The sequence below is a fragment of the Cavia porcellus genome, unplaced genomic scaffold (genome assembly GCF_034190915.1).
Source record: "Cavia porcellus strain 051 isolate PalLab524CR breed Dunkin Hartley unplaced genomic scaffold, mCavPor4.1 scaffold_6, whole genome shotgun sequence".
NCBI classification, from domain to species: domain Eukaryota; kingdom Metazoa; phylum Chordata; class Mammalia; order Rodentia; family Caviidae; genus Cavia; species Cavia porcellus.
In genome coordinates, this window is record NW_026947489.1 from 75,473,118 (window position 1) to 75,545,206 (window position 72,089).

A 72,089-nucleotide genomic window follows, 5' to 3' on the forward strand; every position below is an offset into this window, starting at 1 on the left:
TTCATTAATCTGTGGTATTCACCAGGGCTCTCTACTTCCAGAAGCCTGGCTTAGAAAACCATATTGGCATACAGCTTTACAGGAGTCCTTCTAGCATTCTATAGCTCTTCCACCACCAGTTCCAGAATCTCCTAAGATCCCCAAGACACCGTCCCAGTGGCCTCCACTAACAAAGCCCTGAGAGAGAAAGCCCTCTTGAGAACTCATTAAAAAGCTATATTTGAAGAAAATTTCTCCTCTTTCCTGCTTCTCTCTTGGGGCCCCCTCTTCTTCCCCATGTCCAAGGTAAGTCTGAAAATTGCCTTTTCTCTGCTCAAAGACCTTGAAATGACATCCAATGGGGAAAAAACCCTCTCTTGGGAAGCTATACCTGACCCCAGCAGCACCTCTAAACACTCTGAGATTATAGACTAATTCTCCAGGCCTTATGACCCCCCCCCCATTATGACCTCATTCTCCACCCCTAAAGCCAGGGCTTGAGAAAGTCTAAATACAAAATGTTTTAGACACTGTTAGCATATGTATGAAGATCTTGAGATGTTTCCCAAATTGCTATACAGCTTTCTTGTCTCTGCAACACAAAGCAATCCCTGCAGCAGTTTTGCAACCAGTAATATCCTTTTTCTTCCTAAGAGGGCTAATTTCTGAGCCCCCCCCCCCAGAGGATGACACTGTAATTCAGAGAGCCCTGTGGCAAAGGAGGGACTAGCTTGCTTTTCCCTACTTATACTCCTGAAATACAGCTTTGAATTACTCTCTGATAGGTAACTGGGACCTCAAAACTCCTCCCTTCCTTTCCTGAAGAAATCTAGCGGGCTTCCATGCCTGTTGAAAGTGAGTATTCCCACAAACTTTTCTGCTCTTACAAATCAGTGAAGGGACCAGTGTGGCCAGTGGTTCAAACTTGGCATTATCCATGGTACAACAATGCCCAAAAAGGGAAAAGCATGTTAGGGGAAGAACTAGAACAACAGCCAGAGGCCTGGTCTCCTGTTCTGGTCTCATTTTCCCAGGTGAAGTCTGCTGTCTCTTAGTTTTATGGGTGAACATGTGGGATGGGATGTGAGTAATGTACCTCCCCAAGTCCCCTGCATCAAGCAACCTAGAAGCTTCTCTCCCACTGAAGACCTTAGTGAGCATATAATTGGGGGGCATGTAGGGATGGCCGGAGTTCCAGAATGGAACCATTCAGTGAGGAAGCATTGAGGGTGGTCATGCAGGAAGGCTTCTCTGTAGAGCTCAGGGACCTCAGTAGATCTCAAGGATCTCAGCAGATTTCAGCAGATCACATAGGATTTTCCAGGAAATTGGGGTAGGCACCAGATGTCATCTTGGAGTCCACTAGCGTGAAGACAGCTGCGTGTCTAGCCGTGTGGGGGTGGGCAGCAGCCACTTCACTGCTCTTCTGTCTTGTCTGTAAGATGCATACTTCCTAATAACAAAGGCCTTGGTAGGGAGAAGTTTATGGGAAAGGAACACTTCAGCAGTATTCAGTTGTTCTACAGCTTTCTTCTACCTTAAACACAAAGCAATCCCTGCAATGGTTTTGCACATGATACTTATCCTATATTTGCCTCCCTTTAACGCTACTAATCCATAACAATCCACCCCACATTCCAGTGTGACTAGAAGTTTTCCATGGCAACCGTAGCTAAACCTGAAACTGTCTTTCTTTGGATATTGTGGACATTTGAATCATCCACTTGTGTTTAAGAAATACTTGGTACCTACATAAAGTATTATGACAAATATTGCTATTTTTTTAAAAAAAATGAATTAAACTTGTGTTCTGTCCTTAAATCACTTACAGAGAAGTAAAGTAGATGTGTTATGAAGAAGTGACCCAGTAGAAGTAAACAGAAATAAATCCCAAGAAACTGTGTAGTTGGAGTTTAGGAGAAATAGGCACAAGGAGATAATCTTTTCAGATAGGGAAATTTTAAGGAGAGATTAATTTAGCAAATCAGCATTTATGAGAAGCCTTGAACCACTTGAGGATGTGGAATTGGGAGAAAGCCTTTGCAGGCAGCAAAAGCTGAAAAATCACAGGGTTGTTATCTAATGCATGTGTGAAAATAAACCTAAAAGGGGAAGTAGGGAGTGGCTAAGCATTCATTAATATAAAATATAGAAAGATCTGTTGTCACACGTTGGGTTTTCAGTCTGAAAAACTGAAAACTTATATCAGTTACTTATTTCATCAATGAGCATCATATCTAAGAATTACATTCACCATCCCAAATTATTTGATTTTAGAATTTTAAGGGACTCTTGGAGATGACTATATCTAAGTTCTCATCCTTGTGGTATCCTCCACACACTGTGGAGACCTCACTGGGAAGGCTGGTCATAAAATAGCCCCTTGCTGGGATAAGAATCAATTAGATACATGTCACCTACATAAAACTGTGGGTCAGTCTACTGCCACTGCCCTAATTGCAAGCCTGTGTAGAAGGCTCTCTGTGAAAGATCTACATAACCTGGAAGGGATGGTGAGTTTTCATATCCTGTACAGAGAAAAGCAAAGAAGAGGGTAGCAAAAAGCTATCATCACGCCAGCCAGGTTGCAAATACCCTGGACATTAGAACCACCCAAGAAACAGCAACACCTAGGTACCAACAACTAAGACAATTAAATCACAACTTTTGGTGAAAAGCCTAGGCCTTGTTTTGTTTGTTTGTTTGTGGCTTGGGGATTGAATCCAGTCCTGGATAAGCCACATCTCAAATCCATTCTTGGGGGTTTTTGTTTTTGCTTGTGAGATAGAGTCCTACTAAGTCTGTTAGGAGACTGAGAATGTAGTCTAACAGTGGGTCAGTAATTGAACTGGAAATATTGATCACAAAACTTTTGTAAGCTATCTTAAATGTCTGTATCATTTTTAAAATTACTGTCTATTTACCCTTCAGGCTTAACAATTAAATGAGATAGGACTATGTCTTAAATTCACAGAGATGACAAAAAGAGCAGCTGATGAGAAGTACAGTACCTGTTCATGGAATTCTGAGATGTCAGAGATTAGGAGAAACTTTTAAAATTGCTCATCTCTGGGTCCCCTTCAGATTAATAATCAGCCCTAAGGTGTAGCCAGGATGTCAGGACTTTTTCAAACTCCTGTATACCTCTCATAAGTGAACAAGCCTGAGTCGCAATGAAATATTCTCACTTCATGGCTGCTTGTGAGTTCCTCTGTCCTTATTTCTCTATGGCCAGTGCTGGTGGCAGCTGTGGCCCTGCACACAATGCAGTCTTCTTGCTCTGACAGCTTCCCCAAAGACTGCGCAGTCAGCTGTCTGACAGGTTTCCCACATCTTCCTGTCTCCTCTGCATCTCAGATCCCAACTCAGATGCCACCAGCCAGCACATTCATTTCCCATTTTTATAAAAAAAGGACTTTCAGAAACATGTCTAGTGACCATCTCCACAGACACAGTCCTATCTGTCATGAACAAGAGAATTCCTGAATTCTGGGATCTGAACTACTCAACCCTGGACCCTAATTCCTCTCAGGCACTATCCCATTTTCCTTCTGTCAGAGATACCAGGCTCCAGGTGCTCTTCACCTTCTGACTCCAGTCTACTCTGTTCAGGAGAATAACACTGCTGAAGTGTTAGTCCTGCTCAGGCCGCAGACAATAGAGGCAATGATATTTTTAGTGCAGAGCTTCACAGAAAATCTGAAAGACAGTTAAATCTGGCTTTCTAAGTGCATGTCTACTTCATTGGAAGATTTGTCCTTGAACTGACATCTCGTTGGTCACTCTACCATGCCTGACTGAGTCCAGGATGAAAGGAAGACCAGTTCACCGGGCAGTGCAGAGTCTCAGGTGCATCTAAGCAGCAGCCACCATAAGGGCCACACAGCTTAGATCTTAGCCAACCATACAAACAGAGGAAATAACTTTAAATAGAGATGCTAGTCAAAGTCAGTGTAAAGACTTGAGTAACCAAAACAATAAGGCCCATTTATTAAACTAGAGATTTTGAATGCACTTCAGAGCATGGTTCTCACCCTGTACTTGTCTAGTCTTTCAAACTGCCACAGCCACAGATACCTTCCCTATGATTCTTAGCACATTTGATTATCACTGTTTCTAGAAATTTTAACCCTAAGTTATGTTTTTAAATAATTTCTAGTTTCTCTAAGTATAACTTTTGCATTTCGAAATCTGTGTCTTGGTTTGGATTGATCCTACAGAGTGAATTCATCTAAATCTTTCTGTATTTAAAGAAGTCTGTTTTTAATGTATTTTTCCAAGTATTCTAGCTTTTCCATCTGGGACATGATGGGAGCTAAGAAGTGGTGATAGCACTGGGCACCTCAACTAAGAACAAGTTCAAAGCATTGAGGTGATAGAGCAGTCTGTGAGTAAGATGTGAGCTGGGGCAAGACAAAACATTCCCCTCGACAGTGGAAATATTGCCACGGGGCTTTGAACACGGTTTTTATTGAATTTGAACAATTTGAACAATTTGAACAAGGTTTTTATTGAATGATTGACCTGGTATTTTCCCTGCTAGGATAGTTTCTTACCGTGATTCATGGATGCAGAATCTGGGATCAACAGAACAGCTATCACTGAGTTCATCCTACTGGGCCTAGTGGAAACAGAGGAGCTACAGACCATGCTGTTTGTGCTCTTCTTCTTTGCCTACCTGCTCACAGTAGGGGGCAACCTCAGTATCCTAGCAGCCGTCTTGCTGGAGCCCAAACTCCACACCCCCATGTACTTCTTCCTGGGGAACCTCTCGGTGCTGGATGTCGGGTGCGTCAGTGTCACTGTCCCCCCAATGTTGCATCATCTGGTGTCCCACAAGCATACAATTTCCTATAATGCTTGCCTCATGCAACTCTTCTTCTTCCACCTGTTGGCTGGCACAGACTGCTTCCTGCTGACGGCCATGGCTTATGACCGATTCCTAGCCATCTGCCGGCCCCTCACCTACAGCACCCGCATGAGCCACACTGTGCAGAGGACACTGGTGGCTGTGTCCTGGGCATGTGCCTTCACCAATGCACTGACTCACACTACTGCCTTAACTACCCTCAACTTCTGTGGTCCCAAAGAGGTCAATCACTTCTACTGTGACCTCCCACAGCTGTTCCAACTCTCCTGCTCCAGCACTCAACTCAATGAACTTCTTCTCTTTGCTGTGGGCTTCCTCATGGCAGGTGGACCTGTGGTTCTCATCATCGGTTCCTATATTCATGTCGTGACTGCAGTTCTACAGATCCGATCAACGGAGGGCAGGAAGAAGGCCTTCTCCACGTGTGGCTCCCACCTCACTGTGGTTTGCCTTTTCTATGGGACAGGTATCTTCAACTACATGCGCCTGGGTTCAGAGGAGGCCTCAGATAAGGATAAAGGGGTAGGGATTTTCAACACTGTTATCAACCCCATGCTAAACCCACTCATATACAGCCTCAGAAACCCAGATGTTCAGGGTGCTCTGTGGCGAGTGTTTGCAGGAAGATGGTCACTGAGCTGAGACATGATAGATCCCTCCTTTCCTTCCTTTTCTGTACAGCGAAATTTCCCAGGAAGGCAGTAATTAAATGAATGTCTCCAATGTTTTGGTTTTGTCAATTTTGTTCTTTACTGTTTTGTTCAATTGTATTATAACTAATGATATAGGCAATTCTGGTAGAGATAGCGGGAGGCATTATGGTAACCATTGTTGATCACCTTGTATTATGTTTTTATATTATCTATTATGTCCACCCTTTTGACTTGACCGATTCTGTTCTGTTATGTCTCATTTGGTTTTACTCTCTTCCAAAAAAGCAATAAGAACCGTGGGAGCAATGAAACCCAAAATGTGTAATAGTCATTGTACAAAAGAGAGGAAAAGAAAGTGCTCTAAACTATATAACTGCATGTATATTTAAGTGTATAAGATAGAAAATGATATCACAGAGTTTTATTGGATCATTGAACAGAACTGTTTGCAGTATCATTGTTGGAATGTCCACTCTACAAGCTTTAATTTTGTGACTTGAACAATTATTTCTAAGATGGCAATATGTAATCCATTAACTAGTGATTTCCTACTGTTCATTTTTTTCTTCTGTAAATCTGTATAACTTGTACCCTTTCCCTGTTTTTTTTTTCTTTTCTCCTTAAATAAAAATAAATAAATAAATAAATAAAATTTTAAAAAATGACCCATAGTCATTTCCTGTCTCCCGGTACCTGTGAATTAGTGCTTCATGTTTGTCCCACAAAGAAAGGCTGCCTACTTCTTCTTTTATACATCCAATAGATGTTTATTTAATCACTACCATAGCACAGTCTTTTAGAGAATTGGTGAACAAAATAGACAAGTTTTCTGTACTCATGGAACTCATATGATATAAACGTCCATATAGCAAATAAGCATCACATCAGTGATAAGTACTATTAAAGAAAGATAGAGGACATGAAGTCGGGTCTTGCCAAGCAAGGACCCTAGTAGCTACCTTACCTTTGGCTACATCAACTTTCTGAAGAGAGCTGATGATTGGTCACCCTGCATGTCTGGAAAGCAATGCCCCATGGGGAAGAGCCACTAAGTTCATTATAGCCTAAGAACCAAGAATATCCCTCTCAGTGACAAAGTGTCTTTCTGGTGAGGATGTGAGATTCCCTCCAGAGTGTGGGAAACATTTGTAAAACATGGGCTCAATTGCATTTAGGTTTGCCTTTCACCTGAAGAAAAACGGCCCTTTTTCCTACTATCTCATGAAAATCTCATGGGTATTTAGATGACAGGAAAGGTCTAGATAAGAAAAGGGCCTAATAATTAGTGGGTACATTGATGTTTACATCTTAAGGTCAAAAGAGCAATGTTCTGTCCTTATTCCTACCCCTTTTTCTCTTATCTAGTAATTCACCTTCCTCAAATATATGATAAAGCCTTTGGAAGGGTATGTGTTTGTATTCCAACTGGGTCCTAAGAAGTTCCACCATACACGCTCAGCACAACCTCCAAGTCTGTCTCTCCCAAATTTTCTTGCATTTGTATATACTGGGTGTGATGGCTTGATAGTCTGTGTTCTCTCTCTCTCTCTCTCTCCCCCCCCTTTCCTCCCTCTCCCTCTCCGTCTTCTTCTCCTCTCCCTCTCCTCTCTCTTCCTACCTCTCTCTCCCTTTTTCCTTTTCCTTCTCTTCCCCACTGTCTCTCTGTTTTTCTCTGTCTCTCTCATTCCCTCTAACCCTTTCTCTTTCTGTCTCTCACTTTCTCTTCTTTTGTGAACTGAGTTATTTAACTGAACACATACAGAGGTGGACACATACATTGAAACTTGCCTTTAAGTATATTTTTGTTTCTATACTTATAATTCCTTTCCATTCCCTATGTTTACCAAGTATACACTACCTCTTTTCTCCCCCATCTGTCCTCTTTTTCATTATCCTATCTTTAATTTTTGGTGATACCTCTTTCTAACTTTATTTCATTAATACATCAGTTCAACCCAAAGCATTTCCTCATCTTGATGTTTATTTAGCCTTTGGCACATTCATTTCCAGTTTGCACCCTCTCCAGCCTCTCTGGGAAGCTACTTAAATATAAAAATATAAAGAGAAATGCGAGAGGACAGAAAAGAAATGAGAGAAGATGGTAAGAATGTAGGATAGAGGCGAGAAATGCAGTTCTGTGGTACAGCACTTGACTAGCATGCACATGGCCTTGGGCTCAATCCCCCAGTGCCAACAGGAAAAGAAATAGAAGGATAGAAGTGAAAGAAAGAAAACAATAAGAGAATGGGGAGATGAAAGAGGATAGAACAACTCAGGATATCAAAATAGGTGCTTCAGGAAGGCCAGTGAGATACAAAGTGGGCATAGAGAAAATGAAGAATGAGCTGAGATGGGAGAAGAAAATAAAATTCATTCTAAAATACCCGTCACACACATCCTCTTAATTTCCAAAAGTTTTACACTAGTTTATAGCTTCATTGTGTTATTATAATGTCTGTTTATCCACTTTCCTGCCATTAAGAGTCATTATAAATAAATGTCTTACATTTTTATAATCTGAAGATTGAAAAATTGAAATTTTCTGGCTATATTGAGGTATAATTCACAAGTGAAAATTGGATTTACTTATCATACACAATGTGATGCTTTGGTGAGCATATACATTATGAAATGATTTCCACAGTTAGATGTGTGGCCATCTAAAGACCAGCTTCTACATCTTTGATGTTGGTGAATCTCACCCACCTCCCAGAAAAAACAGTTTACATTTTCCTGAGGGTCTAATAATATGAAGCAGTCTGGGCACTCCTTTTCCCTTCTTGTGACTGGGAAAGGGATATAGATGGACAGAGAGTAAGACTGACAGCAGAAAGCGAGGCGGCCGGGATGGAAATGCTGAGAGTTCACCTCCACAACCACCAGCCAACAAAATCCCCAGCCTCCTTGTCTTGGGGGATAACCTACCAATTGTATGAAAGCCCAGAAATGAAGACAAACTATGTTTCTTCCATCTGCCTCTAGATGCTTTGGGGCTAAAGGAAGTGCTTTCCATAAAGGGCACACTTCTTGTGAGTAGAAGCTAGAGATACGGGTCATAGTCATCCACTGCTCTGTGATCCTGGAAATTTCCTGACCATGGCTGGTCTTGTTCCCGCCTATTGCAGAAGGGACAGGGACATGATCGTCTCTCCACAGTTCTTCACATTCAATGACCTCTGATTATGATTATCTTACTGGACCTTTCCCCAGGTCTGAACACATTAGAAAACATGAATGGAGAATGTCATCACCACCATTTCCACCATTGTCTACACCAGGAGCCTTTAACATTTTCCCAATGAACCTACAGCCCCCAGAAGTCTGAGGGCCTTGGCATTCCTTCCTGCTGAGAAGTCGTCCCTTCCCTGTGTTCTGCTTGCCTTCCAAGGCCAAAGGATTTCTTCAACAAATGCAGAAATTCTATTTCCTCTGGAATTTCCTTTGAAATTGTTCCATTTGGGGATGTTCCCAAATACAAATACATTTATTTAAAAACATGTTGTATCTAATAGGGGAAGCATCTAGGCAACATCATTTTGTCAAATAAAAAACTGGAATCCAAGTGCTCCTTCCCTGCAGCAAAATTCAAGATTAATAGCTCTGAAGAATTTTATGTTTATTCCTCCGAGATTTTTTTTGCATATATTATATGAACATTTCATGTCAGTGATCTTGTTTTTCCTACACATTCCACATCATTTCACATGACAAAGATTAAAATCACGCTGCATCTATTTTAATCGTGGTACAGAATTTAATTAATATAAACAAGCATTTAAACTACTAATTTAACTTGGATTGTTTCTTTTTGTCTTGCAATAACAAATAATGATATAATGAAATTGGAAAGAGAGTTGTTTTTCCCAAGTTACATAATTAGTTCCCCATGATTAACTCTGTTAAATAACCTTGCTGGAACAAAGAAAATACAAAAACAAACTTCAAGATAAATGTGCACAAAACACGTGCACACACAGATACATACATACTTCACTTATTTTCCAAAAGCTTTGCACCAATTTATAGATTCCTTGTGTTGTTATAATGTCTGTTTATCCACATCTTTGCCACTAAGAGTCATTATAAATAAATATTTTATATTTTTATAATCTGAAGTTTGAGAAGTTGAAATTTTCTGGCTTTATCGAGGTATAACTTACAAATGAAAATTGGATTTATTTTTCGTATACAATGTGATGCTTTGATGAGCATATACATTATGAAGTGAGTTCCACAGCCACACTAATAACATTCCCCTCACCTCACATACTTATCTGCATGTAAATGTATGTTAGGAACATGTCAGTTCTACTCTTAGCAATGTTGAAGTATGTAACACATTATTATTAACTACAGATAGCTTGTTGTGAAATGGAACTTAATCCCTCTGTTTAATTGAAACTTTGTGCCCAGGTTCCAAAATATTATTCTCAGCCTTTTATCAGTAGCTAATGTGAGTTTTTTTTAACCTCTGTCTTCTTTCAAGGTTTTCTGTTGGTTTTTAATTTCTTGCACTTGTATGTATTGATTATTTGGCACTAATACTATTTGGTTTTCTTTGAGTTTCCTAGATCTAGTTTGGTATCTATCTTAAACTTTGACAATTCTCAGCCTTTAATAGTTTTTCTGTCCCTTTTTCTTCTTCTGATACTACCATTATGCCATACTACAACTTTTGTAATTATCACCCCCCATTATTAAATGGACCAATGAACCCATCAAGTTTGGCCCATATTTGCTTCTATAACAAAATTCTTTAGCCTTGGGGCTGAGAAATTCAAAATCAATGTATCAGGGAATTTGGTTTATGGCAGAGCCATAGATGCTGTCCTCTCTCTGGATCCTCAGCACAAGAGCCAGGAAAGCCTTCTGGGGTCCCTTGTAAAAGAGCATTAATCTCATTAATGAAGGCTGTCTTTTCTCAAATGTTCTGTTGTACACAGTTCTGGTGCAGGAGGCAGAAGTTACTCCATTACACAGAACTGGTGCTTTAGGTTTAGGACATTAGGTTAATTACTACAGGGAACTCCGGTTCAAAATTACTACTTTACACTCTTGCACTTAAGCAAAGAAATGACCTTACTCTTGGCAGACTTCAGTGCATCAAAGAGCTGCAGACTATGACTCCGTGGGCCGAAAGTCAGGAGAGAAAGAAATTTCAAAGAGAAACTGCCACTGCCAACAACCAGACAGTGGACTGCTTCGCCTCAAGGGCATTTGCTGACCCTGAAAAAGCAGAAGACACCGCTGAGACAGTAAGAAATGAGCAGAGCTTTTGGCAGGCTTACAGGGCTAAAGACACAAAGCTTGGAGTTAGAACCCTGCCTGATAAAAAGCATAGCAAACATCTAGGCTTTTGTTTTGTTTTGTGTTATTTTAATTTTAAAAACAATAAGAGAAATAAAAATAATGATACAAAATTTTAAAACAAAATAATAGGAAACTAATACTTGTTAACATATTGCATATTGTTATCTTCAAAGTAGTTATTCAGATTATAAGATTTAGGTATAAAAAATGATCAAACAATGAAAGCACAAACTGTTCTTTTTAGGAACTAACATAGATTAGTCATGTAGTTATCTGTTTTATTTGGGACTTCCAACATGCTGCATCCTAGAAGGAAGTCATAACAGAAAACAGGCCAGCCTCACGTGACATGCAAACCAGCTTTCATCACCTCCATCACAGACCAGACAAAGGTGATCCACCTCTACCCTTACTTACCTACTAGAAGCAAAAATTATTTTTTAATTTTTTATTTTGAAGAGAATAAAATCAAAAAATGAAACAAAGTCATTCAAAACAAAACAATGAAAGCAATACAGGACTTCAAGATAACTGGAAATCAACTATGGGTACCATAATGTCTCTTGCTATCTTCACAGTAGCTGCCATAGACATACTATAAGATAGAGTAAAATCAAACAAAACAGAACAGAATAAAACCAATCAAAACAAAACAATGCAAGTGATACAGGATGTTAAACAAGATAATAGGAAATCAACCATGGCTACCATAATATATCTTGTTATTTTCAAAATAGCTGCCCACACTATCAGACATTATAAAATCAAACAAAAAACATATTAATAGCAAACCAAACAAAACAATGAAAACAATACAGGATGTCAAAATAAGATAATAGGATATCAACAATGGCTACCAACTTCCCTTTTTAGATGTTTCCTCACTTTCACTTTCACAATGTCTATTATACATTTTGGATCCACTAACTCCTTCAGGGTTTTAGACCAAGGAGAGAACACAATGTTCACTATGTGACTCTGAACCATTTCACCCAGGAACATGATCTCAAGTTGCATCCATCTACCAACAAGAGATTATCCTTCTTTATAGTTGAATGGCTTTCCATTGTACAAAACTACCATACCTTTTTTATCCATTCTATGGGCAAGTTGATGGGCAAGTTGCCCCTGTTTTTTTCTGAGTCCCCATCACATGGAGCATTATCTTCTCTTCACTGACTTTCGGTCCATCAATTTCTTTTCAAGCCAGATATGTTTCTTTTACATAGCATATTGACAGATCCTGTCTCCTGTTCCATTCTGCCTGTGTTTTTTATTGGTGAGTTAAGGGTGTCTACATTAATGGTTACTACCGACATGCACTGGCTCATCTCTGACATGCTATCCTCCCACTGTTGGGTCCCCTACTTTCCCTTCCATTCAGTTATCTGCCCTGCTCAGTGATCTCCTTCTGGTGCTGTTCCTGGAACTGTGATCATCTCTCCATCTCTCTCTAAAATATCGTTTAGTACTCTTTGTATGGTTGGCTTGATGGTCATGAAGTCTTTCAGTTGTTCCTTGTCATAGAAGTATCTTATTTCTCCATTAATTTTGAAAGACAGTTTCGCAAGGTACATCAGTCTGGGCTGGAAGTTGTTTTCTTTTGGGATTTGAAACACTTCACTCAAAGATATTCTTGACTTGATAGTTTGTGTTGAGAAGCCTGCCATGATTCTTATGGAGTTTGCTTCATAGGTGATCTGTTTCTTTTCTCTAACAGCCTTTAATATTCTGCTCTGGTGGTGAATTTCTGAGGTCTTGATTATTATATGTCTAGGTGTACTTTTATTTTCGTTCTGGCTGGTTGGTGTTCTGTGTGCCCCGTCTGAATGTCATGTCCCTTTCCCATGCTTGGGAAGTTTCTCACTGTTTCTTCTGTAAGTAATCTTTTTATGTCATTTGTGTTGACCCCTGCTATTTTCACTAACACTTACCACTCTTAAATTATTTTCTTTGCATTTTCTTACAGCCATTAAATTGTTATTTCCTGGTTCCTTGTTTTTTGATGTTGTTTTGTTTTGTTTTTGTTTTGTCGTACGAGCGATTGAACTCATGACCTCATGCTTCCCAGGCAGGTGCTTGTGCCACTGAGCTAAATCCCCAGCCCCTCCTTGTTACTTTTAAGAGATCTTTCCTTTCACAATTGCTAGCTGAAATCCTGTCTTCCAAGACTGAAAGGCCATCTGCAGTTTCATTATGGAACAGACAGTTTTTCCAGCTTTCAATGGAATTTTTAATTCCCTGGATATCTCTTTGAATCTGTTTCATGCATCATAATTCTTTCCTATATTGTTTGTTTAAGGTTTCCATCATTCTCTTATGCTCTTTATATTTGTCTTTTAAATTTTTTTATTTTAAAGAGAATAGAACAAAACAAAACAAAATAAAGCAAAACAAAGCAGATCAGAAGAAAACAATGCAAGCAACACAGGTTTTCAAAACAAGACAACAAGAAATCAACAGTGGTTATCACAATGCCTCCTGTTAGCCCCGATATAGTTGTCCATATCTTCACACACAATGATTTCAAACAAAACTAAATAGTATAAAACTTATCCAAAAAAAAAGAATGAAACATTATCGGCCTTTAAAACCAGACAATAGGAAAATCAACAATGGCTACCATAATGTCTCTTGTTCTCTTCAAAATAGCTGTCCATACCTTCACACATACTGAAATCAAATAATAGAAAACAGACTAACACCAATCAAAATAAAGACTAAAAACATTGTTGGACTTCAAAACAAGATGCCAGAAAATGAGCAGTGACTACCAGAATGTCTCATTTTCTTACAAATAGCTGTTCATACCATTACACATAATAAAACCAATTCTTACAAATTCTTTAGAAGTTCTAGGCATGCATAAACCTATACATGTACATCTGTCCTCTCTATTTTACAGGGAAAAAAAACAAAATACAAGAAAAACAAAAAACATTCTATGTCTTCTTTAGATATGCTCAGCAATTCTTTCATTATGTTTGTCATTCCTTCCTTTACTTAAGATATTGTTTCTGATCTGATTATTTTATAGCCTCGTGAAGTTGTTTCTTTACTTCAGTTTCTATCCCTTCAGACATTTCAAATGTGCAACTTCCAATTTATTCCATGACTGTATCTCCCAGACTTGTTCTATGTGGGCTGGAGGTCTGAGATTGCTTTTTGCTCCTTCATCTTGACATTTTCCTGGGTTCCTCTGAACAAGCCAGTTGTGGGATCCCAGGTGCTTTGATATTGTCTGCCCATCTATGGTGTAGGGGAATGGACCAGGCACCTGAGTTTCTCCTAAACTAGGTTCCCTCAGAGGCAGTGGCATGTGAGGCAGGCTTCTCCAGCCACATATGGCTACCCCAAGTCACCCCCAATGGCAGCAGGCTTGCAGGTGCATGGCTGGCTTGTTTTCATATCCTGCATTAGCTACTAGTGTAGACAGCAGCCAGCGGGCTCATGGTACTGAAACCTAAACACTAAATACTTTTGTCTCTGGAAGACCAGAAGCTCTCAGCATCTGCCCTGATCTGATTCATCTTCAGGAGCCTCATGCCAGATAATGATGTGCCTGGTGTTTTCAATTCCTTATTTCAGGAAATCCCCACCACCAGGAGGGGGTGTCACCTAAAGTCACCTTGAGGAGAGTGGTGGAGTCAGGATATTGCACTCATCCCATAGGCTTTGCAGAGCAGAAGACCTAACTGGGTGGCCAGACAGGGTTCTTCCCCTACCTCAAGGCAATTTCTAGGTTTCCTTCATGTAAGAGCAACAAGTGTTGACAGGTCCCACCCCTCCAGGAATGCAAGAGAGGAACGGAAGGAATGATACTGCCTCAGCAAAGAGGCTCTGGCTGAAGCCTAAGCAAGTAAGTCCTTCAGTGTCCATTCAGACCTATTGTGTGACCCTGGGAACTCAAACTGTGCACCCTCACAGAAATGATGCATGAGCTCCAAAATTATTATTTCTAAAGGAAGAATCTATTCAATAAAAATTTAATCTGAACCACATAAGTAATTTAAAATATTCTAGAACCACATAAGTAAATATAAAATGGAACAGATGAGATTAATTTTAATGATGTGCTTTAATTCAGTAACTGCCATTGTAAAGTACAGTCAATATTAAGAAGTTGTGAGTTACATTTAGTTTTTGTTTTTTATGCCATCTTTGAAATCTAGTGTATATTTTAAACTTACAGCACATCTCAGTGGGGAAGCTAAAGTTTTATTAAAAACCTTGGGTCTGAACTGGGTGCATGGTGATGTATGTCTGTAATCCCTGCACTCTGAGGCAGGATCAGAAGTTCAGACTCAGCCTGGACAAATTAGCAACTTGTTGAGACTCTGCCTCAAAATAAAATAAATAAATAAAAAGTTTCAGAGCCCACAAAACAAATTAGCAAAAATTTGCCTCCTTTCCTAAGATTGCAATGCTGGCGTTGGCCAGTGGTGTCGCTATCTCACGGTACTACCAGGGAAGGAAAAGCGCCCGTGGTCACCTGAGTAATTATGGGAAGCCTTCCATTGCTTTCTAGCAGAGAGCTGAGGGTTTTGGTGTTCCTGGATGCTGGGTTTTGTACTGTTCACCACTCTCCCAAGAACACAGGTAACAATCTTTAGTGGAAAGGAACAGCCAGCTCTGTAGGAGACAAAAAGACTTTCGCCTCAAATCTTTATCTCACTCTGTTCAAGAATACAAGGTCTTTTATGGTAAGGTAAAGAAGAAAGGGACACAGTGGGCCGGCGGACAAGGGCATTTCTATCCCGTTTCAGCCCCATCCATTCTTGGCTCCTCCTTTCCTACATGGAAACATAATAACTTCAATCTCCTACGCAGTGCTGCCTCTTAGCTGTGAAACCTCAAGCAGTATAGAGCTCTTTAAGGCTCCATTCCTTCAAGGACCAGGGATTTAGCTCAGCAGCACAAGCACCTTCCTGGCAAGTGCAAGGTCATGAGTTTGAACCCTGGTACCAGGAAAAAAAAAAAAAAAGACTTTTCATTCCGTCAAGCGTGAAATGGGTTGTGGCAATCACAAGTGTTTTAACACCAAGGTTTGAGCACTTAATAAATATTGGCTCATATACACATTTACACAAATCTGTAATCAGGCTACAATACAACAACAGCAATCTCATCCATATTAACAACAAATTAAAGTGTTTAAGCGCTAACAAGAATGAGCCAGTGCCTTCAAATTCTCCATGAAAAGTTATGATGAAAATTTGATAAATGAATAGATTCACCAAGATCCTAGATAAAAAGATGACATGTTGCAAAGGTGTATATTCATTGTAAATTAAATCTAAAACTTACATTGTTTTAATCAAGACCATCTTTGGAAAAGAAAAACTTTCAAATTTCATCTGAAAACAAACATGAAAATAAGATAGAAACATATTTTAAGAGAGTAACAACCTTGGGACACTTGCTCTGCCAAACACACAGAACTCTAGGTAAACTATAGAAACAAAGCTGTGGTTTTGTGGGTTTCAACAGATTAAATGAGCAGGCAATGGGTTACTCATTCAGCAAATGGCATTGAAACAAACTGCACACTTGGTTAGAAAAAAATATTAGACCAATATTTCATATCTTATCAATACATTAAAATTATTAAATGTTAAAATTAATCATTATTTTTCCTTTTCAAAACTATTGTAGTCAGAGCTGCAAAGGAAAAAATTTCATACAGAACACATGATTAATAGGGTTACTTTATAATATTCACCTAACAAGTCCAGTGCAGAGGAATGCTAGAGATCTGTCGAAATGCCAGAGACTTAGAGAATCCAGCTGAGGACCTGGATCCCATGGCAATTTATGAATCCAGCTGAAGACTTAAAGCCCATGGCAATGTCTTGCACAAGGCCAACTGGAGGCCTAGAGCCCACGACAGTGTCTCATGAAAGTCTGTATCAGGAAGTTGCACTTTTGGGAAGGCCCAAAAGTCAGTGATGGAAGCTAGAAAGTCTAGGCTATCAAGTGAAGAATTTATGGCACCAGGCTGAGGGATCTGCCCTGGAACGAGGACATGATGCTCCAAGTAAGGACCAGAGCTTTCCTGAAGAGATCTAAGGTCATCCTCAGCCACGGCAAGGACCCGAGCTCCTCTGATGATAACAGTTGAGTTCACACCAAGAAAACTAGGGTGACAAGACTCTCTAACAACAGCATGGTGTCTTCCCTCCAGTTCTCCTTTTATATGGTTGGCAGCAATCCACTCCCAAAACCACACTGAGGTCAACTGGGTGCTCCAAGTTCACTATTAGTTAATCCACCACAAAAACCCAATGTAAGTGACATGAAAATTCCAAAAATTTAAGGAAAATCTATGGACCATATTTTAATTTCACCATGTAGCAACAGATCAGGACTTTTTTACATTTTGATGTTATTTTTATTGAAAGATAAGACATAAAGAGAACCCACAGAATGGGAAAGAATATTAGCCAGCAGCCCCTCAAACAAAGGTCTTATATCCACAACATACAACGAGCTGAAAAACATCAAGCCCCACAAATTCTAAGACCCTCTTCAAAAATGGGCATCTGAGATGAACACACATTTCGCAGATGAATGGCAAATAAATACATGAAGAAATGTTCACCATCACGGGTCATGAGAAAATGCAAATTAAAACAGCATTGAGGGGGCTGGGGATTTAGTATAAGGCATAAGCACCTGCCTTGCAAGCAGGCGGTCGTGAGTTCAATCCCTGGTACCGATAAAAATGAAAAAGACAAAAAAAAAATAGCATTGAGATTTCATCTCACTCTGGAAAAAACGGCTGCCATCAAGAAATCAACTGATAACAAATATTGGCAAGGCTGTGGAGAAAAGGAACACTGCTCCACTGCTGGTGGGAGTGCAGACTGGTGCAGCCACTGTGGAAATCAGTATGCAGGAGAGTGGTGAGAAAGGTCATGCAGGCAAGGCAGGGCCCAGGTCATGTGGTCTTCTTAAAATTTTAACATTTTTTCCTAAGTGCAATTAAGAGTTTAAATGATTCTAGCCAAAAGAGGAGATATACAGCAATTGTCCTTCTAATCATATTTTGCCAGTAGTGTTTCAGTAAACAAGTATAATTATTGCAGTTTTAATTAGATGATTTTTTTAGTTCACAGTTAATAGCTTAGTACTGAACTACTCTCACCTACTTTAATAGAATAAATGGCTAAAATTGATTTACTAATATTTTATGTAGGCTTTTGTAATTATATTTGTAAGTAACATTGGCCCACAACCTCTAGGACATGTGTGTGCCTGTCCCATGGGCTATTTAGAAGTGTGCAATTTAATTTACAAGTGTTTCATAAATTTTCCCTTATCTTTCTCTCATCGGTTTCCACTTTGATTTCAGTGTGGTCAGAGAACACACTGTGTATGATTTGAATCACTTTAAATTTGTCCAGATCTATTTCACAGCCTAGGGAATGGTCTATTTTGGCATATATTCTATAGACACTTGAAAATAATGATTGAAATGCTACTATTAAAGACAACTTACACATAAATGGCAAATAAATGCTAGTTATATAGATTTATTCTATATTCTTCTTAATATCCCGTCCCATTGTTTTATCTACAGTTAAGGAAGTGAATCTGAATTCTCCAAGTGTAATTGTGGCATTATCTATGTACCTCTTCAGTTGTGTCACCTTTTCTTCTATAGTTTATTATACCTGAGTTGTATGATGAATGCCCGTGTAAGATGCTATATATTCTTGGTGGATTGACACCTTTATCAATATATACTATCTCCATCTCTGTTAGTTTCCTTTGCTCTAAAATCTACTTTATATAAATTAATGAATCCCCTTCTTTTTCTTTACACTAATACTTCCCTCTTTTTTCCATTCTTCTATCTTCCATCTGCCACACATATATTATATTTGTATGTTTAAAGAGCACTTCTTGTGGGCACCATGTAGTTGCATGTTTATTTTGAACCCTCGCTGTCAATCTCTGTCTTTTCATTGATGTATTTGGAATGTCTCTTTTTAATGTAGTGGTTGAAATGTTCAGAGTTAAGCCTGTGATTTTAATTATTGTATGTATCTGTTTTCCATTTTCTATTTCTTCTTTCTGTATTCCTGTGACTTGCTCAAATGATTGATCTGTTTTCTCACACACACATATATAATATCACAATCAGCCTGATATAAGCAGAGGAGAAAGCTAGGGATTTCCCACACACTAGTACTCACAACAGTTCACTTTCAGGTATTTATTTAATCTTGGAATTGTAAGTTATCTGTAAATATTTTTATTGAAAAGAACATGCATGACCTCAGGATTGTTGAGAGCTTTGCTTCAATACCTACAAAATTTGATGGTTCATAACCTTGAGTCATAGTATATCATGTCCAATTTTTATGGGAAAAACATATTTACTTTTTCATTTTAGTTGTAGAATTTTTGCTCTCCAACATTGACATTGTTTGCTATTTTTGTCTTTATCTTTTTTTCCATGACTGCTAATCAAGATTTGATAAATAGAAAACCTGAACAAGTTTTAGAATTACAAGTTTGCAGAAGATGTCTCTCCCTGGAAAAAGTTATTAATAAGTATTGTGTGTCTTACTGACAAAGACACATTCTGAGACATATGCTAGACAATTCCATCACTGTGGCAACATCACAGCGTGTGCTTACACTAACCCAGAAGATACAGGTCAGTCACTCAACACTGCCTATTTATGCAATCAAAAGATTGGATAAGCAGAAGCTGTGTGAGGTTTTGCTGCCCTAACATAGCATGATATTTACAGTAAGCTTTTACTATATGCAAGAGGACACTCCAAAATAATGATTCAAGTATTCTGTGGTAAATATATAACAGTAACTTCATTTTTTATTTCACTAGCAACTATTATGAACTCTACAAAATTACGTGACAGCACAGCAGGTTTGTGTACACAAGCATAACCACAAACACCCAAGCAATGCACTGTGCTGCTGGGACACAAGGTCACTAGGCAGTAGGAACTTTGCACCACTGTTTTAATTTTATGGGTCCATGATCATATATGTGGCCTATCATTGACTAGAGCACCATACTGCAATACATGACTATAAAATAATAAGCAATTCATAACAGATTAAGTCACAAAGCAAAATCTCAATTGTCCTCAATAATATCGAACTCACAGTGGGGACCAAGGATGGGAAGCAGCCTATAAGATGCACATATGATCCACAAGTGAGACTGTTAGGGCAGAATCTGCTGAAAGACCCTCAGCAAAGGGAATGGGGAGAATGTTCAGTTTCTCTGCAGAAGTCAGTAGCCCTTCAAGAAGATTTTGCCACGGAAAAGCCTGGCCAGCGCCCCCTTCATGTCCTTGTTCCGGAGGCTGTAGATAAAGGGGTTCAGCAGGGGAGTCACCACAGTGTACATGACAGCAGCTGCCATGTCTTCTGCCACTGCATTGGAAGAGGAGGATGAGGGACACAGGTAAGCCCTGATCACTGTCCCAAAGCACAGGGCAACTACAACAAGGTGGGAACCACAGGTAGAGATGACCTTGCGCCTTCCCTGGACGGAGGGGACTCTGAGGATAGCTAATGCAATGCGGATGTAAGAAACCAGGATGAGCAACAATGGGACTAAAATGACTGCGCCCCCCAAGAACAGAAGCACAAGCTCGTTGACCCGGGTCGCAGAGCAAGAGACCTTCATCAGAGGTCCCAGGTCACAGAAGAAGTCAGGAATGATCTTCTTGGGACAGAAGGAGAGCCGGAACATGAGGAAGGTGTGGGTCATGGCAACAAGATTGGTAACGGTCCAGCAGGCAGCCACCATAAAGCTGCAGCGCCGGAGGCTCATGAGCATCGTGTAGTGGAGGGGGAGGCAAATGGCCACATAGCGGTCATAGGCCATTGTGGCCAGGAGAAAGATGTCCATGTCCCCAAAGGTCAGGAAGAAGTAGAGCTGAGTCAGGCAGCCTGCATAGGAGATGGACCTGCTCCGCGTCTGCATGTTTGCCAATGCCTTCGGCACAGTGCTGGAGGTGAACAGGATGTCGGCGCAGGACAGGCTGGCAAGGAAGAAGTACATGGGGGTGTGCAGGTGCACATCTGCAGCAATGGCCAGGACAATGAGCAGGTTCCCAGCCACCGTGGTCCCATACATCCCCAGGAAGAGCAGAAAGAGGCTGCGCTGCTGCTCTGGCCGCTCTGAGAGGCCCCAGAGGAGGAACTCAAAACCTGCAGTTTCATTTTCTCTTGCCATGAGCCAGAGGTCAGAGAAAATGAGCTTGAGGGATCCCCGGTAAAGTTATATAAAAAGATTTACTTCAGGTGACAGCTGAGGATGCCGTTCTCCGAACTTTAGAGAAGAAAGGGTGACAGTGTATGAGGTATGATCATACACAACAAACGTTTAAATTCTATAAACGTACCACAGTAAAGGGCTATCACACTTACCTGTTTCAAAACATGCCTTCACACACACATTTCCAACACACAAATCCCATCATTCCTCCTGCTTCTAAAACGGTTCTGGAAGTCCTTTTTCATGCCTTAACAACCAAGGTGTGATCACAAATATGGTGAGCAATGATGCCAGGTGCCATCTGATGGAAAAACATTATATTGTGCCCACTTCGTTCACCTGATCAGGCACAAGATGACCTCAGAATCTTCTCCAGAGTCAAGATGACCACGAGAGTGAACTGGCCACGATTTTGAACTGACTCAGGATATCACGGCTGTCATGACTGTGCACCTGAAGACACTCATGAAAGAGGATTCCAATGATAGGTTCCCTATCAGAACATAGATAGGACAATGGGATAAGTGTATTCAAGGTAGGGGATGCTTTGAGGTGGACTGACGACAATGTGTCTGTTACTGTGAAACATTTTATAAATTTAAATGTTATAATTTTTAACCACTCTGCATTTATATTGAAATATATAATAAAGCCTAATATATAAACTGTGGCAAAAAGCCTGGGCTCTGATTTATGGTCATTGAAACAGACTTGTCACTTGATTTCTCTACCCAGTGGCAAAATTTTTAGAGGCCAAAATCCAAAATGCAACTCAAACCCATTAATTTATCACAAAGTACAAATACTACAATTAAACTTGAATGCTAGACTTCTAGGGAAATCTGGGGTGACTTGGCTCCTCTTTGAACAGTAAGGGCTCTCACATGCCCACTAAGCACTCTCGCCATAGGTTCACCCTCACTGCCCTACACTCCTATCGGTCACAATTTTGTCATACTCAAGGGATCATAAAGTTTTATGCATTCACTCGTTCATTCAACAGATGTTAAGCACCAGCTCTGGGCGAGGTACAGGGCCAGGTAAATTACACAGGTTAATCCTTAAACTCAGAGAATTTTTCAATTTAATAGGATGGACATAGTTGCTTATATCTGACAAATTTTGATTCTTTGACCTCAGACTGTTTTGATCTATCATACCCAAAACTCAATATTTTGAAGACAAAAATTTTTACTGTCCATTCTTCCAGAAAACAGTGTTCAAGAAAGAACTATTTGGTAAAGACTCATTATGTACAAATTATTCTTCAAGGTATCAATGAAATAGCAAAAAATCACGATCTCATCTCTGGAATCTCAAAATGAGGGCAGGGGTATTGAGATTGTGATAAAAGCAGAGAAAGGCAGAACAGGAAGTTCGTAGGGAAGAAATGCAGTTGAGAGCTTTACAGATGGATGTGCATGACATAGTGAAGCAAACCCTTACAAAGGCCAGGAGGTAGAAAGCCATGGTCCAGCTTGGGGATGGGAAGCAGGAACTGTGAGCACATGGGGAAGACAAAGTGGGAGGGAGAACACATTCAGTATCAGTTATGGAGAAATTCGGAATGGAAAGCAAAGATTTGGAACTTTATTCCACATATTATAAGGAGCATTTAAAACAATTCACACAGGTCATGATTTCATTGTTGAGCAAGCCCAGTGCATGAGATCCTGATGACCTCTCCAAGATGTAAAGCCAAGATCAGACGTGGGGTGTTAGTCATATGGAAACAAAAACTTACCTTTGTTACTAAAATACACTTGGCTGGAGAATGTGTCATAGCTCAGTTCACTAAATGAGACCTCTGGTACTCTTCTGGAGTCAAAAGCATTTTGCCTTCCTGTAATCAAGCAATAGGTAAAATAAAGCAATTCAGAATGGTTAAAAACAAAATTATAGGAGGTTAATGTGAAACAAAGGATGTGATCTTCATGTCAAACAAGGCAGAATTTAGGACAAAAAGTGTTAAAAATTATGCAGACAGACTTATGAAAATAAAACCTACATTCACAATGTTAGTATTTAAATTAAAATATACTATAAGGTATCTGAGTACCAAATAAGACACCAGAAATTTCCTTGAAATAGGAACTATAGAAGATAACAAGGTAGAAACATGTTGATAAAGAGATGTAAATAAACTGTTAGTCCACGTCATGTCATATTAAGTGATTAAAAAGTAAGGAAAGAGAATATTAAAAAAACAAAATATGTGTGTGGATATATGTCTATGTGCATGCTGGTGTTCCAACAACAGTAATAAATGTACTTTAAGGTTTCTATGGAGAATATTTTTTAAAAGACAGTATCCAACTCCAAAGAAGAAGAGAAAGAGAAAACTCCAAAGAATCCTCCATACAAGAGATATACGTAAAACAGACTTTCTCGCTTAGCAAACATAAGTTTCAAATACAATTTTGATACAATCACAGTAACAAAATAGCAAAAACAAAATTTATTTTAAAATACTTAAGAATAAGTACAAGTAAAGCTTAAGACCTAAGGAGATTAAACTATAAAATTTTGTGAAGAAAATCAGCAAGATACAAAAATTAAGGGAAATCCAAACTATGTTCTAGTCTGGAAAAATTTATTAGCATAAAAATTCTAACTGTATCTAAGTCAAAGTATGAATATAACATGGTACAACTCTGGTTAAATTACTGACTAGTTGCAACTTTTAAGGCTCAGTGCAAACAGGAAGTCATCCAAGCCCTAGCTCTTCTCAAAGCACATTGCGGACTGTTAGCTTCACATAACTCTCTACTGTTAACATTATTTTGTTTTTGTTTTCCTCACCACTTGCCTTTCCTCCTCCTTGCAAGTAAGTTCCTTTTCAAGCTTATCTGCCATTGTATCTTCATTGCCTGCAACAGTAGTAGTCACTAGCGACTAGAAACACAATCTCTGCTTGGAATATGTTGTAACAGAAACATACACAGTTTAGCCCATGGGAACAAAGGTGCTAATGCAGGCATATGTAATTCAGCCACCTGAAGGGATTTTGCTTCCTGCTGTCAGCAATAGACACAAGCAGAACTGATCAACAAAGAGAGGAGGTTCCAGGTCATAGGGACTGCACAGAAATGCCAGGACGCTAGGATGCCAGTGATTTCTGAAGGCTGTGTCCCCTCAACTAGACTAAGCATTCAACACACTGAGCCTCAAAGCTTGGTTTTGCCACACCTAAGGGCAAAGGCTCAGAGCAAGACCCTTGATACCTAAGCTAAGGGACAATTCCTGTAAAGTAAAACAGCAGAGCTTCTTCCTGCCAAAGAACTTCGCAGGGGCTGAAGCTGAGGAGGGGAAAGGTCCGCTTTCAATGGAAAGAAACTTGCACCCCGGGGTCCTTGTAGGGTCCTTGACCCAGAGCTCTCAGGAGGCAATGGAGGTGTATCTTGCTGTTATTCTGTACTAAGTGAGGAGCTTAGGGCTCAAAGAGGCTGCACGAGTTACCCCAAGTTCACATACCAATAAGTAGCAGCACCTAGATATTGTCTTTACTGTTGGACTCCAAATACTGTGCACAGATATAATGCACTTCAGAAAAGAGAATGCTTGTGTACATGCCGTTTGGACCCAAATTGTTCTTCCTGGACAGCTGTTGTTCAGTTGCTAGGATCTCTCTCACGTGTGCTCTCTCACTCTCTCACTCTGTCTCTCTCTCTCCTCCTCTCTCTCATGTTCCAACAGTTCCTATCCTTTGTCTCCTGAATTTCTTCCCTCAGTGCTAATCTGACTCTGGTGGTCTCCTTATGACCTGTTCCTTGTTTTTACCATCATCAGTTTGACACCCTGCATCTGCTGTTAGAATCACATGTGATATTTTTTATTTCTTGAACACACAGATTTCTCCCAGTCATATTTCTAGACTTCAGGTTCTCATTCTCCCTTTAGTCTGGACCCTCCACCTCATCCCTTCATTTATTCCTAGTCATCTTTTAAGCCACAATATAAATATCCCAGAGTGGGATCCATCCCAGAGTGGCCTCCCAGAGTGGCCTTGTAGGCTTTCTAAATCTTAGGAAGCATTCTGACATGAAACTATATTGCCCTTTTTGAAACTATAATTCACCACTAAAACACCACAATAATGTCTGAGTTCTGCCTCTTTCCTAAGTCTGCCTCTGTGTGATTGGTTCAGCTCTATGTTTCCCAATACCCAAGATACTACCCTGCACAAAAGAGACTTTCAACCTACCTGTGTGCCTAGTTAAATGCTTGTGGAAGTGAGAGGAACAAAGATTGTTTCCTTGAATCTGTAAGAAGGGAATCCAAAGTTCGAAACCCTGTCCTATCTGCAATTGGTACAGTGGATCAATTATAAACTTCCCGTGATGCAGGGCACAAGAATGATAACCCTTCTCCACTTCCACCACACCTAATGGACCCATACCTCAGTAGGGGATCCCTTAGTCACAGCACAGATCCCACTCTGGATGACCAACCATTGTAATGATCCGATCTGGGGTGAGAGTGTGAAATGCACAGCCATCCTGGAAGATGCACTTGGATTTCCTCCATGTGAGGAAAAACAGTCACTTCAGTCACCTGCAGCCCACGGAGCCATCTGTCTCTGTATCACTCTGTCCTCCTTAACTAAGCCTTGCCAGGCTGTACAAGCCTTCAGGGATAGTCCTTTTTCTGCTTTTATCAACCGAACCCTTCACTATAAACATTGGGTGACTCTCTAGATTGCTTTTGAAGGCTCTTATCTATGGTTTGGAAAGAAAAGTCTTTATCTTTCCTACCAAAAATGGTGCAGTTGTCAAGATTTCATTGTACTTTCATTATGAATTAACTTTTTTCCCTCTACCTGTCTCAGGCTCATTGGAGATGAAGAGAAAGCCTTATTTACATGTCTCTCGCAGCACTGGGATGTGCTTCGTTTCCCAGAGTGAGCAGGGCCCTCTCAAGGTTGTACCCCCCCCCACCCCCCGTTAGGAGGCTTTGTATCCCTGAACCGCCATCACCATAACCTGGTACTGGTGTTTGGGTCCTCTGTATCCCTGGAACCTCACATAAAAAAGCTGCCTGAGTATTGTGAGACTGTTCCTCCCTGGAAAAAGAGTCTGATGACAGTCACATGGTCTTGTCTCCTTTGGTACACCAAGGCCTTCTCACAACCCCAACCGAAGCAGGACTGCAGATGAAGTATTGTGTACACTCATTGAGAACTCAATACAGCCTCAGGGGCCAGCCCTGAATCATAAGACAACTCACCCTTCCATTTATCTCTTAGACAGTATTGGTGTGAGCTCTCAGTGTCCTGTGGGAGGCTAGAAGTAATTGTTCCATGCCCCGGAGATGCCCTCAGAAGCAGTTTCTTGGAAGGAGGAAGCCCGTGGTCCAGCAGTACTGGACTTTCTCTAAGAAAAATTATTAACTGTCTGTTTCCTACACTGAACTAGCTCCCTCAAATAAATCTCCTTTGGTTCATGACATTTGAAATGACACAAAGTAAAGTGCAAAAACGTTCTCTTAAAATTATTTCATTGTGTGGATTTCTTGTATAAAAAGAGTAATCCCTTGAGACAGTGCAAAATGTATGAAGTCACTGCCATTGTCATTCCGGTGTGGATTTTCTGTCTTTATGAGAAAGTCAATGTAATCAAGGTTGAGTGCTGTGGACAGAACCAAATGCGAGAAAAAAAGGTCGATGGAAACATCCCAAAAGATAGGGAAAAAATACTTAAAGGTTCCCCATTTCCCAAACTTGGAAAAATAGAGCAGCAAAATGATTATAGTAATGGGCTGTAATAAAGGAATAAAATTGAAATAATATATCACTGATATACGGTGGTACCTTGGTACTCATCATTTTCAAGACCCTTGATACCTACCAAAAATGACCCATGCCAAACAAATTGTTCTGACTCCAAAGGGGAGTCAGTCAAGGGACAACGGACACTGACAAGTTCTAGCTCATGTATCAAACATTAAACAGGAGCACTGGAACAACATTTCCTATTACTGTGACAAAACACCTGAGAAACACTGTGTAAAGGAAAGATTTATTTTGACTCATGGTTTCACGGGTTTTAGACAGCTGGACTGCATTGGGACCCTCAGTAAGGCTAAAACATTCTTGAGCTTCTTGATGGTCACTGTGCTCCCAAGATTAGACCCAAAATGAAGAGAACGTTGTGGAAAGATGGATAACAGAATGGCTACTTGATCAACATTTTGTATCGACAGAGGACAGTAAAGGCAAATTTTGAGAAGGAAGCAGATGAACATGGAGCTGGGGTGGTGAGAGCTGCCAGTGTGAGGTCAACAGATGTCAAGAAAATGTACCCCGGCCTCCATGGACAGTAATTGCTTGCCTCAACATAGAGGAGGATTTATAAGGAAGATCAGAATCTTTCCAGTATCCATATTTATCTCATAGTAAAAACAATCTGCTCATGCATACACAGCTGTGTGTGCAATCAAAAATGAGACCTTTCAAGATGCTTTATACGTGGAAGTTATTTGAGACTATAACTTTATAACTATCTTTTATCAAGAGCATAGTACTAGAAAAACTTGCTGAAATGCAGATCAAATATGTTGTTTGTCATGATACACCAAAATGGAAAGCTAGTTGGAGACACTATTTGGAAGCCATGTTACTTTAATAGCTGGAAGTCCTTCAGAAGTGGTCTCAGACTTCATTCATTCCCCCAGTGTAATTGTGAGTTAAAGGCTTACAGTGCTGCATTGCACATTTCTCTCCCTGTGTACAAAAGACAAACTTTTTTGTTTCCCCCAAAGGAGCAAAGTTGGGAAGGAAAATAGAATCAAAGTCCTGATCCTTCAAGGATCTGTTACTTAATAAAATTGCTGAGAACCACCAGTTTCTCCTAAGATCCACGCCATGTTGGAATTTAGGACCCTGAGAAACCAAACAAGCAGCTCCCCTCCCTGGTAAGCGGAGGCAGTGTGGCAGACTGTGGCCCTTCCAGGGGGGAGAACCACCAGTGTCTCCTGAGATCCACCAGTGTCTCCTGAGATCCATGCCATGATGGAACTTAGGATGCTGGGAAACTAAGCAAGCAGCTCCCCTCCCTGGTAAGTGGCTGCAGTGGGGCAGACTACGGCCCCTCCAGGGGGAGAACCACTAGTGTCTTCTGAGATCCACACATGTTGGAACTTACGAAGCTAGGAAACCAAGCAACCAGCCTGCCTCCCTGCTAAGCAATAGTGAACCTACTGGTGCACAGCCTAGAGTCAAACATCCCCCTTCCCCTACCCCCCTTCTCCTGTCCCAGTTAGCAAATGGGAACCAGAAATCTGAGCATCTCCTGGGAGGTTGACCATAGTAAATAAGGGGGATTTCCTTCTACCATCTCTTTGAAGGCAAATATTTTTATTACTGTTTTGCTCTATTCTGATTAATGGTACTGCTCTATTCAATATTATGTTTTGATAAGTTCTACAATGTTCTGTATTTCATTTTATTTTGATGTGTGATTGAAAGAACAACTATTGTAAAGATAACAAAATATACTGTGATACCTATTACTGTTATCTCAGTAACCTGCTGTGAAGTTCTGTACCAATTTCACTGTACAATCTTAGTTGGATTTATTCTGTCTTGATCTGTTGTATTTTACTTTCAAAATAAAATTTTAAAAAATTCTACTCCTAAAAAAAAAGGAATAAACTTGCTAAGGACGCAGCAGCCACAGCGAATGCGCCTTATCCATTGCAAGGCATACTTCATGGAACAGCTATCATGGAAAGGTGCTTCTTCACCTTTAACAAAACTCTTTAATTCTGCCCATTGTGATCATCATAGATCTTACAGTTGCCTTTCTAACTATGTCTAGTATAGTTTAAACGTGTCTTAATTGCTATCAATTATTTTTAAATGATTTTACTTAAATCAGTCCATAACACCATGAAGAGCCCTAAGATATAGAATTTCCCTCTGAAAGTGATGTGGGAAATGTAAATTTTATGACAGCTTTGTCTTGGTTGAATTCTAATATTTTATGTCAACTTCATGTTGCAATTAAGGAAAGCATTTTCTTCTCTCAAAAAATGTTTTATGGAGAGATAAAACAGAGATCACTTGTTTTAACTATTCTTTACTCAGCATTAAAGTTAAAACATGGCTATCTTCTGTTTTAATTTTTGGGGATGTTACCGGTCTCTGCATCTCAAGTCTGGAAACTGCTGGACAGTCAAACACCTTACAGCTGATGTAATTGTAAGGTCTGAGATGGAGGCATAAAAGGCACAAGAAAACACACCAGTTTGGTCAAACACTGTTGGTAGTGCTTGTGTGCAGGACCTTCCTCCTTTTTCAACCTTTGCCTTGTTTTTATGTGGTTCTATGCCAGCTCACCACCTTCCAGACAGAGGAGGCTTCCAGAGAAGCCTTTTAAGCATCTAAAGTCTAGCCCGTTTCCTCCAAGTAACCCAAAATCAATGGCACCAGGTATCATTTCTCTATTCAATCCACTTTCTCTACTTTGATACCACAAAATGTTGGACCTGTTGACTCACCCATGAGCTACTTTTGAGCCTTCTTTTTCACTTCAAATATTATCTTTTGGGAAATTATTCAGCTCTTGATGTTGTTTCAAACCAATGACCACACATTCTGTTATACCTGTTGTAATGCTGGTGAATGTCTCCACTTGTTTGTCTCAGTTAGGAACACCTAAAGAGCAGTTGTTATGTTTTATCTTCCCCTCATAATATCTAGCAAGGCCCTATTATACTGGGCACCCAAATTTATGTGGCACTAATCATGAAGACATTAACATATTCTTTGTCCAGGGAGTGTTTTAATAAATAAAAATAATAGATATTTATTTTGTTCTTTTGCTTGTAAATGACAGAAACAAGCATAGGGCCTGAATATGTAAGTCTAAGGAAGGCATCTCTCCCGGGGGATCTAGTCAGTCCTATTTGTGCATGAGTAGGGAAGAAAGTAACATCAAGTAGAAACAAGAGCACGGAAAGAATCCCAAAGGAGGACAGGGGTCCTGGAATGAGTCTCCGTGGCCCTGCAACCTGCTTCATCCCAGATGACACCCTGTCATCCAGTAGGTGTGTGGCCGGTCTGCACAGTGCAGCTTCCATCTCACCCTGTGGAGAGAAAAGACACTTAGTAGGGGCTGCTTGGTAGATTCTTCACACCTCCCTGGGTTCTGGAGAATCTCCCTCCAGAAAAATGCCCAGCACCTTCCTTACTGTCTTCTACTGGGTCCTTCAAATGTTCCTCATGTTTGTTATTTGCGCTCTTCCCCCATTTGGTAAGCATTCACATTTTCAAACCTCTCTCTCTATCTGTCTCTCTCTGTCTCTCTATCTCTGTCTCTCTCAGTCTCTGTCTCTGTCTCTGTTTCTCTCTGTCTCTCTGTCTCTGTCTCTGTCTCTCTGTCTCTGTTTGTCTCTCTATCTCTGGGTCTCTCTCTCTCTCTCTCTCTCTCTCTCTCTCTCTCTCTCTCTGCAGGAAGGCAGTACTGTTTTATAGGGGCTGAGAGTTATTTTTTTAAAATCCCAGATGCAATCACTGATATCCTTCCAAAAGGCTAAGACCTTATAGCTATACAGTTATCCTGTATGGTGTTTTGAATCTTCAGAGCTCCCAAGTCCCTCTGTGTTTACAGTCATCTATCTGTAGAGGCACCCAAGGGTGTTATTTATATCCCTGGTTTGTAAATATATACAGAAATGGTGATTGCACACCTGCGTGACCATTGCTGAGGAACTGAAAGTTTTGAGGGCTCTGCTCCGCTGATGAGCATCATGCCTTTAATAGACATATTGCCGCCTATGGGGAAAGGGTCCCTGCTAGGGCCCCATTGATATTTAAGTGTTCCCATGCTGCAGCTGACTGGGCTAAGAGGAAACACATGATCCAATCTGAATCGATTAGCTCCCCTGCCCCAAGGCCTTGTACTAGGACTGATCCTAGCCATACCCTATGGTTACTTTGCTCAAAAACTTGGGCACCTATGGTTTGTGGGCTGTGGACAGAGGCCCCACCAAAAGGAGCAGAAACCTGCCCTGGAAAGCTTCTGAGTCTCCCACAATGGTTCATCCTAAGACTCAGCTCCGTGGGGTCAGTGAGATTCTCCCCTCTCTCAGAATGAGTTTCCCTTGACAAACTCAAATTCCTTTCTGTTACTGCAACTAAAAGAGTTTGATTTACTATGATATCTGAGAATGATCTGCACCTAGGTTTGCAAGCTCTGAATGCAAAGCTCACCCACATTTGTCTAGACTGCTACAAGTGAGTGCCCGGGACTCCTTGCCCACTCCCATTTCTCTAGCATGTCTTGCTTCCTGGAGATCTGCCGACTGATTTGGTCCCAAAGCATTGCCCTCACCAGTTCCTCATCCCCCCTGATGCAGACACAATGATCTTTGCACAGCTGATGGATGAGAGAAGATTGGGGTTCAGTAAATCTAAAAGAGAGGAAAAGAACACCCATGAGAACACAGAGGATGTCACCAAAACTCTGCCTCCAGTCCTTCTTGCAGAGGACCTGTCACTGCGGCCTGGCTCAGCATGTTCTGGGTCAGAAAAGCCTCCCACCCACACGCAGTGAGAAAACCTACAGTGGCTGCTGGCTATAAAGGGTGAGGAGCAGCAAGTGGGGAAGAAGGACTAAGACTGGGGCCTGTCCATGCTTTTCTTCCTAGCCAAGGAAGAGGGCTGTTCGCCCAAAGTTTGCAGGGTTGCTAGGAAAAGGAAATGCCAAAGAAAGTAGCCCAGAGGCCAAGATAAAGTCCTGCGTTGGAGGAATCTTTTCAGGCCAAAAGTCCCTCTGGACTTAGCCAGAGTGGACGGGAAGAGATAAAGAACAGAGTCATGGGCCCTGTCTTGGATCAGCTCTGAAGTGAGGGGATAAGACTTTGGTCCAATTATTAGCCTAAGTACTACTGAGCTGTTAAGAGCTTTCAAGGTCCCAAATGGCATTCAGTACCACATCTCAATTTATTCATTTATAAAGTAAAGGTGGCAAACAGTTTATGTTACATCACAGAAACTGTGATGAAATGAGCTCTTATTATCAAGATATATAATGTGTTGTCCATCAACTGGCCGCTGTGGCTAGTTTACTACTCCTGGCTGCTCAGAGCCCTTTTTGACCCTTAGTCTCAAGGTATCTGCAGAACTTCCTGTCTGTTGGGCATGGGGCCACTGGACTAGCCCCTACTCAGTAAAGGAGCCCCCTGATTCTCTGGTGTCCCTCTGCACACGGCCTGGGTTGTGGGTAGGAAGAGGGGTCTATGAGTAGACCTTGTCTCCTCTCTCACTTCTTCCACCCTGGGGCCCTGACCAGACCTTGGCAGTCCACGTGGCAATAGTTTTCCGAGTGACTCTGGTAATCATTGCACCAGTAGTGACTGTTGATCTGGAAGATTCCGTAGTCAAAGCTGCCATCTGCATTTTCATTTACCTTTGATATGTTGAAGTTGCTTTCCACAAAAGCCAGGCACAACCCTTAGAACAGGAAGAGGAGGGTCAGGATTCAGAAAGGACCAAGCTAAGTGAGAAGGGAAATAGCAGAGAAAGGGAAAAAAAGCAGTAAGGAGAAAAGAATATGGCCTGATGGGCTAGACTGGGCTGGAGAACTAGAAGCACCCATGGGCATCTCCTCTCATCCTTTGGTCCATCTATCAATACAGGATCCTTCCTTCTATGTTTTCTGTACTTACTGAGAACCTACTGTGTATCAGGAATTATGCAAAGCCCAGCAAGGAACATTCATCTGGTCAAACACAGATGCTGCCTTCAATAGGCCTAAAGTACAAGAATTACAATATGTACCTTAATAAACCACAGTGAAAGATACAAAAAGAAAATGTCATAAGGTAACTGTGCCCAAACTCCATGCAAGAGAGAAATCATCTCTGCCTCTCAGGAAGGGGAAACCTTTGTACTACTATCCCACTGCCCGGAATGTTCTTCCCCCAGACATTTGGATGGCTGGGTATCTCCTGTCATGCAGTGCTGTTTAACATGGCTTCTCCTAGAATACAATTCCCTCTGCTTTATTATTTTTCAAGCATTTATCAGCACCAGCAGTACTGCATGTGTGCATGTGTGTGTGGGGGGGGGGAGGGTATTTATTGTTGCTCTTTTACCCCAGGATGTGGACACTATGAAAGAAGGGATGTTATCTATAGAACTAAACAGTTCTTGGTACATAGCAAGTGTTCAATTAATAACCGTCCAGTGAATAGGAGTGTCAGGAAGGATGTGTAGGGTGTGTGCTTTTTGAATTTGGCTTGGAAAGATGACAGGAAAACAGGAAGGTGGCTGCTAGGCATGAAGAGCAGAGGAGAAACAGGGAAGGTGGCAGAGAAGTGGCACTCACAGTCACTCAGGGAGTACCCCTCAAACCCATCCAGCTGCTCCTCGTGCAGAACCTTGGCCAAGTCGCAGCGTCTAACAATGAAGGCTTGGTTTACGACAAGCAGGCAGCTGGCCAAGGAAATGAGCAGCGCCCTGGCCATCCTCAGAAGCAATAAGGGCCCTAGAGGGCCTACTGCTCTCACCTCACAGACTTCTGCTGGTCTTCTGGGAGAACCTGGCGGTTTGGAAAGGGGAGACAAATACTTTTCTGCACTGAACTCATTGCTTGCCACCGATTTTTAATCTCCTTCCTCTTTATTTGCTGTTTTAGAAAGTTTTATCACAGAAAAGCTTATACATTTATCAAAGGAAAATAAACCTTTTCACATGTACCCATTTTTCAGTTTTAATAGTTAAAAACCAAGGCCAATCCTCAGACTCTCTTGTAACGGACATCAGCTGAGAGGGGCATTGGGTTATGGTAGAGCATGAGGTTGGCAAAAGAGACTGATAGAAAATTTGCTTCGCCAACATTTCTAAGTGCAATTTACACATGTGCTCCCAGAATGAGGGCTAGGGCACTGACCCCCATCTCAACACCTCCAGACACAAAACATGCAACTTCCCCCGAGGACCTACCCTGCCTCCTGAAATTCCTGATGGGCTGATTATTGGGGGTCCTACTGTTTTGCTTTTACTTAAAAGTGTGTATGAGAAAGCAGGGAGAGTGGTTTGGGCTAGGGATACCTCTATGGACCCTCTAGTCAAGGATGCATACTCGGGCTCTAATCCTGAAGAAACAAAGCTAAACTGGAGGGGAAATCTGCCAGCTAACTGTCCTTTGTGCTTCAAAGTGGCAGATACAGTGAAAACAAAAACTAGGCTTATTTTTGTCGTGGAGGTGTCTGTCTTTCCCCTTAAGCCAGGGGTGTTTCTGAGGGCCGAGGCCTAGATTCTTCCATCCTGCCCCTGGGATGCCTGGCTGTAGCATGACAAGATGGCCTCTTTGGTGGCCTTACTTGCAGTCTGGGCTCTTCTGTCTTCTCACTCCACATCAGCCTGAGCTTGGGGACATTCTTTTGTGCTCTCACTGCCATCCACCCTAGAGTTGCCAGATTTAGCAAATAAAATTACTAATTTAGAATTTCAGGCAACAACTAGTGACTATGTAGTGTGCGTGTTTCTCGTTACCCCTCTATCTCTTGGCCTCAGCACGTTCCCTCAGAGTTGATGTCTCAGAGCCTCAGGAGGCCAGAAGCGCCAACTCTGCCTATTTAAGACCTTCTGGGGATCCTCTTGGGAAAGACAGTGGTGCTACTGCCTGAATTCTATCCCCAGGGTCCTCTGAAGCTTACCTTTCTGTCATCCCTCTTTGGCCCCAAATCCCAGGCAGCCCAGGACTTTTTATGAAGATCTGTAGAACAAAGCAGTTTCAAGCAGGAACCTTCCCCTCCCCACCACTCACTCCAGTTGTGCCCAACTAAGAAAGACGGCTGCAGTGCTGGGCTACCTTAGTCTTCTGGAACCCCGGCTTTGTGACATCACTTAAAACACTGGTTTGAAACACGAAGACTGACCAAGCTTCAGGGGCAAACGGATTTGGGAGATGAGATGACAAGTATAAGGGAGATCACTTGAAAGGACAGGGCTCAGGCTGCCAACATCCCTCTTTCTGGGAATAGACCACCTCTGGAGAGCTTCGGCTCTCACCAAAATTTGGCTGCTGGTCACGGGATCCTGCCCTGAGGCAACAGGGGTGTTTGTGCCCCAGAGCTGGAGTTTGAGTTGGATCTCTGTGGGGAGCACGGCCTCTCACAGGAAGCCCTTAGGTGTAGGCCAGAGCCGGCAGTTTAAACCTGTGTGGATACAGCTCATGGGGGAGGTGAGGCCTCCATGAAGAGAAAGCAGAGTCTGTGCCTGAGTCCAGCCCCAAAATCTAACTTTCCAAGACCCAAATGTAACCTTCTCTCCCTGCCATTTGAAACTCAATAAATGTCACTCCTTGCATGGACAAGTTTGGACTTGGTTTCTATCACTTGCCACCAAATGGAATCTACCCATTGTAGTTATTACCAGATTAACTTTCTTAGAAATGGTGACCTCAAAGCACAAATCCTGACCTAACTGCAGGCATGTTGTTCAATACAGCTGAGGCCATTCTGTTCTCTGCCACTGAACTCAGCCAAACCATATGATTTGTCATCAAACTTACTTCTGTAAATGTGTTAAAAAAAAAAAAAAAAAACTTTGCTACACACAGCTGAGCTCACCATTAAGATACTCATTGTTCTGTGGCCTCTTCTCCACTTATCTTAGTTTTTTGTAACTCTCACTTGCCGCCTTATAAAAAATATATACTTTCTGTAATCACTGCCTCGGACTTTTGAGACTATTCCTTTGAGGTTCTCCGGCATTAAATAAAATTTTGCTGCCACTCCTGAGCTCCTGGCTACTGTTGACTCACTTTCCCACAACAGGTCCCGGTGCATTGAGCTGGGAAACAAGAAGGCAGCAGTAGCCCTGCACAGCACTCGCTGTGGGTTCATGGAGGCAGGTCTCCCCCTGCTGGGCACCCCAGCAACATTCCAACAGGAGGTTCACCCCTCTTAAGTTGAGAGGTCCCCTCCATTGCCTCTGGGACACCAACTGGGTAGGACACCCTACCTCCATAGTTGGCTCTAAAGGTGATTGAAACAAAACTGTCAGGACTTCTGAATCAAGGTAAGGAAGGTAAGAAGAGCTTTCCATTAGTCAGAAGATCACTCACGGGTCAGTTCCTGTTTTATAGGTGAAGGGTGGAATGTTTTAACCTTTAAAGGAATGTGTGACACTCTGATGATGTCTTGTGTAAAATTTAGTACTTCTAAGATATTGGAAACCAATTAGTCCATTGCCTAATCACTTCAAAGGTTTCCCAGCCATCCTCCTTCACTCCCAAAAGAGAAGGTTCTAGCCACAAAGGATCCCTGTCCATTCCCTGAAGAAATAATTAAGCTTCCAAAATCCCATTTAGCTTCCCATCCCCACTTTCCCCAAGATACAGTCAGGTGTACTCAATGGCTATACTTGGTCAGTGTGGGACTAGGAGAGAATTTGTCCTAGTGTGGTCCTGGGTAATTCCTTTGTCTTTAGTTAATTATTCCAAGAGCTGAACTCCTCTGGCATGCAGGTTCCCTTAAGCCCAGAGTCAGGTCGATGAAGGATATGTAGGGCAGACACTGATTATAGCAGCTGTGTCTTCACATTCCTGTACTGAATAAAGGGAGGAGGATCTCAAGTGAGAGCCTTAGAGTACCTCTCGGGCACTCCAGGTAAGTTTAGAGGGGTGATGAAGACCTCACTATTAATTTTGTCCCAATCTGAAGGCCTAGTTTTCCCAGGCTGTACAATGTTCTGTGAGATAGTTTTTAGATGTAAAAATTTTTCTGCTCTAAACCTATCATCTCTCAGGCCTTCAAATGAACACTGACTTTCAGAAGCACTGCCAATGTGATTCTTATGTGTATTCTATGTTGACAACTCTCAGTTTTGTGAGGCAGGGAGGCAGGAAGTTCATCATATCATCATTGGCAACATCTGCCAGTGATGTCTCTGGTGGTGATTCTTAATCATACTCTCAACACCAGAAATGGGGCTTCCTTGATTTCAAGAGAAGCAAAATTTTGAGAAACCAGATATTACTTTCAGCAGACATTTTTCCCACTGTAATGCTAGCAGACTGTGTTCAAGTGTAAACAAAATTAGTGCAGCTGCGTTAAGCATTATCAGGATAAAGATCCATGAGTCGGCCTCAACTTGCATGTTTGGCAGAGAATCCTTCATCTCTTAATGTTGCTCTTCTGCTCTGTCAGATTTGAGATACGCTAGAGTATACTAATGTCAAATTTACTAGAAATCAGAACCATAAACCACATACACATATACATGCATGCACAGGTATGTATATAGAAAGGTGAGACAGAGACTCAGAAAGATTCATTTTAAGAAATTAGCTCTTTTGACTGTGGGAACTGGCTAGTCTGAAATGTGCAAGCAACGTCAGTAGGTTGGATCCCCCAGGAAGTGTTGAAGTCGTAATCCTTTCTTTTTTAGGAGACTGCAGTTTGTTTTCTTAAGGCTTTCAAGTGACTGCATAAGGCCCATCACATAGAGAATAGTATCTGTTTTACTCAAAGTTTACTGTTTTAAATGCTAATCACATTATAAAACACTGGTTTTTTTTTTTTTTTTGACTAAACAAAGCAAGTACCAGGGCCTAGTCATGTTGACAAATCAAATTAACCATCACACAGGATAGTGATATTGGAGGAAGAACTCAAATGAGGGCTTAAGGGTGAAAATAATTCTTTTAGTTTCTCCTCCTAGTTCCAAGATTGCCTTCATTTCTGTTTTTCCCATACCAATATAAGACTTTGTCACATGGAACAAAGCACAAATGTGTTTAGACCTACTCATCTGAACTAGCAAAATGAGTAGTATATCTGAGGTACCATAATATTTTCCATGTTTGAAAAATTATATCTATGAAATCTGTAAAACTGTCAAACTTAAGAGTTAAATAGTTAATGCTAATGAGTTTTTCTGGGAGGAAGTGATATTAGTAGTTACTCTGATTTGATGGAGTTTTGCTGTCTTTAAAAGTACAGGATCACATGTCTTAGCCTGAAGGACAGCGACAAATATCCATAAAATATCGGCTAAAGATAACCATCAAGTCAGGTGCTAGCCTTGATGTAGTTTTGAAGGCAGATGTGGATTTTCCTATATCGATTCCAGTTTGGTGGGAAGTCAGCTACAAACCATGATAAAGGCCCCCGAGTGCAACTGAGTAAGTATAAGATGCCTGCAGTGGCAAGTCAGACCTGGTGTGGGGAGACCTGGGAAGGTGTCGCTGATCCAGTCAGATGCCTGAAGGACAAGTGGACAAGGGCAAGTGAGGCAGAAAAGAGAGAAGGATACAGTGTTATCATGAAAGGCTTTATGTCCAGCATTGCTGGAGAAGGCGATGTGAGATTCACTAAGTGACCAGATGAGGCTGTTAGCCTGGAAAGGATAATGAAATACTATTTATGCCCTTAAAAGTAATTTTGCTTTTGTCTTAAGAGCATGAGAATCTGCCAAAATATTTAACCAGGAGAGAGCAATGACCAGATTTTTACCTTAAATTGTTTATAATAGGAAAGAAAACTGTTGGATGTGGAAGGTGTTGAAAGGCACAAGTAGGGAGATTTAAAGTTTGATTCAATAGTTCAAGTGAGATAAATGGTCAGCCAGTGTTTGGGAAGAAGAGTGAATAAATTAGGAAAAACTAAAGTTCAGAATGTTAGGGACTTGTTAGATTGGACTTGCTAGTGGATGGTGAAAGAAATAAATGAAGGAAATAAAACTTTCAGATTTTGATTTAAGCCTGGATTCCTTTCACCAAATATAATTGCAGAAGGAGGGGTTGGAACAGAAAGAGGCTGAGGTCATGAGTTTCACTTGAGACCCATGGTGCTTACAAAGTCCACTCTACATTTGAAGGAAGGTAATCACTGAACCTTCCAGTGCAGAGTTCTGTAAGTTGAAAGACGCCTACATTCGAGTTTTAAGTGAGACCAGAAGCACCCAAGTAAGAGAGGTTTACTTGAGAAATATAACATTATAACAAGATGGTGTTTAGACAGATACTTGAAGAACATCAATATGCTTTTCATCTATGAAACTGATAGAGAAAGAAGTCATTACAATCATTGAGGGTGACCAGCCCAGCAGGTAAGAGAAAGACCAATATAGTTTTTTTCTCAGAAGTAAGCAGTAAGAGTGTTTAGGAAGAGATGGAATATTGGAATATGTTGAAGAGAAGAGAAGAAAATAAATCATATCTGACGCTGAAGATTCAAATTATACTATTTGTGGTACAGAGATTATAATTATTCTAGTGAGGATGAATAACGAATTTGGTTGGGCACTTCACAGGTCATTATGGCAGAAAAATGTTCATTTTTATTTGGACCTAAGAACTCTATTATGTTCTTTTAAGGACACTGGAGATGGGTAATAATGGGAAGAAACCAAACCATCCTCTCAGTGTTCCTACTGTTGGGCTAGCCCTTTCATCAGAGCACCAGCATACATTGTATGCCTTCTTCCTTACCGTGTATCTTACCACCATCCTAGGGAACTTCCTCATCATCATTCTTACTCAGCTGGACTCCCATCTCCACATGGCCATGTATTCTTTCCTCAGCCATTTGTCCTTCTCTGACCTCTGCTTTTCATCTGTGACAGTTTCCAAACTGTTGCAAATCGTGAAGAGCCCAGTTCCATCTATTCCATCTGCCGACTCAAATGCACTTCTTCCTATTTTTTGGAGATCTGGAGAGCTTCCTGCTTGTGGCCATGGCCTATGACCACTATGTGGCCATCTGTTTTCCCCTGCACTACACCAGGATCATGAGCCCAAAGCTGTGTGTGTGCCTACTGATGCTGTCCTGGGTGCCGACCATGTTCCATGCCCTGTTGCACGCCCTGCTCATGACAAGATTGTCCTCCTGAAAGGACAATGTGATCCCCTACTTCTTCTGTGATATATCGGCACTGCTAAAGCTGGCTGCTCTGGTACTGGTATTAATGAGTTAATATTTCTCATGGGAGGGGTGGTTATTGTCATCCCATTCCTTCTCAGCATCCCATCCTCTGCCCAGATTTTTTCCTCCATTCTTAAAGTCCCTTCTGCTTACGGTATTCACAAGCCTTTCTCCACCTGTAGTTCCCACTTCTCTGTGGTGTCACTGCTCTGTGGGACAATCATTGGCCTTTACTTATGTCTGTCAGCCAATAATTCCCTTGTGAAGGAGACCGTCACAGCTTTGATGTACACAGTGGTGACTCCCATGATGAATCCCTTCATCTACAGCCTGAGGAACAGAGACATGAAGGGAGCCCTGGGAAGAGTTTTTCAAAAGAAGAAAATTTCCTTCTGTCTTTGATGATAACATTTTGGGTCTTTGAATAATCTAATCCAGTAAATATATTGATATTAGGATATTATTTCAGATTTCCCCCATTACCATGGGAGTTCCTAATTTTTGAATATGTAAAGAGTAGAAATTTGACTAAGTAGTTTGCCTGGGGAAGTGGGTCTTGGTGACCTGGCTATGTCTTCCTCTCTGTCTCAGTCAGGTGATCCTAGAAAATTATAACATCGGAGGTGTGGTTTATATGATCTTTATTTCATACATTTTTAATTAAGTTATCCCAGGCTCCTAACATTTTATCAAGCAGACTGCTTTCTTCATTGTATCATTTGGGAATAGAGCTCTGTAATCTAATGCTTAATAAATTCAAACATCTCAACTACTCAGCCCTCTTCTAAATCTCCTACATATGCCCTCCTGCAGAAATTTCATACTATTATTATAAATACATTCCTCTGATTTATTTTCATATCTATATATTTTCTGAATTGGTCATTGCTAAATGGGTTTTTCTAATCCTTTTGCTGTAACATTGTATTTTGTGCTTACCTAAGAATTACTTAGGGGTCAGGGATTTAGCTCAGTGGCATAAGTGCCTGCTTGGCAAGTGCAAGGTTGTGAGTTTGATCCCTGGTACCAATAAAAAATTACTTAATATCAGGAGTTTTAATTAATTTTTCTGAGTAAAGAAGCTAGCGACTATTGAAAAATTAAGCTTTAAGGATATAGTTCTTCTGTCTGGTATTTTGGACTTCACAAAGGAACATTATTTCTATATTTTTCCTACCCTCAAGACAGTTCCATGAAAATAGGGAAGATATTTCTAGTGTTTTACAGGCTGAAAACAGAATTCAACAATTTCCCACAGCACACAGCATGTCCATTGTTGAGCATGTATAAGATGGCAGATCATGTGATCCCATAGTTTCTTCTCATCTTCTCCTACTTCAGAAAGAAGGGGAGCAGTTGTTCTGTTTTAAATGCTTAGCATCACCATGCCAGGGACTAGGTTTTCAGCCTTGGTCCACTCATTTCTTAGTTGTTCCCTCTAAGTGCTGACATCCAAACTCACCTCTCTGATTCCCTTACATATTCTGTGACCCCCCCCAACATCTCCATATTTAGCCCAGAACATTCTCTAGGGTTCCCATCTGTTCTCCTTACTACCCAGTGGAAAGCTCCAGTTGAGGTTGTGTATGCAGTTCAGTCACAATGCTTGTAAACCTGAAATATGGAATCTATCCAAATCTTCTCTTGCCCTTTATCCCACATCTTAATGTTTCACATCACTTCCCCACACAGTTTCCTGTGCAACGACTTCTGCCTATGTGTATACATAATTCTGTACTTTGCCTTTTCATTTAATATCATGTTTCCTGAAATACTTTATTATTCTCCATGAGGTTATTAAGATAACACCAAATTTTGTCATAAATAAACAAATCTCAGTGGCATTGAACAATGGAAATATCAGTGTCAAGAAAAGCGTAACATTTAAATTAAATGACTTTCCTCTAGAAGAACCTAATTTGAAAGACTGAAATACAGGTCCTATTTCTGGTAGCAGTTACAAACAGTGACAAGAACTGAGTGAGAAACTTAAAATTTTTCACGAGAATATAAAAGAATACTACAAGAAATATACATATACAATGACTCTGGATAAGTGCATTTTTCTTTTAAAATATTTTAAGAATTGATATAAAAGTTTTGCATTGTTATGAGATACAATGTAATGATTGAACACATGTGTATCTTATGTAATTTTTAAATCAGAATAAATTTACCTGTCTCAAACATTTATCAACTTGCTTGTAGTGAAAACATTCAAAATTATTTCTCTAGATTTTTGGAAATATATAGTACATTGTGGTTATCTCTAAATGTTTCATTTCAACAACTTTTTGAAAATTAATTTTTACCATAAAATAAATCCAATAAAAATGGTACAATTTTATGAAGTTTGAAGCTGTATTTTCACTACTTCAGTTTTCCACAATTCAGTATGATCTCAATCAAATGCCCAGTGGCATTATTTTTGTGGAAACTGACAATCTTTTCTTTTAATCTACCTGGAAGAAAATACAAGCAAAATTTCCAAGAGCTGTTTGAAATAGAGGAACTGTAAGTTGACTGTGCCTGTCAGGTATCAATACTTATTTGAAAAAATCCTTAGTTATTGAAACACTATATATTTACAAGGAGTTGATTTTTAGAAAACATTGATCAAATAAGAAGAATGCTTAAAGTAGTTTTCAGTATGTAGGGATTCATTTTCAATAAAAAAAAGTAAGTGAGAGGAAGGATACATCACTAAAAGAACTGTATTAGGAAACCTGACAAGGAAAATATTAAACTCCTTATATGGAAAAGTATATTTGAAATGACTTTAAAAGGCAACTGTGAATTTAAATCTATAAAAATGCTGTAATATAAAAAGACTATAATGAAAAATTTAGAAGCTGCATAAAAAAGATTGGCCTATTCAATCATACAGATATAAGAAATTTTCCAGGTCAAAAACAAGAAATAAATGTGACAGGGAAGTGACAGATGGTAACATTCTCACAGATTCAAGATTAAAACCCCAAACATAAAAATAATTCTATAATCTAACAAAAGGAAAATAACTGAATCAAAAAATACATGAATAACTTTAATATTAATAAGCTATATAAAAAGATGTTTAGCTTCAATGTTAATAAACACATATCAAACAAAAACAGTGGAAAGAGATCTGGCAATGAGAGAAGACAGGAAAAAGGAGAAGGGAAACAAAAAAGATCAACATGTGATACTTGTATGTGTCAATTTTTCCTGATGAATGTCTTTATCATGTATCCAAACATATATTAATAAAGAAATACAGAAAATGGCCTGGGGCTACTGCCATCCTGTCCGCCCTACCCCTATCTCGTCACAGGGATTCCCACTCCGCACCCCAGGGTATACAGATTCCCACCCCACACCCCAGGGTGTACAGATTCCCACCCCGCACCCCAGGGTGTACAGATTCCCACCCCGCACCCCAGGGTGTACAGATTCCCACCCCACACCCCAGGGTATACAGATTCCCACCCCACACCCCAGGGTGTACAGATTCCCACCCCGCACCCCAGGGTATACAGATTCCCACCCCACACCCCAGGGTGTACAGATTCCCACCCCGCACCCCAGGGTGTACAGATTCCCACCCCGCACCCCAGGGTATACAGATTCCCACCCCACACCCCAGGGTGTACAGATTCCCACCCCGCACCCCAGGGTGTACAGATTCCCACCCCGCACCCCAGGGTGTACAGATTCCCACCCCGCACCCCAGGGTGTACAGATTCCCACCCCGCACCCCAGGGTGTACAGATTCCCACCCCGCACCCCAGGGTGTACGTACAGCCTCCACAGTCGGAAGTCGCTCGGTACCCCACTAACTTCATCCTTGTCCTCGGAGGCTGCCCGGTGTGCAGAGTCAGTGTTCCGGAGGCTGCTTCACTTCCTGGGCATCTTCCTGGCCTCACCTTGTTTCCTTCACCTTGTTTCTGCTGCTTTGCCTGGAGGAAGCCGAGATGTCCCAGCTGTGGTGCGACCTTCACCTGAGAGAACACGCCTGGCTTCCTGCGGGCCAGCGTTCTTCTCTAATGTAAATGTCGTGTACAGTAGTTTTATCTGGCCAAGCTTCAGGACTGTTTTGTGAAGTGAGATGGGTTGGCATTGGCATGTGCCAGCCTAGATCTCGCAGAGGGTGGGAGGCAACACTGCTCTCCAGGTTAACAACTGCTCAAAAGAAACATTGCTTTTATTTTTCCGCAGTCTTCAGTTTGAGAAAGGTGAGAAATACTGTTTTAAATAAATGAGACTCCTACCATTGTTTAAAAAAAAAGAAATACAGTAAGTGATTATTGAATGGCCAGGTAATGATAAAATTTAGAAGTTTTATACGTGATTACGATAATAGCAAGGATGTGGAAATAAGGAACTCCTATTTATGTCTCTGTTATCTTGAGCTACCTTGTTATTTTAAAGAGGATAAAACCAAGCAAGACAAAGTAGAACAAAGCCAATCAAAACAAACCTGTGTAAGTGATGCAGGACTTCAAAACAATGGGAAATCAAGAGAAGTTACCGTAATGCCACCTGCTGTTTTCAAAATAGTTGCAGATACCTTCAGACATAGTGAAAATCAAACAAAACAGGCAAGAATAGAACCAATAAAAACAAAACAATGAATGCAATAAAGGACTTCAAGATCATAGGAATTCCAAAAGGCTACCATAATATATTTTGTTATCTTTGAAATAGCTTCCCATGCTATCAGATACAATAAAATCAAACAAAACAAGAGAACAAAACCCAACCCAACAAGACAATGAAAATGGCACAGGACTTCAAAACAAGACAATAGGGAATCAACAATGGCCACCACCCTCAGAAGGAGATTCCCATAGGTGCTACACTGTGTATTGCCATACTCTGAACAGATGATCAGACCACTAGCTTTAGACCTGCAAAGTCAGTGAAACCCTAAACACTACAAGCATTAAACTGTGAGCACCTCAATAGCCATCATCACAACCTGTGTTTCTCTGGGTCAGCCAGACACTTACAGTGGCAGGGACAGAGGGAGGACTCTTCTTGTTTCCTAGCCAGCACACCAGGAGGGGATGGGTCTGGTGTCCCCCGCAGCATCCCATGCATGGCACTGATTCACAGGAAGGGCTTGCTTCTCAATGACTTCTTGTTCTCTTTCCCCACCATCCACAAATAACACTGATTCACAGGAAAAGCCTGGCATCTGGCTGTCCCCCCAGCAGCCTGCACAAGACACTGATTTGCAAGGACAGCTTGTTTCTTCTTAAACTACCTTTTATATACAAGGAAACTCACCCAATGTAATTGTACAGTTCAAGGAAATTTGAATGTATCCTATAACTCAACCCAAATATCACATAAGTGCATCACTTCTCAACTCACCTTGAATACAGTAATTACTCTCTCTCCTCGTGCCATTAATCTGCTTTCTGTATCTATATTTTCTGTTTTGAAGTTCATGTAAGTGAAATTTTTTCATAGTATTCTTCTGTATCTGGCTTCTTCAGTGTTATAGCTTATATCTGGATGTCACTCCAAAGCCTCAGATAGTCATTTGGAGGTGGGTGCATCTGAGGATGTAATAGTGAGTTAGCCTGGTGACTTGTTTAGCACAGTTCTGGGTGTAAATGAATTTACTGAAGGAGGAAGACCTATTCTGAGTGTGGGTGGTACTAACCAATAAGCTTGTAACCTGCATGGAATAAAAGGGAATAAAGGAAGCTCACCGCTTCCTGCCTGCCATGCCATGAACTGTTTCTCTATCATGCTATGATACCCTGTCTTGGAACCAGCCCACATGGCTTGGGTATTGGGTATTATGTCCCGGGAACAAGAAAATAACTAAGACATTCAGCTTTTTAGTATGCTTTGTAGATTCAGCCATATAATTTTGTGTGTTGGCAGTGTGATTATTTTTAATACCCCAATCTTCCAGGGTATAAATATATCACAACCATTCATTTGCCTTTGATGTATTTTTGGGTTCTATCCAGTTTTTCATCTGTTTGTGACAGTGGGGCATTCAGAGCATCATTAAAATTCTGTTGATGTTTATCTGATTTTTATGATATTGGTATGCTAGTGGTTGATCCATATAAGTTTATCATTGTTGCTCTTGACTGAAATATTACATCAACCAATATTTAGTGACTTTCTTTACCTCTTTTAACAGTTTTAGCTTGAAATCCACTTTGAAATTAGAATAGCTACTCTAGCTCTTTTTTTCTGGATTTAAGTTGCATGGAATATTGTTTTCCATCTTTTGATTTTTAATCTTTGAGTTTCTTTTTGAATTAAATGTATTTCTTGTATATGGTATATTGTTGTATATGGTATATTTTTTAATGTATTTCTTGTATATGGTATATTTTTTAATCCATTCTGCACACTTATGTCTTTTATTGAGGAATGGACATCATTCATTCTGAGAGTTATTACTGCAAGTTATTGGCTTACCTATATCATTGTTTTATTTTCCTATTGCTTATTTCCTTTCTTCTACTTTATGCTTAACTACACAGCCTGCATGCTGTATTCATTCCATTAGATAATTTTTTGGCATTCTTGGTTTCATTGTTCTTTTCTGGGATACCTTTGAGAATTGCTGCAGTGCTAGTTTTGTGATCATATTTGCCTTATAAAATATTAGTTGTTTTTCTCTAACAGTTTTTAGGATTCTGTCCAGTTCTGGTCTTCTGATATTTTGACTATGCTATGATGTGAAGAAGTTCTCTTTCAATCACGGCTACATGGGGGTCTATATGTCTCACTTATTTGTAGGTTTTATTCTTTCCCTATCTTTAGAAAGTTTTCTGCTCTTTTCTCTATAAACATGATTTTATACCTTTTGTGCCATTTTCTAAGTTTTCAATAATTCCAGTTAATCTTAGATTGATCTTCTTTGCATCATCTAATGAATATTAGATCCATTTTTGTGCTTTCTTATTTTTAAGGTATCTTTGAGTAAATGATCTTTGCAAGTATCCCTGTCTTCTAATTCTGACTTTCTGTCCTCACATTGATCACTTTTACTGCCCATACTTTCAATATAGTTTTAATCTCTGGATTTCTGTTTGGAACATTTTTGTACACACTAATTCTTTGCTAGATTGGTTATTCATGTTTTGTGTTATTTTGTTTGCTTTGGTTAGCTTTTAATTAGCATCTTCTGTAACTTCCTTGATCACTTAATATTTCCATTATGTTTTTAAGTTTTTACTTTGGTCAGCTTTTAATTAGCATCTTCTGTAACTTTCTTGATCACTTTAATATTTCCATTCTGTTTTAGGTTTTCTTCAATCTCACTGTTCACCTCACTGATCTGTTTTTTAATTTTGTCTGCTCTATTTTTGAATAATTTAGGTGTGTGGCATTTGCTCTCCTCTCTCTCATTGCCCCTAGGGTTAGCTTGGGGGCATTTTGGGAGATAGTTTTCTGCCTTGCCTTCCTATGTGCCCATTGTTTTTTGTTTTGTTTTGCTTTGTTTTGTTTTGTATGCTTATCTTTGCACTTATAGTAGAAAGACTTTGTTTCAAGTATGAAAATCTCTTTTGCCTGCTTTTAAATGATGCCTTCATTCTTGGTGGGGCTAACTATAATTCTTTGCTTCTGTCCCAAGATCTGACTACCTGTGTTAATTTTGGAGAGGAGGATGTAAAGCAATAGGCCCAATACCCAGTTCTCTGGAATTGACTGCAACATTGTTAATGTTACAAGGTAACCCAGGTGTTGGCACACCAAAAAAATTAATAGCAACAATTATGCAATGCTGGCAATATCAAACAAATCAGCAATGTTAATATCTTCCAAGACAAACTGGATATGAATATTATATAAGAACCAATAGTGTACCACCATTAACCATAAAAAAGAAACCTACAATTAAGTATAAACATTAAAGTAAACCAAGTGTTCACATATAAACATGTGCCAAATTCAACTATAACTCTACTAATGAGAGAAAGGCATTGGGTAGTGTAATGGTTGATACGTTGTGTTAATTTGAGAAATTTAGAAGTTAACTGACTCAGCAGGTGGGCTCACTTTGTAAACATCCTAAACCTGTGCAAAGGAAAGAATGGACATGGTGTGAGTGCAACACCCACCCTGGGAGGAAAAGAGCCTTTCACTTCCCCCCTTCTTTGCCCTTGCTGCTTTTGCTGTCTTGAATTTTTACCCCTGTGTTGTGCTACCTTCCCTTAGAATGAGCTGATTATTGACTGAAACTCCCATGAACTGTGAGTTAAATAAATCTTTCCCTTCTTAATTTTGGGTGTCAGGTATTTTGTCTCAGTGATGAAAGAAAAACAACCAAGACAGAATTTGATACCAGGAGTGGGGCTCTTGCTTGGGCACTGCTGACCATGTGGTTCAAGAGCCTTTCAGAATGGCTTGTGGGAAGAGTTTGAAAGTTTACAGATGTTTTCTGAAAGAGTGGAGCTGGAGCACCTTAGGATGCTCTTTATGAGAGATTCTGATCAAAGCACAGACCAGAAAACCAGTAAAGGCCAAGCTCAAGAGGTTCCCACTAGAAAGAAAGATTACATTGCCTTCTAGACTCCAGATAATGTGTGTTATGACTTGGCAGAAAGTTTGTCTGCATTCTGCTCTTGTCCAGAGACTTTGCTTGAAACTAAGATTAAGAGTAGTGAACTAATTAATCCAGCAGAAGAAACTTTAAGGCATTTGAATGTTGAGGCTGTGGCATGACTACTGTTGGGGGCTTTTAGCCAGACCTATATTGATAAAGAAGAGCAGAGAGCCCAGAAGAATGATTTAAAGTGTTGTGTTTGGTCAGAAAGGAAGCTTAAGTAAAGCTGTGGACTACAAAGATAGAACTAAGGAAAACTCAACTGCTGAGAAGTAACAAGATACTAGAAAAGATGGCCTGAGGGCATAACAATAAACAGCATGTCTCCACCCTTTCAATCCTCAAAACTGCAAGAGTGAAAGACTTTGCCTTGTAGACAAAGCTGCAAAGCACCATATTCCAGAATGGTAGCAGCACAGAAACTGTTTTTCAAAATTAGATTTAGAGTGCCCAACAATCTGTACAGACTCCTACAGACAAGAGAGAGGGAAGTCTGGCTACTGCTCCAGCTGGCAGTAGACCATGGCGTCATCCATGTGGTGCTGTTTTAAGTGCATGCAGAATGCAATGGCTGTGGAGTTCAGAAGGCTTCCACCTCTATTTCAGAAGTACCCAGATTACCTGGGATGCTGCACATAGAACTATAGGACTTAACGTTTGCCCAACTGGGTTTTGGACTTACTTTGGTCCCAATCTTTTGTAATCCTTCTGTTTGTAATTTTTGGAATAAAACATTTATCTCGTGCCATTGAATTTGGAAGTGTTTTACTTTTCATTTGTACAGGTATTTGCAGCTAAAAGTTTGCCATAAATCTCAGAGGAGACTTGGGACTGGAACTTTTCAGCAATGCTAAAACTGTTACAACTGCCACAAGTCTTGGACTAATTACTTTTTGCATAAATGGATGTACATGAGTCTTTGGGGGCCAAGGGTGGAATATTATGGTTCCAATGTAGTATAATGTTGATAGGCTTAATACTGGTTCTTAAGGATTCTTAAACCTATGTTATAACGTTCAAGTTATGAAATGATAAGTATTGTTAGTTTCCTATCATCTTGCTTTGAAATGCTGTATCATTTTTATTGACTTCTTTTATCCTCTGTAAAATAAAGAAAGAATAAGCATGTCTTTGTATCTGAAAACCAGTTTAAAGAAATGTGTCTGGTTGCCATGGTGACAACCAAAAGATTGTAAAGGTTGATACATTGTGTCAATTTGAGACATTACATACTGAACCTGTGCAATAGGAGGTCCCAAAACAGTGCCATTGCTACACTCACCCCAGGGATAAGGAAGGAAAAGAGCCTTGTTCTCCCCCTTTTTCGCTCTTGCTGTTTTTGCTGTCTTCTGCTTCCTTCATCTGTGACTCTGTGTCATGCTATCCTGCCTTGGAGCTAGCTGATTATGGACTGAAACTGCAAGAACTGTAAGCTAAATAAACTAGTCCTTCTTTAATTTTGGATGTTGGGTATTTTGTCTCAGCAAAGAAAGAAAAGTAACCAAGACAGACAGTAGTAATAAATATTGAGTTAACTATCTAAAGATTAATGAAGCTTAATCGTTAGACAGTTAGAGATTTCATGGGTAGAGAATGGAAGAATGAAATAGGAAAAGTTTAACAAATTAAACAATGGGAGATGAGAATGATACAAGGGAAATGATACAAAGGAGCCTGTTAGAGATTGGAAAAATACTGATATAATTATCTAAAGGAAACAAAAATAAAAGTAGTAGATAGAAGAAAGATGGAGGAAAGAAGAATGAAAAGAAATAATATGGAGAGTAATGAAAGTATTAAAATAAAAACTGAAAAAGAAAAGAAGAAGGAAAAGAAAAATAAGAAAGTGGGGTAAAGAAAAATTCCCCAATTCCAACAAACCAATAAAGAAAAGACAGGAAATAGAAAAAAATCCAAAGAAAATAATCATTTTTCTCCATATTTTTGAATGAGTGATTTTCCTCCTGAGACCATATTCTCAGTTTCCTTCACCCAGCCTTACAGCCTGTGGGTTTGTGGGGTGCCCGCTGCCCATTCCAGAGGCCCCTCTGTTCACCCCATGCTGTAACAATGTGCACCCAGAGACACACATAGGTGGGGAAGACAATCAGACCCCAGATCCACGCTGAAGGGAGGCAGTGAATAGGGCAGCACCTCAAGTCACAGCCATCACTTCTAGACTCAGCACAACTCAAACTAAGCCTGGCCTCCCAGCACAGGGGATGGGCTTATGCTCTTCCCAGCAGAAGTGCAAACTCCTCAGGGAGTCTCTGTCCAGCCCACTCCCCCTCCATGGACAGCTCACCCAGGCACTGTAGGAGGGTAATACTAGGAACCCTAAAATACAGTAAAGCCATACCCCAACTATTCATAGTCCCAGATTCAAACAATCAACTTCTTCACAAAATGGAGCCTGGTCAAGAACCCCAAGGAAATACGGTGGGCACCTGCACTGCGTTCCCCATCGGCTGTTTTCCTGCCATGTGTGAAGAATGGCTATGGGGTAAAAACCCCTGCTGGCCTTGCAGCTCACAGACACTGTGCACTCTCCTGGGAGCCCGTGATACCAGCCAAATCCACTGCTGCCATTTATCCCTGGAGCCCCAGCACTCACCTTGCTTCCACAGCGCAGGCTCCCCCATCCACATGCAGTGAGCCAGGAACCAGGGAAGAACCCACAGTACTTTGTTTTCTTTCCTTCCTTGTGGTCTTTCAAAGTTCTCTATAGTTTTTCCCTAGCAGTTCCTTCACCATTCCTGGTGATCTACTTCTGTTTTTGCTTCCAAAATTTGTTGTTTTCTAATGTCTAGATTCTGGATCCCAGAGAGATTGAATTTTGCTGCCACCCACCACGTCATCATCTTGAAAACCACTGTAGTAAGTATTAGAACAAGAAAAATACTGAATTGACCCTTGTTAACTTTATTTCTGTGTTTCAGTTTATAACTTTAGTCAGATTGCTCTCAGTACAGAGTCAGTAAAAAGACCATACGTGCCAAGAGCAAAGAACTGCAAAACTTAATTCAGGCTGTGGAGAGGAAAGCCTAAGGGCTCCATAAGCACCATGCCCAAGATTCAGAACAACCGACAGAAACAAATGAACAGGGAGGGCAATACATGCAGCTCAGTGAGAGAGCACTTGCCTGGCAAATGGGAGCTTTCAGCTCTATCCCCAGTGCCAGAAGGAAGAAAAAGAAAACCAAGTAAGATAGAAAGAAAAGAAGGGGAGGGAAAGTGAAAGAGGCAAAGAGAAAGACGAAGGGAGAAAACCTCAGCTCTACCTTGCAAATTGCCCCTGTAAAGTTATTTCTCTCTTTTCCCACTATCCAGGACTGTAAATTTGAAACAAATGTAGGATCTGACAAGATGAAAGTTGTTTGTTATTTAAAAACTATTCCCACAGAACAGAAAAAAAAATGCAGGCCTTCAATGATGAAGACTCCAACCTACCAGCCCATTGTTCCCTGCATTTATTTTCCTCCTTATAAAATGTGTTTTGAGTAGCTGAGTTCATGAGATGGTGTCTATAGAGGAATACACCACACGATCACCTCATAGCTGACTCTCGACTAGTACTGAGTTCCTACCCAACTCTTATCTCCTGAATACTGGTCTGCAAACAGCCATCAGACAGACTTGAGTTCCTTAGAGTTCTCATACCTGTCAGGTGCATTTGATACAAGATGTGGAGAGAAGTTATAAGATTAGTAGTAAAATAGGGAGTGAACACATATTAAGCGCACAACAACATAGTTATTAAAAAATTAGTAAAACCACAATTAATATTAATGGTTAACTATATACCAGGCACTGGTTTTTTATTTATTCATTTCTTTTGGCCCCAGGGGTTGAACTCACGATCCTGAACTTTCAAGGCAGGTGCTTATGCTGCTGAGCTAAATCACCAACCCCAGGCACTGTTTCAGAAGAAATTTTCACGTATTAATTAACGCCATGCTTACAACTTTCAAAGACTTTCTCATCATTATCATAGCTGTTCCCATTTACTGGTGTATAAGTAGGTTAAATAATGGCCTGAGGTGAGTTATAATCAGTAAGTGGAAGATTGAGCAAGTGGGGAACCAGACAAGGCATGAACTGTCTTAAACAGTGTCCCCCACAGAAGGTGGCAGCTCTTCTGCCACAAAATGTGCTAAGTCTTAGGAAAGAGCTTCTCTATGCAACGAAGAGGGTGAGAGAACACCTGGGTCCCTGGCATCTCTAGGAATCAAGAATATTGGAGAACTACAATTACCTTGCTAGGTTAGAGAAAACATGGTTTACAGCATAAGCCTTCCCAAGTAAGATCACAGAAAACAATGATTTTTTTTTCTTCCACACGACAGAAAAGCTTTAATTGGGCTGAAAAAAATGTTAGGAGCTCCCTTTTACTGTGGGACTTACAGCTGCCAACTGGCAGTTGCAAGTTGCTACTGTATAGCAGAGCAGAGAAAATCACATTCCTACAGAGGACAAAAAAGGTCATCCAAGAGTCTAGACCCTAGAGACATGTGCTCCAAGAAACATTCTCATCATCCTCCCTTTGGAGAACATTACCCTCCAGAGCCCCTGCTTCCCCTCAGGGCACAGACAGAGGATAACTCAGTGGCTAACAAGAGTTACCTGACTTAGATCTAAATGTAGATCTGTCAGAATCCAGTTTCAGGAGAATTTAGAGCCTGGTGATCAGATCCCAACTTTTCTGTGCTGAGCCCACACACATTCCGCCACCTTGGAAGGGAAAGGAGACTCCTTGACCTCAGGACTCATCAGGACGATTCTTTGTTCCCCATCCATTCCAAGGGTGAGAAACTGGGGCTCCGCTCCACAACCTATGTAGGTCCTGTCTTCTCCACCTCAGCCACACAGCACCAGGACACCACCCTCCAGCGTGCCTCACCTGTGAAAGGAATGCTAGAAGTACTAGACAAGATCCCTGCAAGCTTCCTGCTTGGCAAAGAAGAGGGGAGGCCATAAAGCTAGGACCACTTTAGCAAACACCTGATCCCATGCCCCGGGTGGAAGAATGTGAACACTGGGAAAAAGGCTGTGAGACAGCAACACCAAGCGGTAAGGTCCAGGCAACAGTACCATATCCATTCCCTCCATGACCCTCACAGGGACTGCACCAGGTAAGTAAAAACAGTGTGATGCCACTTATCAGGTGAAATGAATGGCCAGCCACTCTTAAAAATAGAACACAGACTTAAGCTGACTCCAAAACATATGTTCTCAGGATCTGGTGGACAAAAGCAAATGTTGAGAGTTGTCTCCTCTGCATATGCTCATTCAGGGGTCTTGTCCATGAACACAGAATCAGGAGGAGGTAGTTACGATGTGGTTATCTCACCATAATCTCTGTCTGCCTAGTGAAGTGATATTGTGTGCAGTGTTTGGGTTACATGCATTCTGACTCATACAAATGCCTGGTGTTGGAGAGGAACCATGGAGATGTTTCCACACACAGGCTACATGGAGCTGCTAATGCAACCTTCAGAGCATTATACTGTTTCATTGCCAATGTGCTGAATTGAGCTATTAGAAAAATCTGATAGCATTTGAAGCATGCATCTTTGATCCTGTCTTTGTAAACAGAATACAAGGGGATGCACTTGGTCACATCTGGTGCTGAAACACTGAACTCAGTACTATCAGACTATTGTGATTGATAACTCAGAAACACACACGCACACACACACACAAACACAGGTGTGTGTGCTAATGTAAGCCAAGGCAGTGAGGACTAATGGTCAGCACTGTTTGAAACCCTAAGTTTTGCCCAGTGAATTCAGGGCTCTGCCGATCCCTTCAGCCTCCATATTATTGCACCTCCCAGTTCCTTTCCCTCATGGTATGAGGGTCTTCTTTCCTTTTTCCCAGCCTTTCTCCAGAAATCATCTCTCCCTGTAACAACAGATCTACATCGTGAGGTTGCTGTGCTCAGATACATCACTCTTCTTTAATTCCTTGCACAGATCACACCAAACATTTCGCCTTTGCTGGGGCAGCTTGATTTCACTCTTCATTTCTTTTACTTAAACACTTGCCATTATTCCTACAACACATTTTCAATCAAAATGTTCCTACATTTATCTGCCTCTTAAGGTACATGCTTAAATGCCTGTGTTTACATTAAATAAAGCACTGACCGTCTCTATTATCAGAAAGGGATAGGGAAATGGACATCCACTCTACTAATTCTTAGAATAAAATGAGGGAAGTGCAAAGTACTTGCTCTGGGTCAAAATGTTCCATAACACAGAACACAAAATTTTTGCCAGGTTGATTTATTCCTAGTCTCTGGGTTGTTCTGTATCCTTGCTTTGGATAGAACCAAGGCTCCCTTACATTATCCTCCAGTGTCTAATCTCTTTGACATTGATGTTTTCTCTATGATAAGGAACTTGGAATCTACATATTATTTGATTGGTAGAGAGGAAATGATTTTAATGAAATTTGTGATCGCATCTACATATTATAAATATATTTCTACACCAAACAGACATCTGTAAAAATAAGCCTGCTTCAGAAAAGGAGGATCCGGAAAAGGGAAACAGTACTTGCAGGAGGATTAATAGATTAGGGTCAATTCATTGAATGATTACATAGTTTAAAATGTTTGCCAGTTAATGGGAAAGATCTGGAGTTGAAGTAGGTCTTGTGTAGAAGACATAGAGCTGAAGAAATAGAAGGAGTGAAATAACAGAGAAAATAGAAAAGAATAGGCATGCAAGCAGATTTGAGAGCAGTGCCTTTGTTAGTCCCTGGAGAAAAGAAAGAGTATGTGGAAATGACATAATGCAGAAACACATGTTCCTTCAAGGTTAACTCGGTGAAGAGTGAATTGGCCTCGGAGCCTTCTGCGCAGTGTTCCTATAGATGCTGTGATGAGCTGGAGGACAGTGGCAAAAGTCGCAGGGGCCTCCAAGAGAGGCGTGCTGAAGAGTTCTAGGGGTCTGAAAAGAATTAGGCATGGTAGATTTTAGTGCCAGCTTTGTGTGATTTCTCCACTATCCCCCGGCCACTCTGGAGGGGGAGGAAAGAGAGTGGACACACTGTTTGAGCACTTTTTAGACAATGTTGAGTCATCTCAGGTTTTTGGTTTTTGGGTTTGTTTTTTGTTGAAACAGTATGAAAGTGATACAATAGACTGGTTACCTGAGGTGCAACAGAATATTAAGAATCTGCAGATCACAATGAGTTGAAGAGCAAGCAAACACAAAATACTTATGCTGGAGAAAGAGGATCCTTAAACAATGAAACAACATTTTAGCAAAAGACTGCTCAAAGCTACTCCCGCTTTCTCCACGAACTATTTTATTTCCTATAACCTCAGTCGGATTTCCGTTGCCCCTATCTCACTTAGCAAGACATGAGGCGTGAATCCTTCACCCAGGATGTAGAAAGCCTTTTTATTCTCAAACTCTTTGCAGGGAACTTTCTCTCTGTCTCCCACCTTCACTGAAACTTTGGCTTGAGCCACCAACTTCATAGCTATTTTGTGAACACAACTATAACAGAATTGCAAAAAACTTAATGAACACTTAATTGGTTTATTAGACTATTGCTAAATTATCAGGACACCATATAAGCAACAAAAAACACTAATCATTTAGATTTAATAAATAGATGATTAGCTCAACTGCTCTGAATCCTTCCAATAAGAGCTGATCAAAAATACGGTATGTGCAAATTTTTAAATTTTTACAGTAAAATTTCATTACCATGAATCTTCCTCAAATGAGTCTACCTTGCTTCAGACCTAGGTATCCCATCATTCTGGCCACTTTCTGAAGCAGTTGTGGCACTGGTTCACCATTAGTATCTTCACCAGGTATCATCATTAGAACTAGGTGGGTGCTGCTATCAAATGCCATTGAACAGAAGATCGGGCCAATAAGAACACTTTGCTGATGGGAAGACACGCTGGTCACACGATTAAAGTGTGTCCTGATCTGCCTTATTCACAGCTGGGGCACCCTGTGCCTTGTAAGTCTTTGTCAAAGTCAAAATGAAAAATAAAATATAAATGCTTTGAGTGAATTCAGGACGTAGAGGCAGCCAGGAACCTAAGACCCACATGAAAAAAAGACTCCCAGAGCTGCTGCAGGCAGTACCAAGAGTGGTGGCAGAAGCATCTTTGAAGGAAGGGGGAGTGTTTTCAGAGTTACTGATGGCAATATGTCTTTCACTAAACTAAATTTTTACATTTAAACATTCACCATAGTTTATCACACCTTGTAAACATTGTACTTACACTTGAAATTCTCCGTTTCCACCTTCAATTTTATTTGGCTGCATCTCAGCCAGAGATAACAGCTGTCATACCACTTGTGTTACTCACAAGTCTACAAAACACTGTTACATTTTCCATTCATTGTGTTGTGCTGTGTATCATCCAGCCTCTTGCTATCACATTATTTTGCCCCATGTATCCATGTAAACTCAGTTTAAAATCTGCTGAGCAGAACCCATTAGTAAGAAAGCAGCACCGTTTGCCTGTCTGTTCCTCCATGGGTAGAACATACCTGGGCTTCCTGTGTGACAACGGACCAGATTTCTGAGCATGTCTCCCTGCATCCATGTGCAGGGGTCTCTCTAGCGGATGACAAGGAAGGAGAATCACTGTGTCAAAGGTGCATAAAGTTCAGCTTTCCCTGATAAAGGCAAGTTGTTTGCCAAATGCTGGTGCTGCTTCCTCTCCAACATTAGAATTTATCACTTTATGGTCTCCAAGATGAAAAGTGCTAAATTTTGTGTTTAACTGAAACAGGTTTTTAATTGTTGCATAGTTGTTACCTTGATTACCTCTCTATGACTGGCCTGAGTATGTCTGTTTCCCCTTATTCCCTGCTTTGTTTTTGGTCCTTGTCTTATGAGAGTGTAGGAGGTCTCTGAATTTTGAGAGCTAATCCTTTAAGAAAAATGTGTGTAGAAAATTCCTTTCCGTGATACATGGCTTCTCTTGCCCTTTTCTGTGTTATCTTTTTTCTACAATGATTTCAAAGGGGTTTAACATTGCAAGATTTTTCTTATGTTTGATATATTATCTGCCTATTTGAATACATTACTTCCAATCTGATATTATACACATCTTTTATTTCCTCTAACTTTTTGGAAGTGTTTGTCTTCATAATTGTTACTTTAGCAATTATTCTTGTTTTATTTTTCATGTTTAGGTAAGCAGATTTCCTTGATCCTTTGCTAAATAGTTCATTTGATTTCCTCTCTACTGATGAACTAATTCACATCATATACACCTTCTAATTATATCTACTTTCCCTCTCTCTCTCTCCTCTCTTTTCCCTTCCCCCCTCTCTTTTGTCTCTATCTCTCCCTCTCTCTCTCTCTCTCTCTCTCTCTCTATATATATATATATATATATATATATTTAGATGTATATAGATATATATCTTCTTCCATATTATACATTTTTCTTCTTCATTTTGTCATAGGATCAGTTTGCTACATTTCATGTTCAAGAAAAGTTTCTGATATTTGAATTAAGTTTTCCTTGAACTTAGATATTAACTGGAAGAGAGATGACTTTTCTACATTGAGGTTTTTCAAGAACATTGTTTACCATCCCACTTTATTTTCTTCTCCTTTATTATACTTTCTTAATTGTTAAAATAAGTTTTGCACCTTTAGATATAATTTTCTATAACTTCCTCAAACTTTGTTATTTTGCACGAGGCAGATTTTTTGACATTACATTTTCTAATTTAATTTTACTTAATTATAACATCACAGTTTATTTCTTACATAACAAATGGTATAATCAAATGTGCTAAAATCTAAGTTTATCTGGGAATTTTCTATAAATGTCTTCACAGATATCCAAAAAATTTCAAGTATCTTTTCAAAAATCATACAATATTTATAGGGTTTTATACAGAGGCTGTTACCTGGTACACTTCATGGAGATGTAGCCACACCCTCTTGCCAAAGGGCCCTGTACCAGACTACCGACACTACATTACATTTATTAATACCTACATTATTCCTGACTTTAAAACCTAACTGGCACCACAGTGTTCGCTGTGACTTACAGTTGTTACCCTGGAATTTTTGTTTGTCATGCCATTATAGTGCCGTCTTTCTTTTGAGTTTTGTTATGCAATTTGGTGTGTATGTTTTCACTTATATGTTTAATCTGTGCTATCCATGTTGGAACTGTCAACATCAGCATAGTCTGATGTTGCTAAGAACCCCATCTTTGAAATCTTACATTTCCATATAATATGAGCTAAGCTTGGTCTCTGAGCCCTCCAGGTTTACTGAACCTTTTGAAACCTGAGTTATTTGATTCTCTATAAACAAGAGGAAAAGTATCTTAAGAGAGAAATGCAAAGTGTTTTAGGTGCAGAGATGAAAAGACATGCCTTTTTCTGTGTGTGGGTGTGGTACCAGGGATTGAACTCACGACTTCACGCTTGCCAGGTAGGCACTTATGCCACTGAGATAAATCCCTGGCCCTCCAAAGGTTTGTCTTCTTTTTTCCTTTTTTGTGGAGAAGACATGCCATAATTAAATAAGGCAAAGATGAGTAGACCTACATACGTGGTTCCTAGGGTATTATTCACATATTGGTGCAAAAAGCATTGAGAAATGGAGATAGAATTTATTAAAGATTGGGTAAATTTTAGTAGCACTCTTATTTAGAAAAACTAGGAAATTAATTGTGATGTTCTGGGTTAACATACCAAATGGATCCTGAAATGTAAAATGACGTAAAGAGTCTCTTCTGTGGCCAAGCGGGTTATAAATGCCTCTATTGGCTGTAAAGAAGTAGGGATACAGGCTCGCCCTGCCATATGACTACCTTTATCCCATTCAGTTTCACTGACACTTTATATACTAGGCACAAGAAAGAGTGTGTGAAGGTGGCCCAGAACTGTAACACATAGGTGAATTGGCTACATCTCAGTCACACGACCATACCTCAGGGGAGACAGAGAAATTTAGTCTAAGTGACCATAAAGAAGAAAACAGCATGGATTTATCCAAGCAGCTAATATTCTTTGCCATAATTAGCAAACCTATTATGCAAGATGTATTAAAGAGGAAGAAACCTGCAGTGAAGTAATTGATGGTACATTATGCTGTGTAAGGTACAAAAGTATGGTCTAAGCTAAAGCACTACCACCTTAAGTAGAAAAATTGAGTTATACAATAACTAAACATAGAAGCAATAAAATCAGGCAGAGGAAAGATAAACTGGGATATTGTGCTCCTGAGCAGCCTTCATGTAAGGAATCCAAGACATAAAACAGGATTTCACCGAAGAATCATTAATTTCAAACATCTTGGTGTAAGTGATGAATAATAGTCTACAACAACCCTTCTGGATAAGTTAAAAATAAACAATACATGGTTTTCTTGTCCACAAATTCTTGCAGTGTGGCGTTTGGCAGGACTTGTTGACAGGATGAACAAACAAGGATATATGGGTGTGGGGTGATTAAAGACCTCGGCAATGAACTGAGATTTTACTAAGCAATAGTTGTAGTCTGCAGTCATCTAGGAACCCTTGTAGAGCCCAATAGGTACTGAGAGTCTGCCTCCAGCAGCCTGCCCACATCTGAGAACCATCTTTGAGGCCTGTGGGGACTGCAAGTCTATGCCCAGCAACCAACAGTCATCTGGGAACCCTCAGTAGGTCATCAGGGATGGGAGTCTGCCCCGGTGACCCACTCACACCCAGGAATGATGTCTGAAGTCCTTGGGGACTAGGAGTCCGTACCCAATAACCTACAGTCATCAGGGAACACACAATAAAGCTTCTATGACAAAGAACAACTGAAGAACTTCATGACCAACCAACCAACCTTTCAAAGAGTACTGAAAGGAATTTTAGAGAGAGATGACAATGACCACCATTCCAAGAACCACAACAGAAAGAAACCAGCAAGTAGGGCAAGAAATTGACAAGAGGAGAAAAGTAGGGAATCAACAACAAAGCGATAACATGACCAAGATAAGCCCATACATACCAGTTATAACCATTAACTTAAATGGCCTCAGTTCACCAATCAAAAGAAACAGACTGGCAGAGTGGATCAAGAAACTAAATCAAACAATATGCTGTATACAAGAAACACTTTTAACTCATAAATACAGGAAATTCATACACTGAATGTTAATAGATAGGAAACAATACTCCATGTGACAAGAACCCAGAAAAAAAACATGGATAACTACACTGTTTGTGGATCATGTGAACTTCAAACCAAGAATGATCAAAAGAGATTTTAAAAAATCACTACACATTTTTATGGGAAAGCTTTAAGAGGAAAAGACAATCATAAATATATATGTATCGAATATAGGTGCACTGAACTACATAAGACAAATCAAATAAACAATAATACAATTAAAACAGGGGACCTTAACACCCCATTAACACCAAGAGACCGATCAACTAAACAAAATAATCAGTGAAGAAATAACAGAACTGAATCAAACTTGTGAACAAATGGACTTAGTAGACATGCACAGTGTTCTACACAAAAACGACCAAATACACATTCTTCCCAGACTCACATGGGGCAGTCTCTAAAATAGACCATATACTAGCCAGTAGAACATGCTTAAGTAGATACAAAGGAAGTACAATTATCCCATGTGTATTATCTGACCATACTGTAATGAAATTGGTAATTATTGACAAAAGAAACTACAAAAGATCCATGAATATATGAAAATTAAATAGGACCCTACTGAACAACCAATAGCTACCGAGAAAATTTAAGAAGCAGTTAAACAATATACACAAACAAACAAAAATGCAAATACACTTTACTGGATCCTGTAGGACACTATAAAGGCAGTCCTCAGAGGAAAACTTACAGCGGTAATTTCTCACATCAGAAAAGCAGAATGAGCACAAAATAAACAACCTAATGTTGTACCTCATTTTTTTAGGAAAACCAGAACAAGTCAAGCCCAAAGGCCAAAGAAGAGAGGAAATTATAAAGATCGGAGCAAAAATAAATACAATTGAAACTAAGAAAACAATACAAAAAATTAATGGATTGAAAAGTTGCTCTTTTGAAAGAAAAAATAAAGTTCAAAAGCCCCTAGCTAACTTTATCAAAAAAGAAAAATCAAAGATTCATGCAATAAGGAATAAAATCACTGCAGATCCTGTGGCAATATAGAAGATAATCCATACCTACTTTGAAAACCTTTACTCTATCATGGGATCTAAAACACAGAAAAAATGGACAGATTCCTAGAAACATATGAATTTCCAAAGGTAAATCAAGAAGTTATAAAACTTATGAATAACCCAATATTAGTTAATGAACTTGGAAACAATTAAAAACTCACCACCAACAAAACAGCCAAAGTCCTGATGGATTTATAACTGAATTCTACAAGAAATTTAGAGATGATTTAATACCAATACTCCTCAAACTCTTTAATGAAATTCAAAGGGAAGTAATTTTTCCTCATTCATTCTAGGAGGCAATTACCCTGATACCAAAATCAAAGAAAGACTCAAGTAAAAAGGAAAACTACAGGCCAATCTCTCTGATGAACATAGATGCAAAAATCCTCGAAGAAATACTATTGATCATGGTAATCTCTATGAAGTTGCATGAATGTGCAAGTTAACCTTCATTACCAACTTGATTAGCTAGATAGACACCTAAGAGATTAAGAAAGCAAACTTCTAAGTATGTCTGGGTGGCAAATAGAGCAACCTTGGGGTCCCTGTCCCCATCCTTTCTGACTTTTTCCCTGTTCTGTACCTTCGAAGTCAAGAGTTGAGTTGGTTTCCTCCACCATCTCCCTCCACCACTTTTCTGTGGGGAAGGCAGCTGGCTATGGACTGAAACTGCTCACCATGAACCACAAATAAAACGTTTCCTAGTTTGAGTTATGTAAGTTGGATATTTTGTCCCAGCAAGAAGATAGCTTGAGGGCTGGGGATTTAGCTCAGCGGCATAAGCGCCTGCCTTGCAAGCAGGCAGTCGTGAGTTCCATCCCTGGTACCGATAAAAAACGAAAAAGACAAATAAAAAGAAGAAGAAGAAAACTTGAGCAATACAGTGAGTCACAAAAAGAAGTATCTAACAGAAAGAATGGAAACTTGAAGGGAAAAACCACTACAGCTGTGCATATCTGACAGTTTGCCAGAAAGATAAAAGCTATTACAGACAGTAATGAAGGTCTGCTTTGAAAAGAGAACACCTGAAGAGAAAACTCATTGGGGGTGTTTTGGGACCAAAATCCAGTTATGCTTATGATTGACAATTTTCCTATGCCAGTGTAGATACCTGTTATCTCCTGGGTTCTGGGATCACTCTGTTTTTTCTCAATTCGAAAATTCACAATTCTACTAACAGACTCCTCTTACTACACTTCCTTCTCAAAGATTCCAAAGTGAAGTCTTCCTTTACATCTGTAATGAAACTAATTTACCATTCAAGTTTTTCCATTAAACTGTATAGTTCTAGAGTAGAAACCATGTCTTATATGTTGAGAAAATATTTATCTCACATAGTTATTATTCCTCCTATAAAAGCTAACAAAGAATCTCTCTAGCCTGTGGAATATGGAATTTGAAGTGATTACGTCCTAGGTGTTATATGACAGTGCTAATTGGATGGATGAGCTCCTCTAGCCCACAGATAGCATGGCATTGGAGTACAGTACTGTACAGTGCATCACATCATAGCACATCACATCAAATTACATTACACAAAAGGTCCCAGGGGAAATATCAATTATACATTTGCCATGGAGATTTGTACCCAGTGTATTGGTTACCTCTAGACTCCATAAACTCAGATATAAAGAAAGCTGATCACTTGCATCAAAAGTGACTATGTGAGGTCATGATGCACAGTAATTGCACTAATGATGCTCAATTCCCTTGCCCTGCATGCTGAAGAAGCCATGAGAGAAGAAAACCAGTCTTCTACCATGGATTTTACACTCCTGGGAGTTACTGGTCAGAAGAAACAAGAAGATTTCTTCTTCGCACTCTTCCTGTTCATTTACCCTGTCACACTGATTGGGAATATGCTCATCATCATGGCCATTCTCTATAATACTCATCTCCACAATCCCATGTACTTTCTCCTTGCCAATCTTTCCCTCGTTGACATCTTGCTCTCCTGTGTAGCAATCCCTAAGACATTGGTTAACCATCTCCTAGGAAGTAAAACTATATCCTTTGGGGGATGCCTTGCACAGATGTATTTCATGATAGCCTTGGGCAACACAGACAGCTACATTCTGGCTGCCATGGCCATTGATCGAGCCGTGGCCATCAGCCGCCCACTTCATTATACCACAATTATGAGCCCACGCTCCTGTGTCCTGCTGGTTGTTGGGTCTTGGGTTGTTGGAAATGCCAATTCCCTCCCCCACACTCTACTCACAGCTAGACTGTCTTTCTGTGGCAACAAAGCAGTAGCCAACTTCTACTGTGACATTACCCCCTTGCTCCAGCTGTCCTGTTCTGACATCCACTTTAATGTGAAGATGATGTACCTAGGAGCTGGCATTTTCTCTGTGCCATTACTATGCATCCTTATCTCCTATGTTCGTGTTGCCTTCACAGTCTTACAAGTTCCATCCAATAAGGGCATACGTAAAGCCTTCTCCACCTGTGGCTCTCACCTTACGGTTGTTGCTTTGTATTATGGGACAGTTATGGGCATGTATTTCCGACCTCTGAGCAGTTACAGCCTAAAGGATGCAGTGATAACTGTGATGTACATGACCATAACCCCAATGTTAAATCCTTTCATCTACAGTCTGAGAAACCAGGACATGAAGACTGCTCTGGTAAAGCTCTTCCACCATAGACTCTCGTTAGAGAAGAGACACAAGAGGTAAACACCAAGACAAAATTACTAGAAGAAAAAGACAGAAGAGTCACATTAATGCAATTAAAAATGAAAACGGAGTAATTACAATGGACACTCAAAATTCAGAAGACAGTTACTACCAGTAAAAGCTATATTCCAACAACTTGGAGAATCTTGAAGAAATGGACAGACTCCTAAAACATATGAATTACTAAAAGTAAACAAATAAAATATAAAAATTCTAAACACATCAATAGCAAACAATAAAATTGAGGCAAGAACCAAAAAGTAAAAAGAAACTAAACCCTGAGAAAAAACTACAGCAGGATGTGATAAATTCCGTGCTATACTCTATAAGAATGTCAAGGACATTATTACACGTCAGACTTGTCAAAGACATTGAAAGGGAAGAAGTACTTATGAGCTTATTTCTAAAAGCCAGCATCACTCTGATTCCAAACCCAGAAAAGACTGAACTAAAAAAAAACTATTGACCAATCACCTTAACAAACATAGATATCAAATCTTCAGTAAAATATTGACAAATAGAATGCAGTGAATTATCAAAAGGATCACATAGTGTGACCAAGGAGATTTTATCCTATGGATGCAAGGACAGTAAACATATGCAAAATAAGAAATGTAATTCACCAAATAAACAGAACCCCTGACAAAGAATACATGATTATATCAACAGATGGAGAAGAAGCTTTTGATAAAATCCAATTCATGATAAATTCCTGAAGAAAATAGATACTGAAGACCCTTACCTGAATCTGAAAAAACACTTCGTATGAAAACCAAAGGCCAAAATTGCATTAAATTTGGGAGTGAAAGCTTTCCACTAAAATCAAAAACAAGATAAGGATGCCTACTATCATCACTTCTGATTAACACACTGCCTGAAACATTAGCCATCACAATCAGGAAAGAGAAACAGACACACATAGTGAAGAGAGAAGCCAAATTATCATTACTTGTGAATGATGTAGAACACAGGTAAATCCAACCAAGACCACTAGATTTAATACTCAAATTCCGCACTGAAGGAGCAAAGAAAGTCCACACAAGGCAATCAGTGGTGCAGTGACATGTGCACCTATGTTTGTAACAGCAAAACCTATAACACCGAGATCTTGGAAACAACCCAAATGCCCACTCAACTGAGGAATGGATAAAAAAAGATGTGCTTTTATACAATGCAGTACTTTCAGCTCTAAAGAAAGATAAATTTGAGGCTTTTGTAGGTAAATGGATGCAATTAGATCCTTCTCATAAGTGAAATAAATCAGACTGAGATGTATAAATATCATATTGTCGCCTTCACATAAAAAACAGAAAGAGTAAGTAAGACCAAAAGACATAATAGATATTATAAAAGTGAAATAATAATCTCAAAAGGAAAGAACAACTGGGATGCGGAAAAAGAAAAAAAGAAAGTAGAGGAAAAAATACATATATATACGCAGACAAGATTGCTAAGATAATTGTACCACTAAATCTATTAGTTCATGGAAAGAAACTGTGATTGCTATATTGTTTGATTTATTTTGCATGGCTGAATCTTGCAATCTGAGTCACTATACTGAAGATAATAATATTCCCTATAATGACTATTACTACTTACCTGTCAATTTGTTTTGAAATCCTGTAACATTTTTAGTGTCCTGTTTTATTTTTATTGTTTTCTTTTAATCTCTTTAAAATAAAACAAAGAAACTCAGTGGTGTTACTGTACACCAATAATAAACTCATTGAGAAAAAAAATTAGGAAAATAATACCATTTATAAGAGCATCAAGATAAATTAAATACCTAGGATTCAACTTAACCAAAGAAGTGAAACAGCTCTACAAAAAAAACTACAGTACTCTGAGAAAGGAGCTTTAAAAGGACATCAAAAAATGGGAAGATATCTCCTGATCTTGGATTGGCAGAACTAATATTGTCATAAGGACACTTCTAAAACTGATAAATAGATAACACAATTACAGTAAAAAAAAATCTCCCACATTCCTCACTGAACTAGAGGAAAAACCATAAAATTCATATGGAACCCCAAGGAACCAAGATTTTCAAAACTGATCTGGACCATCAAGGGCAAAGCAGAGAGCATCACAATAGCTGACTTCGTTATATTACAAATCTCCTGTGATTTCAAAAGCAAAAGCATAGTGTGGGCACAAAAACAGACATGTGTATCCTTGCAACAAAATAAACGATGCAGAAACAACCCAAACACATTCACTTATCTGATCTTTGACAAAGGGGTCAAAATTTCATGTTAGAGAAAAGATAGACTTTTTAAAAAATGGTACCAATCCAGGCATGTTTGCACAGGGCCATAATCCCAGCCCAAGGGAAGCTGGGGCAGAAGATCACCATGAGGCCAGCCTGGGCACCATAGTGAGTTCAAGACAAGCCTGAACTACAAAGGGAGGCCTTGTCTCAGAAAACTAGAAAAACAAAATGCAGGGCTGCAAAACTATTTACTAATAGCCATTGTTTATTTTCTGTCTTAATCTCATTAAAATTAAAAAAAGAAATAGTAGATACCTGGACATAGTAAGATGACATACAAGAAATGCCTTCTATCTCCATTGGTTTTACCAGTTGTATCTTACTGGATTTTATTATATGTGATAATATAAACAAAAATTTTTATAGGCAAAGAGATAATATAGAAACCATTGTTTGTTTTCCATTAGCTGGTTCCAAATACTCTGTAGTAGTTTCATCCTTTGGAATAGTTTCACACTGCCTTGATATGTCTGATGCTATAGTATACGAAGTTATACTCAAATATTTCAAGGAAAGAAACACTATGGTAACTACTATTAAGTCGGGTTATCTTGTGGTGAAGCACTATGTTGCTAAAGTTGTTCTGTTTTGATCTGTATTGTTATGTTTTTATGTTCTCTTTATCTCAATTTCCCCTTTTTTAAAAAAATTATTTATTTTATTATGTTTTTTAATTAAGGAAAAAAATTTTTTAAAATGGTAGAATATATTATAGTAACTCTTTTGATTTCATATTAACTTGATTTGAAGCCCTGTATTGCTTCCACCATTTTGTTTTGACTGATTTTACTCTATTCTGTTCTGATAGTATTAAGTTTGGGGGTATAGGCAACTACTTTGAACTCAATAAGACTCACTATGACGCCCATTCTGGTTAGACTATTATTTTCTTTTAAAGTTCTGTAATGTCTCCAATGTTTAGGTTCTATTGGTCTTGTTCTGTACTGTTTTGTTCAATTTTATTATACATAATAACATAGGCAATTCTTTTTAAAGTAGCAAGAGGAATTATGGTAACCATTGTTGATTACCTTGTATTCTGTTTTTACATCATGTACTATGTTCATCCTTTGTTTTGGCTGACTGCTTTGGTTTGTCATATTTGGTTTTATTCTCTTCCAAAAAAGTAATAAGAACTATGGGAGTATTAAAACCCAAAATGTGTAAATGTTATTGCAAAAAATAGAGGAAACGAAAGTGCGCTAAAGGATACAACTGCAAAGGTGTTTAGGTGTGTAAGATAGATGACCGTATTACTGAGTTTTTGTTGGATCAGTGAACACAAATGTTTACAGTTTCACTGTTTGAATGTCCACTTTGTATGCTTTATTTATTTTTTTTTTATTTAAGAGGAAAAAGAGAAAAACACAAAACAAAACAAAGCAGTGTAAGGTTACATATAATACAGAACTACAAAAAAAGCATAACAGTAAGAAATCACCTGTTAATAGATTACATATTATCATCTTGGAAATAGTTGCTCAAATCACAGTATCAAAGAATACAAAGTAGACATTCAAACAGAGAGACTACAAACAGCTGTGTTCAATGATCCAAAAACATTAATATAGTCAGCTATTCAACATCCCTATACACACTTGCTGTTATATCCGTTAGAGCTCTTTTTTCCCCTTCCTCTCTTTTTACAACAAAATTTACACATTTTAGATTTTATTACTCCTTAGTTCTTATTACTTTTTGGGGGGGGGAGAATAAAGTCAAATATGGCAGAACAAAGCTGTCAGTGAAAACCAAGGATAGACTTAGCACATGATGTAGAACAGAGTATACGGTTATTAACAATAGTTATCAACGTTGTCTCTTGTTTCCTTAAAAAGATTTGTCTATCTCATTAGATATTATAAAGTTGGACAAAACAGTAGAGAACAAGACCAATAAAACTTAGACATTGTAAACATTACAGGACCTCCAAAGGAGACAATAGTCAAACCAGAATGGGCATCTTAGTGAATCTTACTGCCTTCAAAGTAGTTGCCTATACCCTCGGACCTGATACTATCCCACAGAATGGAACAGAGTCTAATCAGTCAAAACAAGATCGTGGGAGCATTACAGGACTTCAAAACAAGTTAATAGGAAATCGAAAAGAGTTACTATTATATATCCTAATTTTTTAAATTTTTCCCTTAATTAAAATAAACATAAGAAATAACTAAATAATTTTTTTAAAGAATAATAGTTACCATAGTGTCTGTCTTTTTCCTTGAGATATTTGGATAAAACTTCATATACTATAGCTTCAAATATTTCCATATCAAGAAGCCCGGAATAAAGCCTTTCTAATTAATAAGTGAAAATTTTATAAGGCTTCAAGGCCACATAATGGGGAATCATGATTGCCACATATTTTCATATATTTGAATCATTACTTACATTAGGGAAACTATTCGGTATTCACACATGCGAGATTGATTTATTTCACTTATGAGTATGGTCTCAAGCTGCGCCCATTTATTGATAAATATCTCAATGTGATCCTTCTTTATAGCTGAATAATATTCCATTGTATAGAAATACCACCACTTTTTTATCCATTCCTCAGTTGATGGACACTTGGGTTGTTTCCAAGATCTGGCGATTACAAATTGCGCTGCTATAAACATAGGTGCACATATATCACTGTGGTATGATGCTTTCAGTTCTTCTGGGAATATGCCTAGAAGTGGAATAGCTGGAATAAATGGGATTTCCAATCCCAACTTTTTGAGAAACCTCCAGACAGACCTCCACAAAGGCTGTACCAGTCTACACTCCCACCAACAGTGCAGGAGAGTTCCTTTTTCCCCACATCCTCTCCAGCATTTGTTGTTGTTGGTTTTCTTGATCCTGGCCATTCTTTCAGGAGTGAGATGGAATCTCAGTGTGGTTTTAATTTGCATTTCTCTGATGACCAATGATGATGAGCATGTTTTCATATATTTATTTGCCATTTGCATTTCTTCATCTGAGAATTGCGTATTCATCTCAGATGCCCATTTTTGGATTGGATCTTTGAATTTTGGAGGTCTGAGTTTTTTTAATTCTTTATATGTTTTAGACAAGAGTCCCTTGTCTGAGAGAGAGTTCACTAAAATCTTTTCCCAGTTTGTGGGTTTTCTTTTCACTATGCTGGAGATTTCTTTTGACATGCAGAAACTTTTTAATAAGATGTGGTCCCAGTTATTGATTCTGGGAAGTGTTTCCCGTGCGGTTTGAGTCCTGTTCATGAATTCTCTACCTACTCCTATGTCTCCAAGGTTTCTACCCACTTTGTCTTCCAATAGATTTAGTGTTTCTGTTTTAATATTCAGATCTTTGACCCATTTAGATTTTAATTTAGTACATGGTGATAGACATGGGTCTAGCTTTAGTTTTCGGCAAATGGAGAGCCAGTTTTTCCAGCACCATTTATTAAAGAGACTGTCGTTCTTCCAGTGAACCTGCTTGGCTCCTTTATCAAAGATAAGGTGGTTGAGTGTGTTTGTAGTTGTGGTTGTATCTTCTAATCTATTCCATTGATCTTCGCCTCTGTTTTGATTCCAATACCATGTTGATTTTACTACTGTTGCTTTGTAGTATAATTTCAAGTCAGGGATTGTGATGCCTCCTGCTTTGCCTTTGCTGCTTAGAATTGCTTTTGCAATTCTAGGTCTCTTCTGGTTCCAGATGAAATTTAGGAGTGATTTCTCTAGATCTATAAGGTATGTTGATGGTATTTCTATTGGGATTGCATTGAATCTGTATAAGAGTTTTGGGAGAATGGCCATCTTCACAATGTTTGTTCTTCCTCTCCATGAGCAAGGGATGTCTTTCCATTTTCTGAGATCATCTTCAATTTCCTTTTTCAGTGTATTATAGTTTTCACTGTATAAGTCTTTCACTTCTTTCGTAAGAGTAATTCCTAAATATTTCATTTTTTTGCTTGCTAATGTGAATAGTCCAGTTTCTCTTATTTCCCTCTCTGTAATTTTGTTGTTCGTGTATAGGAATGCTATTGATTTCTGAGTATTGATTTTGTATCCAGCCACATTACTGAATTTATTTATTGTATCTAAGAGTATTTCAATGGAGTTTAGGGGGTCTTCTATGTAGAGTATCATGTCATCTGCAAACAATGATAACTTAACTTCTTCTTTTCCTATCTTTACCCCTTTTATTTCTCTTTCTTGCCTAATTGCTCTGGCTAGTACTTCCAGTACTATATTAAATAGGAGTGGTGATAAAGGACATCCTTGTCTTGTGCCTGATTTTAAAGTAAAGGCTTTCAATTTTTGGCCATTTAGAATGATGCTGGCTGTTGGTTTGTCATAAATGGCCTTTATTATATTGAGGTAAAGACCATCTATTCCAATTTTCTGTAGAGTTTTTATCATGAATAAATGTTGGACCTTATCGAAGGCTTTTTCTGCATCTATAGAAATGATCATGTGATTCTTATTTTTGGCTTTATTGATATGGTGGATTACATTTATTGATTTGCGTATGTTGAACCATCCTTGCATTCCTGGGATGAATCCCACTTGGTCATGGTGTATAATCTTCTTGATGATTTGCTGGATCCTATTTGCCAATATTTTATTGAGGATTTTTGCATCTGTGTTCATTAGGGAGATTGGTCTATAGTTCTCTTTTTTAGTTGGGTCTTTCTCAGGTTTTGGTACTAGAGTAATATTTGCTTCCAGGAACGACTTAGGAAGGATTGCTTCCCTTTCAATTTCATTGAACAGTTTGAGGAGTGTCGGCATTAGGTCTTCTTTGTATTTCTTGTAGAATTCTGCAGTGAATCCATCTGGGCCTGGGCTCTTCTTGGTGGGTAAGGACTTAATTACATTTTCAATTTCAGTAACAGAGATTGGGTTATTCAACAGTTTTACATCCTCTTGATCTAGCTTTGGCACTTCATATGCTTCTAAGAATCTGTCTATTTCTTCTGTGTTATCAAACTTTTGAGAGTAGAGGTTTTCGAAGTAGGTGTTGATGATCTTCTGTATTTCTATTGGGTCTGTAGTGATTTCTCCTTTTTCATTTCTTATTGCATGAATTTGAGCTTTTTCTTCCCTTTTTTTTAATAAGGTTGGCTAGGGGCTTATCGATTTTATTTATTCTTTCAAAGAACCAACTCTTTGATTTGTTGATTCTTTGGATTGTTTTCTTAGTCTCTATTGCATTGATTTCTGCTCTGATTTTTATAATTTCCTCTCTTCTTTTGGCTTTGGGCTTGACTTGCTCTTCTTTTTCTAGCTGTTTGAGGTGTAGCATCAAGTTATTTATTTGTATTCGTTCTGTTTTCCTGATGTGGGAACTCAGTGCAATAAATTTTCCTCTCAGGACGGCTTTCATTGCATCCCACAGGTTCCGGTAAGTTGTATCTGTATTTTCATTTTCTTTTAGGTATTGTTTGATTTCTTCTTTAATTTCCTCTGTGACCCACTGAT

General features: G+C 39.6%; 4 protein-coding genes and 1 pseudogene across 4 annotated transcripts; 3 read left to right on the plus strand and 2 right to left on the minus strand.

Annotated features, from left to right (window-relative positions):
• Positions 1 to 4,543: 4,543 nt before the first annotated feature.
• Positions 4,544 to 5,491, plus strand: LOC101787916 (olfactory receptor 3A2). Its single transcript, XM_023564950.2, has one exon. It carries the CDS (start codon positions 4,544 to 4,546, stop codon positions 5,489 to 5,491), a length of 948 nt encoding a protein of 315 aa, XP_023420718.2.
• Positions 5,492 to 20,086: 14,595 nt separating this feature from the next.
• On the minus strand, positions 20,087 to 21,037 carry LOC100712920 (olfactory receptor 1P1-like). The gene has a single exon (XM_013152067.1). The coding sequence runs from the start codon at positions 21,035 to 21,037 to the stop codon at positions 20,087 to 20,089; it is 951 nt and encodes a 316-aa protein (XP_013007521.1).
• An 8,898-nt stretch (positions 21,038 to 29,935) lies between these two features.
• On the minus strand, positions 29,936 to 35,130 carry Lyzl6 (lysozyme like 6). The gene is made up of 5 exons (XM_003469671.2): positions 34,745 to 35,130; positions 33,412 to 33,624; positions 32,376 to 32,534; positions 31,414 to 31,492; positions 29,936 to 30,166 (listed from the first exon to the last, which is right to left on the minus strand). Exons 2-5 carry the CDS (start codon positions 33,548 to 33,550, stop codon positions 30,097 to 30,099), a joined length of 447 nt encoding a protein of 148 aa, XP_003469719.1. The 5' UTR covers positions 33,551 to 33,624; positions 34,745 to 35,130; the 3' UTR covers positions 29,936 to 30,096.
• Positions 35,131 to 39,431: 4,301 nt separating this feature from the next.
• Positions 39,432 to 40,360, plus strand: LOC111756745 (olfactory receptor 1468-like; annotated as a pseudogene).
• A 23,074-nt stretch (positions 40,361 to 63,434) lies between these two features.
• Positions 63,435 to 64,382, plus strand: LOC134476324 (olfactory receptor 1A1-like). The gene has a single exon (XM_063249750.1). It carries the CDS (start codon positions 63,435 to 63,437, stop codon positions 64,380 to 64,382), a length of 948 nt encoding a protein of 315 aa, XP_063105820.1.
• Positions 64,383 to 72,089: the final 7,707 nt, after the last annotated feature.

Excerpts from the sequence above, each read along its gene's own strand:
- LOC101787916 (XM_023564950.2), top strand. The coding sequence starts at position 4,544 with ATGGATGCAGAATCTGGGATCAACAGAACAGCTATCACTGAGTTCATC.
- LOC100712920 (XM_013152067.1), bottom strand. The coding sequence starts at position 21,037 with ATGGCAAGAGAAAATGAAACTGCAGGTTTTGAGTTCCTCCTCTGGGGC.
- Lyzl6 (XM_003469671.2), bottom strand. The coding sequence starts at position 33,550 with ATGGCCAGGGCGCTGCTCATTTCCTTGGCCAGCTGCCTGCTTGTCGTA. Across the intron at positions 31,493-32,375 it reads TTGCCACGTGGACTGCCAAG|ATTTACTGAACCCCAATCTT; the intron begins GTCTGGTCAGGG and ends CCTCTCTTTTAG. Across the intron at positions 30,167-31,413 it reads TCAGGGGGGATGAGGAACTG|GGTGAGATGGAAGCTGCACT; the intron begins GTGAGGGCAATG and ends TTCTCTCCACAG.
- LOC134476324 (XM_063249750.1), top strand. The coding sequence starts at position 63,435 with ATGAGAGAAGAAAACCAGTCTTCTACCATGGATTTTACACTCCTGGGA.